At 30.0% G+C, this 72,089-nt stretch overlaps 7 protein-coding genes across 9 annotated transcripts; 5 read left to right on the plus strand and 2 right to left on the minus strand.

Annotated features, from left to right (window-relative positions):
- Positions 1 to 1,874: 1,874 nt before the first annotated feature.
- LOC107930947 (protein PPLZ12) lies at positions 1,875 to 5,263 on the minus strand. Of its 3 annotated transcripts, none has more exons than XM_016862719.2 (6): positions 5,037 to 5,263; positions 3,729 to 3,849; positions 3,506 to 3,597; positions 2,915 to 3,011; positions 2,242 to 2,637; positions 1,875 to 2,157 (listed from the first exon to the last, which is right to left on the minus strand). In XM_016862719.2, the coding sequence occupies exons 1-5, from the start codon at positions 5,229 to 5,231 to the stop codon at positions 2,267 to 2,269; spliced, it is 876 nt and encodes a 291-aa protein (XP_016718208.2). In that variant the 5' UTR covers positions 5,232 to 5,263; the 3' UTR covers positions 1,875 to 2,157; positions 2,242 to 2,266. The 3 variants fall into 3 exon arrangements, with proteins under 3 accessions (XP_016718208.2, XP_016718207.2, XP_040963660.1); XM_016862718.2 differs by having other exon boundaries at positions 1,875 to 2,166; XM_041107726.1 differs by having other exon boundaries at positions 1,875 to 2,637.
- Positions 5,264 to 7,364: 2,101 nt separating this feature from the next.
- On the minus strand, positions 7,365 to 10,070 carry LOC121224421 (LRR receptor kinase SERK2). Its single transcript, XM_041107727.1, has 4 exons — positions 9,384 to 10,070; positions 9,035 to 9,295; positions 8,096 to 8,944; positions 7,365 to 8,020 (listed from the first exon to the last, which is right to left on the minus strand). The coding sequence occupies exons 1-4, from the start codon at positions 9,817 to 9,819 to the stop codon at positions 7,539 to 7,541; spliced, it is 2,028 nt and encodes a 675-aa protein (XP_040963661.1). The 5' UTR covers positions 9,820 to 10,070; the 3' UTR covers positions 7,365 to 7,538.
- A 10,939-nt stretch (positions 10,071 to 21,009) lies between these two features.
- LOC121224422 (40S ribosomal protein S13) lies at positions 21,010 to 23,062 on the plus strand. The gene is made up of 5 exons (XM_041107729.1): positions 21,010 to 21,153; positions 21,255 to 21,327; positions 21,418 to 21,556; positions 22,031 to 22,217; positions 22,772 to 23,062. Exons 1-5 carry the CDS (start codon positions 21,131 to 21,133, stop codon positions 22,803 to 22,805), a joined length of 456 nt encoding a protein of 151 aa, XP_040963663.1. The 5' UTR covers positions 21,010 to 21,130; the 3' UTR covers positions 22,806 to 23,062.
- Positions 23,063 to 32,854: 9,792 nt separating this feature from the next.
- On the plus strand, positions 32,855 to 35,701 carry LOC121224423 (labd-13Z-ene-9,15,16-triol synthase, chloroplastic). The gene is made up of 2 exons (XM_041107730.1): positions 32,855 to 33,993; positions 34,928 to 35,701. The coding sequence occupies exons 1-2, from the start codon at positions 33,511 to 33,513 to the stop codon at positions 35,459 to 35,461; spliced, it is 1,017 nt and encodes a 338-aa protein (XP_040963664.1). The 5' UTR covers positions 32,855 to 33,510; the 3' UTR covers positions 35,462 to 35,701.
- A 10,594-nt stretch (positions 35,702 to 46,295) lies between these two features.
- LOC107930991 (flavonoid 3'-monooxygenase CYP75B137) lies at positions 46,296 to 49,259 on the plus strand. The gene is made up of 2 exons (XM_041107731.1): positions 46,296 to 47,388; positions 48,527 to 49,259. Exons 1-2 carry the CDS (start codon positions 46,420 to 46,422, stop codon positions 49,151 to 49,153), a joined length of 1,596 nt encoding a protein of 531 aa, XP_040963665.1. The 5' UTR covers positions 46,296 to 46,419; the 3' UTR covers positions 49,154 to 49,259.
- A 592-nt stretch (positions 49,260 to 49,851) lies between these two features.
- On the plus strand, positions 49,852 to 52,923 carry LOC121224424 (labd-13Z-ene-9,15,16-triol synthase, chloroplastic). Its single transcript, XM_041107732.1, has 2 exons — positions 49,852 to 50,999; positions 51,952 to 52,923. The coding sequence occupies exons 1-2, from the start codon at positions 49,854 to 49,856 to the stop codon at positions 52,576 to 52,578; spliced, it is 1,773 nt and encodes a 590-aa protein (XP_040963666.1). The 5' UTR covers positions 49,852 to 49,853; the 3' UTR covers positions 52,579 to 52,923.
- Positions 52,924 to 54,138: 1,215 nt separating this feature from the next.
- Positions 54,139 to 57,507, plus strand: LOC121224425 (geraniol 8-hydroxylase). Its single transcript, XM_041107733.1, has 2 exons — positions 54,139 to 55,257; positions 56,804 to 57,507. The coding sequence occupies exons 1-2, from the start codon at positions 54,310 to 54,312 to the stop codon at positions 57,428 to 57,430; spliced, it is 1,575 nt and encodes a 524-aa protein (XP_040963667.1). The 5' UTR covers positions 54,139 to 54,309; the 3' UTR covers positions 57,431 to 57,507.
- Positions 57,508 to 72,089: the final 14,582 nt, after the last annotated feature.

The raw sequence follows: 72,089 nt of genomic DNA on the forward strand, positions 1-72,089 counted from the left end.
ATTAAATCATAATTAAAGTTCCATGTATACATTTGAACAACAATCAAAGTTTAAATGTATAATTACACCAAATTAAAGTTTATGTATAATTTTGAGATTTATTTAAAAATATATATAAACTATTGTTTTTTACTTATATATAAATCTTAATATTTTCATTACATTTAAATGAAGTATAATTTTTTATTTCATACTTAAACATGCTTTTTAAAAAAAAAAATTAGACCTAAAAAGTTTTAATTACATCCCTACAACAAAGCTTACATGAATTTTCATTTCAGAAACAATTTTACATTTAATCTATTATTGTAACAAAATAAAATAAAAATAATGTATTAGTTTATAAAATATTGAAATATAATTTTTAACATATAATTAACAAATTTACCAATATTTTAAAGGTTACAAGTACAAATTCACATAATTATAATTAAGATGAAGCATTACAAAACACAATAAAAATTATAATAAAAATATATTAAAATCTAAACTAAAATAAATTTAAACAAAACATAGTGAAATTTAAACCATAAAAAATAAATAAAAAAAAAGAACTACAAAGAAATTAGTAAATGATAACTATTAGCAGTGGGGACATTTTGGTTACCAGCTTCTTGAAAAGCTAAAACAAAATGGAATATTATTATTGTAGAGCTTATTATTATTTATTTTAGGGCTTAACCACCTTGGTTTGTCGTCTTCTACCTTTATATCTTTTAGGTTGTTCATTGTTTCTAACTACTAACCAAAATTTGTTGCTTTTTACTTATCATATGGAATCATAAAATTTTCAATTTAATTAAGTTGGTGAAATGGATTTGAATTTCAAAAGTTGGGACAACATTTTTCATTTGACTCACAGATAAACACTTTCATACTTATGATGACCAAAACAAAACAAATAAAATGTTGGTCCAACATATTATTTGATAATTTTTAAAAAAAATAAATAAAATAAAATTGAGGGACATAAACTAAAATAATCTATCCTAATTATTTTAATGTTAGTATAGATACATTTTTAAAAAAGTCTTAGCTCATTATTTACTCTTTTTTTTTTTTGGATTTTTTCCTATGTAATTATGTTATGCTGTTTAGGATTTCATTCATTTTGCAGATTAAAAGGAATTTACTCAAAACTTTTTGTTCAATCTAATAGGTCTCGCTCATATTGGACCACTACTGGATAGAATCTTTTGTAATTTAGATAGGCCCAACTCAACCTGAATTATTATTTAAATAATAAATATTTTAATTAAATATAATTAAAAATATAAATATTATAAGAAATAATATTTTGATATCAGAAAATTATTTAGTATTATATAATTGGAGATTTTAGACTCTACAAGATAGGGTTCTAGAGATCACACATGTTTTATTTACGATATATAATAAAAAATAAAAATTTAGGAATTGAATAAACATGTGACCATATTTAAAGCCTACTCGAGAAATTAAAATATTTCATTGGCAGTATACCAATTAGGGTTGCAACCGAGTCAAGCCGAACTCGATTAGTAACAAGCGTAAGCTCGACTTAACATTCAAGGCTTAATACTTGGCTCGAGTTTGATCAACACCAATTTCTAAACTCAAACTTAGCTCGAGACTTAATGGAGCTACTCGAGCTCGATTAAACTTGTTCTATACGATAAGATTAAAAATATAATTTCATAATAAAAAGAATATTAAAATGAAAAGCTCGATTAAGTTCACAAATTGTTCAAATCAAATATTACAATGCTCAAATTCGTCTTGATCAATAATTTGAGATGCTTAAACTTGAAATCATGCACAAGTGTGATTTACATATAAATTTGTTTTAATATTTTACAAAGAAAGTGAGAAATTTTCTTTTCCCCTACCAAGTATGGACAAAAACGATTTTATTTCATTTCTAGTTACATACATCACATAAAATTAATTCAATCAGCCATAGAATATTACATAAAATTAATTGTGGAATTTATTTTCTTCGGAAAAAGAAACAGATATTATCTAGTAGTGGCCATGCTTTTTTCTTGGTATAATTAAAAGCTATGCGTTTAGCTCTAAAAGCCAAAATTAGCCATTGGCCCAAGACACTGAAATGCAAGAAACGTACCTGCAACTGCAGCCGACAGCCAATGGCAAGAAAAGTTGGGTCACTACGGCCTGCAGAGACTGAGCCGAAGGTCCATCAAAAGCAATTGCAATGTACACGCAATGAACATAACAAATCTAAACACAAATACCAACCTATTAGATTGTTTTGTCTTGATATTCATTCAACATTTATTTGAGCAGTTGATGCCTCCATCAGCCCATTCCGGATCTGCTCACCAATATCCCTAACGTGACCAGGTCCATGGGGAATAAACACGGTAGTGTTCTTTGAGGAGTTGCCGAGGTCCTTGATCGTGTCGAAATATTGTGTGATCATAATAAGATCCATCACCTCCTTGGCTGAGGTGCCTTCCACCTTGTGAGAGAAGTCCAAAATGTTTTCCCTCAACCCATCTGTGATTGCCTGACGCTGCCTGGCCACACCGACTCCACCCAGGTACTTGGATTCGGCTTCAGCTTCTGCTCTTTTAACTTGGAGCACTTTCTCAGCTTCACCTTTGTACACACTGGCAAGCTGAAGTCTTTGAGCTGGTAAAAGACAAAATCATTGCAAAGTTTTAAAGTCTTTGTTCAACTTCAGATGAATGGCTCATGGTCGTTGAATTTACTCGGTACCATGCATGTTCTAGTTTGCATCATTTACATTCATAGCTTAGGCAGACATGATTCTCAACAAAACTGGTGTTTAGGGGGTAATTCCTATGTTTTAACAAGATTTTAATTTTTACATGCTTGTAGCAAAAACAGAAAGAACCATAATTGATGATGGAGTACGAATATTATTCATTGTTAAATTATATATTACCTGCATTTATCTCATTCATTGCCGTGCGCACAGCAGGATCAGGTATAATGTCAACCATCAGTATGTGCTCAATGCTGTATCCATATTCTCCTATCACCTGATACATAAGTTCAGATTCCGTACATGCGTGAAAAGCCTCATAGAAGATAGATAGCAAGCACAAAGATGGAGAAAAGTTAAAATAATAATAATTATTCGGATGGAAACATAATTGTTCGTTCTAGTGCAATTAGATAGGAAGTAGTCATAACTTCTATCATGTAGCATCCGAAATCTCATAGTTTACAAAAGAAAAATGCATGTTCCCCTTCTCGGCTTCCTCCTTAGGCGTTCATACTCTGAGAAAATGCAAGCCAAAAGGACCGGTATAATGCAGGGTATGTATGTATTTCATTAACCATCTATTTTTTGACACACACAAATTGAAAGAACAAGTAGGCCACTGACATATTAGAGGATCTTTTCCACCAGCTTAGCTGTTTCTAAACCAAAATGTGTCTATCATACAAATGTCTTATGCACATAATTTGAGGACACTTGAATAATTAACTAAATGAGGGTGAATTTGAGAAAAAGAATGCACCATATTACCTTTCCAAGTTCCTCAAGAACAGCTTTAGCAACCTCACCCTTTTGTTCAAAGAGATCATCCAAATTCATTCTAGGAACTAGAGCTCGAACAACTACCCCAAGGAATGAAACGTTTTAGTCACAGAAATAAATAGAAGGGAGAGAACGGGGAAGGATAAATTATAAATGAATAGCATAATATATTTATAAGCTGATATGAGAAAAGAAGAGCAAAGAAAATTACCATCAAACACATAGGCCCGGATCTGTTCATCGGGATTTTGCAGCTCGTAAAATGCATCATCAGCATGTGCCTTCACCACTCTGTACTGAATCGAGCAAAGCAATTGCACAAACACATTGTCCTACAAATATGCAACATTTTCATCTTCATACTCATTGATCCTTCTGAAAAGAGTAACAGAACTCAGGGATGGATATGTGTCTACGTGTGTGTGTATTAAACATATTTAAATATTTTCTGAAACTAAAATTGTTAATTTCATGACATGTTTTCTTTGTTAACTTTATTCATAGAATTTATTGTGATTAAATCATATTGCAATTTTTTTATTTATTGTACTAATTAATCAGAATTCACAAATTAAAACTAAAAATGTTTGATTAGACGAATACAGAATATTTTGTCTCAAGAAAAATAATGGATCTTGTGTTACCTTCTTAGAGAACAAAATCAAGTTACAGATTGTCTAGCTAAACTAGCTTTGGTTAAAAAAGAAGAGTTACAGACTTCTGATCTTTCTCTTATGGTTATTCTAGATATCCTTAAAACTGATAAGTCAAAGAATGTTTTTTCTTTTCAGAATGTCCCTATGTAATTAATTTAGTTATGTTATTTAAAAAAAAAACCAAAAAGGTTTGCCATAAATGATAAATTATGTAAATTTAACAAAAGCTAAATCAACTTTCTAGCTTTTCCAATAGCACTTTAAGTCTCCAACCAAGTATCAAACGATTTCCTTTCCCTTTTTGTAGCTGACTATAACTTTTCTTCTTTTCATTTGATTTTTCAGTAAGATTGCATTTCCTTTTTAATTTTCAATGCATATCTTAGCTAGTTACTGCAGGAGCCAACTTATATAGAAAAATCATATACAAATCCAAAATTTAACCGACGTGAAATGACACCATTTCAATCTCCATCTCGTGTAGACATAGACAAAAGAGTCGACAAACTCGAATATAGAATTAGACAAAAGAAGATCAAATCAAATGTCAAGATCTGCCACTGATAAATCCAACGAAAATATTATTTCAATACATTTGGAGTTCGAACCAATAAAATAAAAATAAAAATTCCTAAAATTCAAAAATTTCTTTCCACACACACATAAATATCCATTCCTTTTTCTTCTCCTACAAGAAGTAAAACCGTCAAACGATATCGTGGCATAACCAAACCAAAAAATAAATCTGATCAAAACACAAATTTAAGATCAATTGGATTCAAATTCTTCTAGCTACGAATAATCTTATAGGATAAACGGAATCATGTATGCAATCGAAATTGCTGGTGAATTAAACAATTTACCTTGGTTTTGGTTTCGATGCGAACATCGAGGGAGGAGATTCTGGTTGAAAGGATGCCGGCGAGATACTGACCGGCGAAAGGATTAAATATGTGGAGGCCAGGCTCCGCCAATTTCTCGAACCGACCAAACCGCTCCACCACGCCGATATTCCCCTGTTTGACGCAGGTACAAAACACGCAAGACGTATTCCCCATTATTTTCTCTTCTCTCGATCGAAAAATAGATCAAAATAAAATTCAGTTTATTTAGCGGTAATTTAGAAAACGACCTTTTTTTTCTTTAATTGCACCAAACATCCCAAACTATACCCATCATTTTAAATTAGTACCTAAACTTCAAATCATTCTAATTACATCCTAAACTTTTGAAGTTATATCAATTAAGTCCTTTTATTACTAAAATCAATAATTTAACTATTAAAATACACATCAAATCTTATATATCTAGGTTTAAAATGAAAGTTTTAAATAATTAGAACATTGCGGCATAGCTAAGAATTTTAAAACATATTTTAATCATATTTATTTTTCTTAAATTTTTCATTTTAAATTTAGCTACATAAAATTTGACGTATCATTCAATGATTATGTTAACAATTTTACTAATAACAAAACCTGATTTATATAACATCAAATGTCTAATAGATCACAAAGATAAGTGAGAGATTTAGTGTGAACGGGACTATGGTAAGAATTGAATATACGTTAATTCTCGTCTGATATTCTCTCGAGTTTGTGTAACACAATTCGTACCAAATAAAAATAATTTTAATGTTCTTTAGAAAGTAGAAAGACCCAGACTTTAGCCATTGTTAATAATGTCATCTCTTTATTGGCAGGGTCATGTGGTTCAGATATCCAAATTTTACTTTTTCAAAGTATATTAGTTTTTTTTTAAAGAAATTTATCGAATTAGTTTTTTCAATTTCGAAAGTGAATAATTAAGGATAGTTAATTACAATGTTTAATTTTTCATCAATTTATCTTATTTTTATTGATACAATAATGAATTTAGCCTTTAATATTTACACACTCTGTTAAATTGGACTTAACTTTATAAATAATATATTTTGCCATCAATATTTACACATGTTAAAAACTTGGTCTTGATTTTAAATTTATTGATACCCAATGAGGGCTAAATTTGTTTTAAGTTTATAACCAATTTTGATAGAATGTATAAACATTGAGGACTAAATTTATTATTATACTAATAAAAAGTACGATAAAATGACAAAAAAGAGAGTAAGCAATGTGATTTATTCTTAATTGCTCACTTAAAATTCACGGACTAAATTATTCCATCTTAAAAAAAGAAAATTAATTTGCTCAATATCAAAATTGAAAGAAATCTTTTATCGAAGATTTTTCATATTATATACTCATCCAGGATTACAATTTATTTAAAGAATTCATATAATTCTCTTCTTTTAACACAAATTTAGAGATAAATAAGAAAAACATGATTTTTTTAAAGATATGAAAAATATTAAAAGAATTCATACTTGGATATATGTTGAATATCAAATAGAATATCGTTAAATTTCTTTGTTAAAAAAAAAACAAAAAAACCAACATTCTACTTCATGACATCCCCCATTTTAAGAACAGACAGGCAAACATTGTCTGGTTGATATATAATTTTGTCCCTCTAGCCCAATGGCCATATTGATAGTCATTCGGTCCGGTTTAAGTAGGTTCGAGTTTAAATTATTTAACTTTGACTTAATTTGATTAGTTTTACAGTTTAAAATAGATTATTTAGACACGTTAAGTTGAGACAAATTTGTACCTATTTTTTTTTTAGGTTCAAATATTGGCTTCATTTAGTCTATGAACACTTTTAATTTCAAGTGCCGATTATATCGACCATACCAAATAACGTAGATTCATGAGACTTAAAGGTGTAAATGAGACACTAGTGCTCGCGAAATTATTCGCGTTCAATTTAAAAAAATTCAAATTCAATATAGTAATTATTAAACCGAGTTCGAACAGCTAGAGCTATTAGTCAAGTTGAATTTGAGTTTACTAATACTCAACTCGAATAGCTCACAAGCTTTATCGAACTTTTCATATTTTTACCCCTTAATATATATAACCCAAAGCTCAATTCTCAAGTCGAGCTCAAACTTGAGTACAAAAATTGATAAGTAACTCGATTATATCTAGAGTCAAACTAAAACTTAAACATAGATATTTAATTGAACTTGAACTGAGTATCAAGCTACAAATTTCAAGTTTGACTCAGGCCTGCTCGGTTACACCCTAAAAAATATCAGTATAACATATAAAGCTTACTTTCAAGCACAAAATTAAAAGAGTGAATTAAAAAAGCCTAGAAATAAATTCTTGGATAACAAAATAAAAATAGCGTTTACGAGGTTGAATTCACATGAACAAAATTCACAAAAGCATAGTCCTTAGCAAAAGGACACAAATTTAAAGCATGCCCCATTCATGCCTCAGTGAGTAGTAAAGTGACAACATCATCATCACCATTTAAGGACGGCCATTGCAGTTACCCAATTCTTGGACCACTTCCTCCATTGATGGTCTTTCTATAGGACATTCATGAGCGCAAAGCCATGCTATTCTTGCTAGTTTAGCCGCTTCGTGTTCAAAGAACCGACCGTGAAGGTTCGGGTCTATGAAATCTTGGTACTTACGAGTTTCAGCTCCTAAACGTACCGAGCTGGTCACCTTTTGTTTACCCGAAAGGAGTTGGAGAACGAGTGTCCCGAACGCGTAAACGTCGCTCTTCTCAGTGAAACGACCCGTGTTGGCATATTCGGGTGCGAGATAACCCATGGCAGCACTGGCTTTGAGTGAACCAAAGACAATGTCAATGGTGAGGATGTTGTGTAAGCCGGAATCTGAAAGTAGGGGATTAAACCGGTGGTCGACGAGCACTTTCTCGGCTGATATGTTTTGGTGAACGAGAGCCGGTTTGTTTACTTTGTATTCATGCAAGTATGCTATCCCTGTTCCAACAAACAAGTCTAGTTAGCTAATAGGAACCGCTTAAAACAAGGCAAAAAACATAACTAGAGACCAACCTTTGGCTATGCCTTTAACAATGGAAACTCTAGTAGACCAATCTAGGACCGTGCCGTCACCATCCTTTACGTCGAGATACTGTAGCAAATTTCCGTTAGGGATGAAATCATAAACGAGGAAGCACCCACCGCGTGCTTTTGAGCAACAAAATCCTCTTAACCGGACTACATTCTCGTGTTTCAACGATGCTAAAACATTCAATCCTTTCAAGAACTCGGAATCATCTGATTTACAACTAGTTTTACTAATGCTTTTAATCACAACAGCTGATCCATCTCTAAGGAACCCTTTATATGTAGCAGCAAAGTTACTTTTTCCCAACAAATTCGACTCCGAAAAGTACTGTGTTGCAGTCTCTATTTCTTCTAAATTGAACCTAAAACTTTGCAACACATCTTGTGTGAAGCCATTGAAGTTCCTACTACCATCTAAAGGATCCCAACCATTAGTGTATTCGAGGCTAACGAGCGGCGAACCTTTCTTCCTGTACCCCTCCTTGGCTTCAGGCTCTTCGAATGAGGTACCGAGCTTCGGTTTTCGGTTACGGTATTGTTTGAATGTGAGTAACCCTATGGCTGATAATGCAACTGTGACAACAACTAGGCCGACGAGAATCGGACCCTTTCGAGATTTCGACGGCTTAGAACACTGAGATTGTTCACAAGGCAACCTTAGATTTGCTGTCTCCGGTATTTCTCTAGACATACCAGTTACCCCTTGTCCATATGCTTCAGGTCTGGTTGGATTAGTTTGATAAGAGGTATTACATGGTTCAAGTGATGCAAAACCAGACCCACATAAACCCAGATTGTTTTGAAACAGGAATCCATCATTCAATCTCTTGAGAGCTTATAGATCAAAACAACAAGAACACAAAATCAAACACAGTTCATGTTTTTGTCATAAAAAGAACAAGATAGAAGAACAAAGATTATTACCAAGAGGAACATTGCCTGAAAGTGAATTGTTCCTTATATCAAGAACTTCGAGCAATGGAGCATCAGCTAGTTTTGTTGGGATTGAACCGAAGAGATCATTAAAGCTCAAATCAAGCCTTATTAAAGTACCCAAATCTCCTAAACTTGCAGGGATTGCACCAGTGAGTTGATTTGATTGTAAAGCAAGAACATTAAGCTTCTTTAAAGAACCAAACTGTGTTGGTATGCTCCCAGTTAACTGGTTATAACACAGCTGCAACACTACATTCACCCAAAAAAAAAGCTCAAAAATCTGAACAAAAAAAAAACCCAATGCTAAATACAAAAAACAAAACGTATTAGCACTAACCTCGCAAGCTATCCATCTGAGCAATCTCCGGTGGGATCTCACCGGATAGATTATTCATATTAAGATACAAATCGGCGAGTTGAGTCAAGTTAGCTATTTCTCTCGGTACTTCACCGTATAAAGAGTTGTAATGCAAGTAAAGACCGGTCAAGTGCTTAAGCTCAGCAATGACCGGTGAGATTTTTCCGGACAATCCTTTGCCTTGTAAGGAAATGTTGGCTACTTGGCCCTGTTCGTTACACGCTAAGCCTTCAAAAGAACAAGGGTCACCCTTAGTGGTCCATGAAGTTAAGTATTGATTATCAGGGTCTAAAGCGGCTTTGATGTCCATTAAAGCTCTTAGCTCACTAGTGTTTGAACTGAAACAACATTGGATTGTGAAGAGAAGAAAGAAGAAGAAGAAGAAGAAGAAGAGAGGAGATGGCATGGAACCCATTGTTGTTTGGTTCTGGTCTATTGGATTCCCTTACAGGTATAATAAATGGTGGGAGAAAATGGGTGGTCACTGAGTCACTATGAACGAACTCGGTTTTCAAGTCACAGTGTGTTTAGGACAAAGGGAAGGGACAAAGACGCAGAGATGTCCATGTTTTTGTTTCAGTAAAGAAGAGGGGTAATGCTTAAAAAGTGAGTTTAGAAAATTCAACCAAGAAAATGAAAGGAAAAAGAAAAGGTTAAAATACGCTTATAAATTTAAAATTTATTCTCTCTACTTATATTCATAGGAATTTAATCTCTGTATTTTTTAGATTTTAAAATTCAGACCTTAATGTCATCTTAAAACTGTTCTATAAAATTTGTTTGTGTCATGTTTTGAAATTTTTTAAAAAACTTATTTAATAATCATATGACAAAAAAAAACGTTTTAAGGAATCTAAATTTAATAGTGAAATTTTAACGTTGTTAACAATTATATTTACATTTTTAATTTTGAAAAATAGAAAGACTAAATTCGTTGAAATATATACTGAATTCCAAATATGATAAAAATATAAGGACTTAAAGCACATTATTTTTCATACTCAAAATTTCTTTCTATGTTCAAATTAATTTTCTTTTTTTAATTAGTATCCGATTTTGGCTTTCATCATACATATAAGTCTTTTTTAACTTTAAAATGTGATGACGTGTACCAATCAAGTTGTTACACATGACATGTACATTTAGTTGAAGATGTCGTATGTGTGTCACATGTAATAATTACTTCATATCCTCCCATTTTAACAATGTTACAAAAAGAAAAAAGTTAAGAGAAAAAGTTAAATTCAACATCAATTTAAAAAAAAAACTTAAATACCAGTTTGAGCATTGAAATTAAACTTAAGGACCAGGAGTTATATTTTACCCAAGAAATAAAAAAAAAAGAGAGGGAGGGGATAAAGATTATGACGGACAGTTGGATTGATTGGTCTTTTTAAGCGAGCAGTGAAGAATAAATAAAGGGCTGAGTTGCAGGGTAGGGTTTCTTGCTTCTTGTGATAAAAGGAGACTTTGGTTGACCATTTTCACTACATTCCTTTCCCGTTTTCTCTTTGGGTTAATTTTATTTTTTTATTAAATTAATATATTATTTGGTACTTAAATTTAGTTTTAATATTTAATTTAATACATAAATTTTATTTCTTTCAATTTGATATTTAATTATATTATTAGGAAGTATTTTATATTTTTATATAGGATCAATAAAAAAACTCGCAAAAAAGATGAGATTTGAATTTATAATACTATAATTTTTAAGTTTTAAATTTTATTATTTCAAATAAAACTTTATTTAACTTCTACTTAAACATTTAATAAATATATATTTTAAAAAAAATCTAATCGGCAATTATAGATACCAATTGAATAAGTGCACTAATGACTAAACCACACTATTGTTTGTGCGAGTATTTTTTTAATCGAAATGGCACTACCATACAACATTCAAATAATAATAATATCATGGTGAAGCATTTTATTTTAATTCCTAGCATTACGTCCACACGTGAAACCTATAGATCTTAGATTAAATCAAGGAAGTAATAATTATTACCTAACAAATATGCCTAATTTTCAAAAGGCTATTTATATGGGTTTTTTTTTAAAATTCAAACTAGAAGAAATTCTGAATAAATCAATTTCAATTTTAGATTCAATATAATAACTTTTTAAATCGTTTTTCGTATTAATTTTATGGTTTATAGAGATTAATTTTTTTAGGTTAATAGTTGTCGATTGCAACAATACATCTTTTAAGTTATCCGGCTAAATTAAAATTAAAAAATTAACGTAATTAAATCGACTTTAAATCAATCGATTAATTGACTTTAATTATTGAACTTAAATAATATATATTTAAAAATATATTAAATAAAATCGATATAAAAATTTAATAAAATAACTAACAAAACTAATCTCATAAGCAACCAAAATCACTGAGAGATTCCTCTCAATGCCCGCTTCACTTATTGGTGTGCGCATGAAACTTTAAACTGAGAGAGTTGAACAAGTACGTATGCCACGTGGTCGTACATGGATGGTCTGTTACGCTACTAATGGGAGGAATAGCCGTTATGTCCCCGGAGCCCAGAGGATTGGAATTCGAAATTTGAATTTCTAGGATCTCATGAGATACTCGTACCGTAAGACCATTTCCACTTCCCCCTGATTTTGAACATGAGATCCAATCATATTAAAAGATAATCTGATCAAGAAGAAAAGTGGAACTGACCGGTGGGTGAAAACCGCAGTTGATAAAATAACAAATTCAAAATAATAAATTAATAAATGTAAGAGATTGCCTTAACCAAAAAAAAAGAGGTAATAATATTATAATAAGAAAGGTCAGAATCTGACATGCACCCCCACTCCTTTACTTCTACCTTTTCTACCCCTTGGATTAGTTTTTTTTTAATACAAAGAAATGACATATATTTTACAAGATTACATTTAAATCCTTCAACCCTAATAAATTGGCCTCTAAAAGTACTGTGAAAACTCTCGTACTAAGAATAATATCGTATTTTGTCATTTTTATTAAAAACTGAAAAAAAGTATCTTTGCACATATTAAATTAAATAGTAAAGTGGTCTTTTTTTTGTTAAAACTTTCGTAAATTTTTATTATTAAAAACTTATATTACTGACAGAATAACTAGATAGTTACACGTTGCATACTATTATACCTCATTCTGACATACAAAAAATAATTTTTAATAGTAGAAATTGATGAATTTTTTAAACAGAATGATCAATTTACTCTTTGATCTAGCGTACATAGATTAATTTATTCATTTTTTAATAAAAAATAAAATACAATCTAACTCCTAATATAAACAACTCCATTATATTAAAATTTAATTTTAATTTCACTCGCCAAAGATAATTTACTTTTGTATGCATTTGATGTTTTTGTAATTGGAGAGTAGGACCCAAATTATGGTGATGGGTGTAAAGGGACAGACATCGTAGCCTGCCCCGGCAAGCATTATTCTTGTACGAAGTACAAACCACATAGAAAATGTTAAAATATGTTTCAAGTCATTGTAATTTTATATATTTGAAATTTAGTCCTTTTATTTTTGTTTCAAACAGTTTAATCTTTTTACTTTTTACCCAAGTTCAAAAGTAAACAATGTTAAAATTGTTCGGTTAAATACAAGTTGATTGCAACGAGTTTTTGTTGTCTAATGGCTACTAAGTGAGGTAATTTCAAAATGTAATAGCGTAAAATTTAATAAAAGAATTTCAAAGGTGTTACCTAAAATTTGAAATCCAATAAGTAGAGAGGTTAAATCTAGAGAAATAAAAATAAAAAGACTAAATTCCAAATGTATGAAAAGTATTTGGACTTAAAGCATATTTTAACCTATAATAAAATATAAAAAGAGGGCAAAAATTAAAATTTGCCATTGTTTTAGTGGGAGTAGCAAAGAAACTTTAATTTATTTTTCTGTTGTGTGGGTAAGCTTTGATCTTTCGTTAAAGAGAATATTTTTATTTTTTTCCTTTTAAATAGTAAAAATTTGGTTTAATTTTTTTAATTGTTAGTTAAATGGATAATTTGCAATTGTATCCCTTCTAAAAATAATTTAATTTGAATTCTTATAAGACAAAATTTTAACTTTGGCCTCTCTAGTATTAGAATTTTACATTAACACTCGATATAAAATTTTTAACTTCGTCCTTGATGACCACTGTCAAATCAAAGGGAAGAAGAACATGAAAGGGAAAAAATACAAAAAGTGGAGGACCACATTAGTAATTAGCAAGTGGATGTTGGAAGCTAGCAATACGTCAGGTATCACAGGATTTACAAAATGCTAACATGGGATATGTATATAATTTTATTTATTTCCATTTTTTTACCAAAATTGCAACAACAAAAAATGATGGCATTTAATATATTATATGTATAGTATAAAGTAATGATGTTTGAATAAAATAGTTGATTAAGGTATCAATTTGAATAATGATATTAAACTGATTGGACCAGAAATCGATTGAATCAGGTTATTATTTTTTTTTAATTTTTAATAATTTTTTAATTAGACCGCTCGGAGTAGTAATAAGTTATGATTTAACTTTGAACAAATAAAATTTTGTTTTTTTTGTTCATTTAATTTTTTTAGATTGTTCGTGTTCAATTGATCAAAAAAAAACAATCGATTGACTCAATTAACAAAAATTTAAAAAACCGACTTAAGCAATCAATCCATAATTTATTTAACTAATTGACCAACTAAGGTCTTAATTAATGTATTGGAGCCAACTTAACATTCTTCAGTTCAACCAATTAAACTGATTAGATCTTTTCTCCTATCGTTTCTTTCAAAGCATTATAAATAAAACACAAATAGAAGTTGGTTTAAGGTTTTGGTTAAATTGATTAATCCGGTTGTGAAAATTCGTAACCGATAATAGGTTGAATTAATTTATTTTAATTATCTACAAAATCAAATTAATTATCATATTTAATTAACCTGATCAAACTCGGCTAAAAACGATCGATGAAATTGATTTGAATCGACTTTTGCTTCTAAATAACACAAATAAAATATAAAATAAAAGAAACTAAAATTAAACTAACAGATTATAAAAAAGAAATTCAACTAACAACAATCAAATTGTCTAAGTTTGTTAGTTAAGTAAAAAACCCAACAACATATAAAATCAGAATACAATGATACAAATGTTGATTTTGAAACCAAAAAAGAAAAGTAAAAAATCGAAGTGTTCATCATTATCCAATTAACCCCAAAAAAATATAGATAGAATAATTGAGCATCGGATGCCTTTGTGTTGTCTCTAAAATTTCCCTATATCAACCACAAAAAAGGTTGGATTCTTCCATTTAGGTTACCATGTAGCAGTTAGGATACCCAAAAATAAAAAAACCATAAAGTGTGGTTTTTTACAGTAGAATATTTAGGATTGCACAAAAATGCATGAAAAAAAGAAGAGGTAAAAAAAAAACACAGTGTAATATTATATGGAAGTGATGCTGCTTTTTAGGCAAAAACAGATATGCTGGGGGTGTTGTGGAATCTGGTTCTGTTCCGGTCTATTCTAGACCAAAACGGTGCTGTGGGCTATGGAGTTTGTGGTGTTCCCGAAACCTTTTTTTTCCATTTTTATTTTATGATCTTTTATTTGTTCCACGTTCTGCTGTGGGCTTCGGGAGGGGGGTCTCTAATGCATGCACAGCATGCTGCATCAAAGTGTTTTGAAAGCTTTTTTTGATTACTTGGTAGAGAGGGACAGATAAAGCAGAAAAATGGCACTGTTTAGTTTCAGATAAGAAGCTAAAAAATTGTTTTAGTGAATGGAGATAAATCATGGAGTTAAAAAGATAATTTGTTTATTCTTATTTTGAAAATTTTTAAGTAATGTGAGATTTAAATAAACTAATAACATTGTAAACTGTTTAGGGATATCACCGTAACTACAAGTATTTAGCAAGTTTTTCTAATATAAATATGAGATTAAATAATTTAGTCCTTATACTATTAGAAAAAAGTTAAATTTCAATAGAATTAACATTTATTTTTTTAATATAGTTAATAATTTAAAATATTTTATATTTATGCAAATGAAATATATTACTATTTAACTTTATCTTATTTTTTTAATAATAGAAAATTGATATATTTAATAAATGAGGGACTTATGTATATGCATGTAGCTGGGAACTTTAAAGATAATTGCATAATGTCAACATCAAATTGAGGAGAATCTCCTTTGGTAGAGGAGATGAGAAAAAAAAAAGTTTGTGTAAAGCTACCTTGGCAAAAGAATTTGGCAAAAGAAACTTGTTGTGTGCATGAAGTTCCATTTGATGTCAAATCAAATCTCACTTTTTTTTAGGGTGGTACTGGTACAAGTTAAATTGCAAAGAATGCACATTTACCATAAAAAAACAAAAACAAAAAAACAAAATACCCTAAATTTAAATGGTTAAGCTTATTTACCAAAAGTTTATATGGGGTGGACTATACTTGTAGTTTTGTAGCAAATAGATAGACAGGCAGAACAAGGAAACATGTAAAATTTATGGGTCTTATTGCATAAGTGAAACTTTTGTGGCAAAAGAGTATGGGTTCATGGCTTTAATTTAAAGTGTGATGTGCCTTTTTTTGGGTAGCTTTTGCGAGACCTTTAGCACACCAAAGTAGCTTTTGTTCTCTTTGTTGGATCTTTACATTCAAGCAATCAAGTCCTATAGCCATGTCGAGGGAGGGTTGATTTTTCCGGAAGAAGGATTTGAAGCGTGGTCCACTCAACAAGGGCGGCACTAAAGGGAGCTGATAGTGGTTGAGACCCCTAAAATGAGAATGTGATATTTTTTCATTTAGATTTTATAAAATTATAAATTAGTAAATGATGAAATTATACTTTCTTCCTTAAAATAATAAATGCTTAAAAATGCGGTCAGTTCAGTAGTGTGAGAGAACCTCATCAGATCAGATCGTACGTGATGCGTAGCCACATACTAGAAAAATATAAGCATTTGTGCTTGGTAGGATTTGAGCTCATATTGTGAACGCTTGTGAACAACTATGCTACCACTTGGGCCTTACAATAAGAACAAAGCTCACTTTCTTTAGTAGGTGACTATCCTAACGAGATGCTTTCACTCTGTTAAACTCGCCACCTCTTAAGATCGTTTCACAAGAAAGTTGAAAGATAAAACTCTAGCCGAAAACAATATTGGAATTCGTTGACAAACAACATTCTGAAGACTTCTTTCGAAAGAGTCAATATTAGAGGTGCTCATGGGCTGGGCCGGGCCCATAAAAAATTTTCAGGACCCGAGCCCTACCCGGCCTAAAATATGGGCCTAAGATTTTGCCCAGGCTCGGCCCGGGGAAAAATCATAAGCCCGGCCCGGCCCGGCCCATTTTTATTTTAAAAATTTTAAAAAATTAAAAAAAATATTTTAAAATTAAAAAAATTAAAAAAGTATTTTAAAAATATTTTAAAATTAAAAAATTAAAAAAATATTTTAAAATTAAAAAAAAATTAAAAAAGTATGTAAAAAATATTTTAAAATTAAAAAAATAAATATATTTATTATATCGGGCCGGGCCCGGGCCAAAAAGTGGTGCCCGAGGCCCGGCCCTTTTTCTAAACGGGCCTCATTTTTTGCCCAAGCCCATTTTTTAGACCTATAATTTTACTCAAACTCTCCCATATTTCGGACGGGCCATCGGGCCGGGCCGGGCCGCCCGGCCCATGAGCACCTCTAGTCAATATTCCCTCAATAATTCATAAAACTTAAAATCCTCTATTACAGAATACCTCAAACTACCTAAATAAATCTCTCTCAACCCAATAAATATGATTACAAGGATTTAAACATGAGTTTCTCATCCTTACTATAACAAAACCGCAACCACTTCAATTGAATGTTGAATAACGAATATGCATTTGATATAACTATATTCTGTTTTCTAAAAAAAAAGTTGATCATTATTACGAAAAATCATAACTAATGCCAACAAATAAGTAGGTATCAGACACATATTTGGAGTATTTATAATTGTAGGCAACAAAAAATAACAGTAATGCTTATCTGATAGCAGAATAGAGTGTAGGCTACAAAAGATCCTAGCATGGAAAAAGCCACATACTCCACACACCTATTATGTATTGGGGACACAAATTACCTAGCTTTAGGGCAAGTTAACCAAGGTAATTAAAATATTAATTTATATAATTTGCTAAAATCAACTATTCTTTTGTAATTTAGTAGGTAAGTTGGGTTAGGTTTAGTACATTAGGTGGGTTTTTTTTTCTTTCTAAATTTTTAAATATTTTTGTAATAATTTGATTCGATTCACTTCTTAATTATTTCATGTTAAGTTTAGATTTTATATTTTAATAAATTAAGTTTTATATTATGGTTTTTGGATATAATTAATTGGTAATATGGCAAAGCATTATTCATAAACATTCTAAAAAAAATTAATTTTACAAGTAAATAAAAATAATCAATAATTCTTATATAGTTTCTTTAAAGTGGTTTTTTATCAAATACTTTCAAGTTGTTTTCACTATTTTATGTTAATTACAATTAATTACAATTTAACTAAAAATAAGAGTTAGTTCAATTAACCGAAAAATAATAAAGTTTTTATGTGCCATGCTTGTAAGTCATTATATTATTTTATCACGTGTAATTATTTATTGTATATTTAAATTTTAATTAGAGGTACATTTCTTATTAGTATATATTTTTTAATAAATTGTATTAGATTTTGGGAAACACGATTCTGAAATTGAAAATTGGAAAAAGAAAAGCCAACTTGATGTTGATCGAAGATATTGCTGGTCGAAGATGATGCCGGAGGCCATGGTTCATGGTGGTGGTTGGTTTTTTTTTTTTGGGGGGGGGGAATGATGAGTTTTAAAGAAAATAATGATTTTTTCTAAAGTTATATATTTACATAAATTTGTTTTAATTTATTATTTTATTTACATCATTATAGTTAAGTAATTTTCTATGATATATTCTTAATTTTATTTTAAAGTAAAAGATAACTTAGTTTTTTATTGTGATGCTATTTCAATTATTCAACTTCTTAACAATTTTATTTGATATATATGAAATTGCCTGATCGGATGTGCCGTGTTGGGCCATGGAAGGAGATGAGTGAGGTTTGGGCCTGGCCCATGAGAAACGGTGGATCTTGTAGTAATGGGCCTAATAAACATGAATCTTTAGCCCAAAACGAAAATATTTATTACATATACTAATATATGAATGTATTTGAGAAGTCCCTCTATTATAAGGACCTAATCAGATTATATATTGTATTAAAATGAATCAATTTAGTCTCAATACTATTAAAAAGAGTCAAATAAGGCCTAATTGGAATGGAGTTAACATTTACTGTTTAACGGAGTTAATATTTTTAAAGTTTTTATGGTTTTATAAATGAAATATTTTGTTTGAAATTGACTTGCAATTGAAAAATAAATAAATTTCAAGATAATTTTTATACAATAAATGTTAATTATGGTGCAATTTAGACTTATTTGACTTTTTTAATGGTATAGAGACTAAATTAATCCATTTAATAATGGAGAGACTAATTTGATCTCGTCCCTATAATACGTGACCTCCCAAATACTTTAATTTATTAAATATATATTATCATTCATTTCAACAACAAAAAGAAATTGCAAGTAGTTTAGACTTAAATTCCGTACGAAACAAAGATCTAAAAAAAACCAGTCACCAATACAAAGACTCAAAGTTCAACATATTTAAATTTGGATATGGATAAACTAAGATCAAACATTACCGAGTAAAATTTCTATTCCCACTAAACACTTTAGTTATTATTCACTACTCTGCATCGTCGACCTAAAATCACCAAGGGGAGGAAGCCATCGTGGTTGCCTATCCACTGCAAAACTCGTCCCGTTGCGGCAACACAACTCTCATTGGAAGGGCCCGAAATTGGAGGAAGCATCGGCTCAAAGATGTGCTAGATAAAATAAGAGTTGCTTAGACTGCTCGAAGTGTTGCTTGATATATGATCATCGGTTGTTTGTTCTATCATGCAAGTGCATTGTATTGCCCGATCAACTAAGTCACTAAATATGTCTGCATTCCTTTTCTGGTCATCTAATTTTTAAAAAAATATAATTTAAGTATTAATATTTGTATTTATTTCTATTTTAGTCACCCGTTGTTAAATTGATAACGGAAGTGAAGATGTAGTTTTTTTATAATTGGTATAATAGCCATATTTAGTTCACAAGACTTACACATTCTAACAAATTCTATCAATCTGATCATAAATTCATATTCATTAAAAACATAAATAATTAAATTCTTTAATTTCTCCTAACTTTTTTTATTATATAATCCCAAAAAAACAAAAATGGCAAACACATTTCATTTATTACTTTATAATAAGTTAATCTTAGGGTTTTTTCCCACAAGATATAATAATATCAGCATTCTGCCAATATTATAACATTTTATTAACAAATAATTCGAGCAGCATAAAAAGTATGAAGAAACAACAAATCCCAATCGGAAAAGAATAAAAATAAAAATACTGATAGTGATTCTCCGACCCACACTCAGTGATATCAAAATATACATAACTTTGCTTTGATATTTAGTTGCATAAATGTTATATCCCATCTTAAGCCAAGCCTGCAGTGACAGGTGCATCTCAAACCTTGACTTCAGGGGTTGCTGCCGGTGAGCTTACTGGTGCTAGTGCTGGTGAAGAAGATGGTGAAGAAGAAGAGAACATGCCTCCTATTAAGGGCGAAATTAGGAAATTTTTTTAGGGGTTGAAATTAAATTATATATTTTTACGATTGTAAAAATGTAATTTCACATTTTAATAGCTTATATATTTATAATGTTTAAAGGACTAAATCAAATTTTTATCATTTCTAAGAGATCAAAGTAAAAGTTTATTATTACTAATGTAAAATTTTATAAATTATAATAGGTCTAAATAGAATATTTTTCATTTTAAGGAGTCCGGACTTATTACCAGCTCCTTGGCTCCATCCGTACCTCCAATACCGTTGATCTTATGCTTGACCTAATTGGACCATGATTCTTTGGAATTATCTTGTCCATCAAGACATGGCGTGTCAGCTTCTACAGCATTTGATTTCGTCGACGATGCAAGTGAGGTTGTGGTGTCGCCCATAACGGAATGGATTGAAACAACCATGATCATTGAGATCAAACAATGACCAAAGCAATTTTTGCCAATTTTGTTTTTTGGGTTTATGTAATAAAAAAAAAAGCAAGGAGAAAGTAATGAATTGATTTATTTATGTTTTATTTTGTTATGAATATGATTTTATGACTAAATTCACAGAATTTGTAAATATAAAAAGATTAAATTTATTAAATTATTTAGAATTAAGATCAAATTTAATAGAATATATAAGTGTTGTAGACTAAATATAGTATTATACCAATTAAAAAAGTCCTTGTCATCACTTCCTTTATCAATTTAATAGTGGTAACCAGAATAGTAATGAATACAAACGTTAGTCTTAAATTGAAAACTTTTAAAGTTGGGTGACCGAAACAGTGGTACGGGAATAGTTGGGTGACCATTTGTACAATTACTCCTTTTTTTCCAAAAATTCTCCGTAAATATAAAATGGAAAACCCCGCATAAAAGAGAAAGATAGGGTTTGCGCTTGCGCCTCGTTTCCAACTGCCCAGTTCAAAACTTTAGCGGCAAAGAGAGAAATCTCGCCACCACCGCCGCCGCCATGGGTCGCATGCACAGCTGCGGGTCTCTCTCTCTCTCTCTATATATATATATATATATGTACACACACACTCGTATTTCTACGTATACTTAGCTAAATACTAACATTTCCTTCATTGTTGCAGCAAGGGTATTTCTGCCTCAGCTCTACCTTATAAGAGAACTCCACCAAGCTGGCTCAAGATCTCTTCTCAAGATGTGAGTCCTTAAATCCCCGTTTCAATTTCCTTTCTGACAGAAATGCCCCATGAAAAATTTACTTATTATTCGATACGTAAATCTGTTTAGGTCGAGGAGAACATTTGCAAATTTGCAAAAAAGGGCTTGACCCCATCTCAGATCGGTGTCATTCTTCGTGACTCTCATGGCATTGCTCAGGTTAAGAGCGTTACTGGAAGCAAAATCTTGCGTATCCTCAAGGCTCACGGTAATATGTAAATATAAAATATATAGGGTTAATTGCAACAAATATTCGCCCGAATTCTAAATTGATCTCGAAACAATCTAATTGATCTCGTTTATTAGTTTAGCTGTCCGTGTAGGCTAGCATATTTAAAATAGATCATCAAATTCTTATGACATAGACCTCAGTATCAATATCCTATCAATTGGTTCGTTTATTAGTTTAGCTGTCCTTGTAGGCGATAAATGGTAGCTTGGATTTGATATCGAGCATGTTTAAGATGGTTGATTGAATTCTTATTACATAGATGGCATGGATTTTTCTTGTTAAAATAGGCTATTGGTCGGCGTGGAAGTTTTAATCTTACAAAATTAAAATTCTGATTACAACAATGTTTTAGCTGTAAAATGTTCACTGATTACCTTAAGTTCTAAAACTAAATCATAAAGGTTGTGGGGTTTATTTTGATGTGTTGTTATTTTTTATTGTTTTTGAAAGGTCTTGCCCCTGAAATTCCCGAGGATTTGTACCACCTTATTAAGAAGGCTGTTGCGATCCGCAAGCATTTGGAGAGAAACAGGAAGGATAAGGATTCCAAGTTTAGGTTGATTCTTGTTGAGAGTAGGATTCACAGGCTTGCTCGTTACTACAAGAAAACAAAGAAGCTTCCACCTGTCTGGAAATAGTAAGTCTATGCATCGGTTCGTAGCTTCATACTTGTGTTCTTATCTAAGACTGATCATTGTTGCAATTAATGTCTAGTTAGTGAACTTATATTGTTTGGTTTCTTCCTTGATGCGTGTTTTGTTTTGTCTTGCCATGCGATGCAGTACGTTATGACGGTATTAAGTTATTACCGTATTTGCATAATCCCATTACAAAATGGCTGTTCATGTAGTTGGTTTTATATTGTGATTTTCAATGAAATGAATACCCTGCTTGATTTGTTCTCTGTCATATATGATGGGTTTATTGTAGGCTGCTCGAATCCATTTCTAAGGTTGGAGTTCAGGGGAATCGTTAGAACATATTGCATGTTTTGTTTAGTAAATGATATGGTTTACATTGTCTTTTTTTAAATACGTAAGCCCCTGCATTAGATTGTGTTGTAATTTTGCTTCGGTGCACTGTTTTTTATTACAGATGACCAAGTCCGTCTATTGGTCCATGCCCTTCCCATTTGTATGTTTCTTTTTTCATTGATTTGTTGCAATATTGATTCAACTTATCGGTATGCAGTGAGTCTACGACTGCCAGCACCCTCGTTGCTTAGATTTTGCATGTGGATAGTGCAGTTCGTGGTAACTTGGTGGTTCAATCCAGATGCTCCGAGCGAGTTAGACTGTGTTTCTTTTTCTGTTCTGTTGAGATGTCCTGTTGCAAGACTTCATTAATGGATGTTTAAGAATTTTGTTGTCTGAAAAGAGAGTTTAGAGCTCATTTTTCTTTTGATTTTACTTGATTTTTGTTGGCACCAAAATGTATCACCTCTTTCTCGTTGGACTTTAATTTAATCATTTTGTCTTTGAATTTTTTGAATTTATTAAATTGTATTATTTTCGGAATCTAATATGATTAACATATAATTGCACGTGTAATACCATGTTTGCATACTACTCAAAAAGAAGAAGAAGATAGATAATAGATTTAACGAGTTGGCCTTAATATTGAAATTTTGAAATACGAAAAATGTAGTTATTACTAATAATTGAATTGAAGAGTATGCATTAAATCTATATCAAAATTTTATCCAACGGATTTAATTATTATTGTTTAGTTGAGAAATTTCAAAATTTGAGAAATCTAAAAACTAAAATCGATGAATTTTGAAATTGATTTATTTAAAATATATAAATTAAGGTCACAATTTATCTAAAATGGATTAATAATAACATTTGACAGTACAGTAGTAAGTAAATAAATAAAGTTGGTCTACTGTTTCTAAAAAATAAATAAATCTTCATCTGCTGATATCAAAATTTTAGTATAAACAATAATTATGGCATTTCTCCCAGAACCCGACAAGCGCAATCGGCCATCCTCATCAATGCCTATGCTTTGAGTCTGATAAAATTACGGCTACGACAAATTTTAGTTCTCCGATTGAATTGAACTTCTCTAACCTGAGTTTTTTTATGTATCCGGTTATAGTCGTACAGTTTTCTCGCATACATTTCTACATTCCCTTCTTGGGATTGTCTTGTTTATCCCATTTCTGTGAAATAAAACCCTTGCAGCTTCAAATCAACGGATGCTGAAGAGATGGAACAAGTTACCAATAGCAGTCATCATCATCGGTCGCAACAGTAAGCTACCTTATGATTTTTGTCTGTCAATCCTTATGCCTTTTTTTTAATTAACCTAAAAATTTTAATTAATTACGTAAATGACTCTTTTTTTTATAAAATACAGAAATGACCTAAATTTTACTGTACAAGTTGGTGGAGCCAAAGTGTTTGGCGCCACCAACATGCCACGTCAGCAATCGAGATAAAAAAGATCAATTTTTTGGTTGAGCTATGTAGAATAGTGCCACCTATATAAATATTAAGAAAATACTATAATTTCTGAAAACATGGGGGGGCTTTAAACAAATTTTCTTTCTTTTAGTAGAGCCAAATAATTTGACACCACCAATTTCCAACATCTCTGTCACCAGTTTCCAAATAACTTGTTTATAATATTTTAAATTTATATTTTTTTATGGAGCCATTCCAAATGACGCCACCAGTTCATTTAAATCCTTTTTTTTCTTTTTTCTTTTTATTATTATTTTTTAATATAATTTTTTGGAGGAGTCATAGTTCATTTAAACACATTTTAAAAAAAAATTGTTTATGTTATGAATATCTTATTAGTGGATGTCCATCATGATCGAGATAATGTTTTAATGTACTTTAAATTCTAATAGTTATTAGAATTAGATCTCTACTTCTTTTATACTTCTTATGCCTATAAATAGAAACTCTGATGAAGTATTGTAATAATCTTTTTTTATCATATTTTATTTGTTCTTTATTCTCTCCATCTCTCTTTATTTTATAACAATTTATTATTTATTTTGTTATTTGTTCTTTATTATCTCCATCTCTCTTTATTTGTTTTATAATATTTGTTTTTTTATATTTATTTTTTTTATCATTTCAAGACTTTTATTTTTAAAAAATAAATCTACTTTTTAGAAAAACAAATAATTTTTTTTAAAAAAAGGGTTTAAATGAATTGGTAATGCCATTTATAATGGGCTCCACCAAAAAATATAAATTTAAAATATTATAAACAAATAATAATAATAACATAAAAAGGGACAAAAAAATTGTTTTTACTTGTTTTTTTAAAAGCATATTTATTTTTTAAAATAAAAGCCTTGAGATGATAAAAAAATTTAAATATAAAAAAATATTATAAAAAATAACAAATTAAAAAAAAGTATTTAAATGAATTATGACCCCACCAAAAAATTATATAAAATAATAATAAACATATTTTTTTAAAAAAAAAGAAAAAATTATTTAAATGAATTAATGATCCCAATTAAAATGGCTCCACCCAAAAAATATAAAATTAAAACATTATAAACAAATAATAAAAACAAAGAAAATGACAAAAAAAAAAGGTGGTAGAGATGTTGGAAACTGGTGCTAAATTATTTGGCTACATAGAAAAAGAAAAATTTGTTTAAAATCTCTCATTTTTAAAAATTGTAGTATTTTCTTGATATTTATATAGATGATATCATTTTACATGGCTCCACCAAAAAATTAATTTTTTATCTTGGTTGTTGGCGTGTCATGTTGGTGGCGCCAAACAATTTAAGACAATTTCTGTATTTTATTAAAAAAATGGATCATTTAGATAATTAATTAAATTTTTTAGATTAATTTTATATAAAAAAAAAAGCCTCCATACGCAGGTAATTCATTTTAAGGCAAAGAGTTGGACTAAAAGCATGTGTTGCTTTTTAACTGATTTTGTGCCAAATACCCTCATCTTTGTTGTATATTAAAACTTAAATTACTCCTAATTGGATATGAATTTTATTATTATTATTTTTTAAATAAGAATTTGAGTTGATTCGATTAAATTCGTTTATTAATAATTAAGTTCTGGTTCATGGTTGATACAAAATTCAATTAATTAGTATTGATTTTGAACTAAACTCGAATTTGGGTTAAGATTTTCAATAATAATTTTAATGTTGAGTTTCTTAGCTCAACCGTGACCGTCGTGGCGATGCAGCCAGTTGTCATCGACAAGGACTGCAACTTTATTGTAAAAGTTCAACATCAGTGGATACTTTGGTTTGGATAGAGAAAAGGCAGAGGGATTGGGAGGGCGTTTAAACTGGATTGGATCAATCAGACCAGGAATTGGTCGAATACTAATCTAGAGAAAGATTTTGAAACGATTAGATCAGGAATTGATACGAACTAGTTAAATCGTTTTTAAAATTTTATTAAAAAGTTATGGACTTCATCACTCCCATAAGAAATGGCGTTTTTATGTTAAAAATTCATATTTTATTGTATATTAATAATTGATTTTTTGCCAAATACCTATAATTTCATAATTTATTGTATATTGAGAATTAGTATAAACCATAAATGGACTAAAAAATCGATTAAATTAGGTTTTTAAAAATTTTAAAAATTTTTAATTGAATTGATTTGATCGATAAACTAATGACCTAATCAATTTGATCATCAATTCGATTTAAAAACCATTGAGAGAATTTATTCACGTTGCAATAACTCTCCCAAATACTAAATTTGAATTTTATTACTACTCACATAAAGAAATGGAGGACTTAATTATGATTTTATACTAAGGAAACAATTTCTTGCATAATTAAAATTAAAATTTGAATTACAAAAAAATGGTGAAAAAGGGAAGGCGAAAATTGATCAATCACGCTTGTTTTGATTCGATATTTAATCTTAATTAATTAATTTATTAAATAAAAAATTAAAATAGAATGTGATTATAACTATTTCAGGTCTTCTATTTTTCTTTTTTCTTTATCTAATCCCTGTTGATAACGATACAGATTGCCCCTTGTTGATAAGATAGAGATTGTGCATGGTTTGTTGGTTGGCTAATTAGTATTTCAGTAAAGTGGGGAAATCTATTAAAATAATATAAAAATAAATTAAATCTCGAAAATAAATTAACAAATTTAGTCCTTAATTTTATTTCTAAACAATTTAATATATTTAGTCCTCACCGTCTGCATATTATCAATTTGATTATTATTTTAAATTTTCAAAAATTTATAATTATAAAATATTATAAATTTAAAAATAAGAAAATTATCAACTCAACCGTTTTTATCAATTAAAATAAAATTATAAAACTAAAAAATATGAAGAAATTAAAAAAAAAAACCAAGATGGTGGCTTAGAAAATGGGGTGCTAAATATTATTTACTAGGTGAAAACAACCCGGCTGATACTTTTATTGGCTTTTATCAATGCCCTGTTGGACTGGAAATTGAACTTTGATTCATCTGAAAAGAAATTCTCAAAATGACAGCATTTCAAAATTTAGGATAGTAGTAAAATTTAACACGCGGATCTTAGGCGGTTCGTGTAACACCCCTTACCCGTAGTTGACACCGAAATAGGGTACGAGGCATTACCAGAACACATACGCTTGTAAACGTATTTAACCGAGTTATAAATTTCATCTAAATTAAAATTTTCAAAATTATTAACATGCTTTTATAATTTTTCATAATATATCCTCAAAATATAATGATCATAATAATTAGGGCCTACGAGACCCGATACATACTCATGCAATTTAATGCTTCAATTCCATTTCATTCAATTCGCAATTTCTCATTCTCACAATTTAAATCATATCATTAGCAATTTTTATTTAATTCACGTACAATTCAATGTCATTAAGTTCAACACTAATACGTATTTACCATTTAATTCAACGTCTATCGATTATACCATTCATTAACACATTTATGAAAATTCTAAATTTTGCAATGAAAATATCATTTTAGCTTAAATAACAACATCATCCTGGTATAAATACACTACCACTTATCCATTTCCTTTAATTCTTTTGGGCCAATTTGTCATTTACCATCCTTAATCAAATTAGGGAACGATTACAGAAAATTGAGTGAAAATTGAGTACTTCACTTTCACTTTGCCATAGTATAACTATGGTCTTATGTATGATCACTTATCACTTGTCCCTGATCAGATAAGTGTAGCTAGGCTACCGCTTATCACTTTGTCACTTGATCAGATAAGTGTAGCTAAAGCTACCACTTATCACTTTGTCACTTGATCAGAAGTACTCAAATCCGGCGTTCCGCTCAATTTGATCATTTATTCGGTTTTCGCATTTTTATTTTATTCTCATTTCATCAATAAATATATATTTCATCATACATTATATAATTCATGAAATTAACATTTAATCATTAAATTTCAGCCATATGAACTTACCAAGCTAATTTGCAGAAATACCAAGATACAAGGGCATTTTGGTATTTTTCCATTTTCTCGATTTTCTACCCGATCTTGATCAAAATTAATTTTTCACTTAATAAAACAACTCATTTCATGCAATTTGGTCATTTTTGACATTTTTCCGAAATTGCCCCTAAAGTTTGACTTTTATTTAATTTAGTTCTTGAGCCCAAATCATGCAAATTAACCATTTGTAATGCAAATCCATGTTAGCATAATATTCATACATTTATTTTTCTCCTCCTCCTCTCCATTCCACATCCTTAATTTATATAGCATGCTTATAAGTAACATTATCTATAATTTCACTATTTTCTTGTAAATTTATTCAAAGCTGTCCATTTGAGTCATAGTCACTAAATTATTTATATCTTGAGCTATAGAAATAAAAATTAAGATCCGTTAATTTTCCCTGAAACTAGACTGACATACCTTCTTTCCTTAAAATTTTCAGAATTTTTGGTTTAGCCAAATAGTACAGTTTATTCTTTAAAGTTTCCCCTGTTTCGCTGTCTGACAGTTCCGACCACTCTTCACTAAAAATGAATTATCTAATTGTAAAGAATTAAGATGATGTTTCCATTTCATTCCTTTGAAAATAGACTCATCAAGGATTCTAAGAATATAAAGTTTATCCCATAATTATTTTTTTTTACAATTTTTAATGATTTTCCAAAGTCAGAACAGGGGAACTCGAAATCATTCTGACTTTGTCTCACAAAATTTATTATATCTCACGATTTTCAATTCCATTGCTTACACCATTTCTTCTATGAGAAACTAGACTCAATAAGATTTAATTTAATATTTTATTCATCTTCTAATTTAATTCCCACAATTTTTGGTGATTTTTCAAAGTTAGACCACTGCTGCTATCCAAAACTGTTTCTTATAACTTATTTTACAATTTAATTCTAACTAAGTTTACTTACTTTCCTAACTCAATTCATACTTCTTTTCTATTCAAATTCCATCCAAACTCAAATTTAACTATTAAATTTTAAGAAATTTTTCCTAATTTCGAATTTTCCTCAATTTAGTCCCTACAACATAAGATTTATAGCTTACTTTTCAATTTAATCATTTTATCAATTCTAGCTTGAAATTCACTCAATTAAGTCCCTAATTCATGTTTTTGTTCAACATAAACTATACTTGAGAACTCATAAGCTTTCAATATGTCAACTTAGTTTCATCAAAACTTTATTCTAAAGCTTCAAAAATATCAAAATTAAAAGAAAAGGACTTGATTGACTTACCAAAATAAGCCCCAAGCTTCAAATCTCTAATTTCCCCCTCGTTCTTTTCTTTCCCTTATTTTCGTTGTTTCTTCTCTGTAACTTTCTTCTTCTTTTTTTTTACTTTATATCTTAAATATCTATTTAATAAACAATATAAATATTACATTTGTACATTTACATATTATTACACATGTGTTTTATCATTACCATCCATTTGTCATATTTTAATTTATTTCATAATATAATAACAATAATATTAATAATAACAATAATAATAAAATAATAAAATGTCATTTAAAAATCCAATTAAAATATTAATTAACTAATATTTATTTATTTATTTATTCTAAAATATCTCCAACATCATCATTATTTTCTAGATTTCTCTTTCTTCTAATTATCCATTTTGCCCTTTAGATCTTTTAAAATTCCATCATTGAGTCATCACTTAATTTGGTAAAATTATAATTTAGTCCCTCATAATTCTTCATCTATTCAATTTGGTCCCAATCCATCCATTTTCCTTAGTTTCTAGATTATTCCACCCTTAAAATATTTACACTATTGGTCCTTCAAAAATTTCATGTTTACACTTTAACCCCTCAACTTTTGAGTATTTACTCTTGGGTAACAAAACTTTTCTCACTTTTGCGATTTGATCCCTTCTTGAATTAATATGTTATAATATACTTCCCAATATTGCCATAACTCAAAATTACCCCTTTTTAGCACTTTATTTCCTTATTTTACTATATCAGAGATATTATCTTACTTTCCTTACTGTAGAAATTTTCGGGGTATTACAGTTCAGTTCGGGTCGGGTCGGGTCGGTCCGATTCAGGTCAAAACGACGTCGTTTGGGGCTAAAGGATGCCGACCAAAACGGCGTCATTTTGCTTGGGCTATTTAAGCCAAATCTTTTTAAAAAAATTTCATTTCTTCCCTTTCTAAAAAAAAATTTCAAAAAAACGCTCCCCACTCTCTCTCAACCCCGATTTTCAGCCAGGGTCCCCGCCATTAGCCGCCGCGTCGTTCGCCGGTCACTGGCGCCACCGTATATGGCGGCCGGGAAACTAAAAAGTTTCCCCCTTTCTCCGGCGCGACTTCTCGACCCCGCCTACCCCTCCGACGACAGCGAACAGAGGTAAAAACTCCTTTTTTTGTTATTTCGAAATAGGAAAATAAAATGAAAAAAAAGCAAAAAAATAAAAACAATCACCTTTAAAGAAAACGATTTCTGTTTTTTTATTTCTCAAATGTTCGTGTTTTTTTTTTTGAAATCTCTGTGCCCCCCATTTTACAATCGGTTTTCTAATGCTTTTATAGCCATTTTTACAAGATTTTTAATATTTGTTGTAATTTATCTGCAAGTGTTGGTGCCAGTGGACTCGGTAGCAGGTGGCAGAGTTGGTGGCGCGGTGGTGGCAGAGAGACAGGCCTAGGTGTGGCGACAGCAGGCTAGGGTGGATGTTTTTTGTTTTTTTTCTGAAGTTGCTAGGGTTTGGTTTTGTATTGGGCTTCAGTTTTTTTTATTTGGGCCTTTATTTGTAAATTGGGCTATAATGGACTGTTATTGGGGTCGGGCAAATTGGGCTGATTACATAGGATAGTAGTAAAATTTAATCTGATTCGAAAAAATTTAAGAAAGTTGAAAAATTAATGTGTAACGTTTCAAGCTTATAAGTATGTTTTTAGACATTTTTGATAAAAAATCACGGAAACTCTAGTATAAAATGTTATATTGTATTTTATCCATTTTACTAAAAAATAAATAAAATAGGCCTTGTACATTAGATCAAAGAGGAAATTGGTCTTTTCTGTTAAAAATTTCATCCATTTCTATTGTTAAAAATTGGCATAGCTGACAGAATAATCAAAAAGTAACACATGACTTGCCACGTATATCTCATGTTGACGTACAAAGACTAGTTTTTAACAGTAGAAATTGAAGTAACTTTTAATAGAATGACCACTTCACTCGTTGATCTAACGTACGTAGATTAACACATTTTTTTAGTAGAGTGAGAAAAAATATAATCTAATTCCTAATATAAACACCTCCATGATATTTTTATCGAATTTTTTAAAAATTTTACTAAATAAAATATTACACAGTTTATTTTGTAATTGCATATTTGATATTGCATTCATTCTCATTTTCTCCCTCGAATGTTTTAGCTATTAAAACACAATAATTGTACTCAACAATTATTAGGAGGGTTCATGGTCCAGTTTTCTTGGATTTTTTGAACTTTTATTGGTACTAGGCGATACTTTTCTTGGCTTTTGTCAATGCCCTCTAGGACTGGAAATTGAACTTTGACTCATCTGAAAAGAACCTCTCAAAATGGCAGCATTTCAAAATTTACATAAAGTATGCTTTTATATAATTAAAATTAAAATTAATTTATTCATTAAAAAATAGGATTCGATTCAATTTTAGGTATCACCAATTTTAAACTTACATTCTATAAATCATCCATACGTCAGTTTTCAGCTTTTTCTTACTCAATCCTAATAATAATAAACACGATTATAATTTGCATAGTATCTAACCTTTACCTAAGTTTGAAAAAAAATCTAATGTAAATAAAGATATAAAACAACATAAGTTATTCCACACCATACATTCACTATCTATAATTTATTTATACAAATTAGGTAATGCGAAAAATGTTTGAGAGTTAATTTTTTTAGAATTAAAATTAAATTGACATAATATATAAATGTTGAATATTGAAGTTGTTATTATCTCAATTTTTAAAAAAAAACTACCACGTCAATTTGTTATTAGTCATTTAATGACGGGTGATAAAAAAAGATAAAAATCGAATAATCAAATAATTATTTTATAATTCAAATAAGTCCTCCATTCCCTCTGCCTTATTCTATTCCAACTAACTACCACACACGAAAATAAAAAAAAAACATTCTCTATTGTTTTCATCGAGATTCAAACACTAGATTAAATAGGTAAGAGTTTAAGCAAAATAACAAAATTTTCAAAACCAAGATTCAAACTTAGAACCTCACACACATACTCATAACACTTAACCACTGAACAAGATCAATTTACTTGTTAAAAATTTTCAAAGTCTAAACTCAAACCGAGTGATGATCACTTTTGATTTAAAAATTCAATTTCTTCTAACCCAATTTTTTGGGATCTTATAGCATATTTTCCGATTAGTTTTCCAAGCTCTATTTTTAGGGTATTTTTCTATTTCTTTAAAGAACAACACCAATTTTGTTTCTTCTTTTTATTTCGATATACGAATATTGAAATACTTGTATTTAATACAATAATTTTTTTAATTTTGTTTTGTGAATTACAATATCAGAGCCAAGCCCCAAGAACAAATGTAACTAATGTGATTCAAACTCAAGCCACACCAGGAATGGGCGATGAATATCCTTAACTATCAAGCTATCACATGAATTCAATTTTATTTATTTTCAATTCAAGAATAATTCATAAATTATTCTGTACAATTATAATCAAAATTTCCATTTCTGAAAAGTTGACAATAATTGTTTAGTCACATTTAGAATATTTATTGCCACGAATGAGGTATTGCCAAAACCTTCCATAGCCGCCCCCTCGTATTGCTGTAACCTCCTCTTGCTATATATATATGATTATAATTAAGTTCTTCGGCAAGTGGCGAAGTTCATAATTTTTTAATAATTCAAATAAGTCCTCCTTAGTCCTTTCCATCTGCATTTTTTTTATTCCAACCAGAGTACCCACCCATGTCGAACTTCTACGATAAGGTTGCTGGCGAAGGTTGGTTGCGCCGCCACGACGGACTGGCTGCATTCACCATCACCGAAGTGGTAGTCACTCTCACGGTGGCGACGCTAGTAATTATCTATTTCTCACGGTTGGTTAAGAAACTCATCATCAAAACCAAGCCTTCACCGCTGCCGCCGCCGCCACCAGGCCCGATAGGCCTGCCGATACTCGGCCACCTCCTTTTCATCAAACCCGATTTCCTCCAATACGTAACCGAGCAATCCAAAATCCACGGCCCTATCATCAAGCTTCAGCTGGGAAGAACAGTTTGCATCATCATAAGCTCACCATCAATCGCAAAACAAATCCTCAAACCACGACGCCATCTTCGCCAACCGCAACATTCCGGTGGCGGCCATAAAAGGAACCTTTGGCGGACTCGACATTGTGTGGAGATCCAATGGCCCAGAATTGCACAAGCTACGAAAGCTCGTCGTAAGTGAAATCATGAGCAACAAAGGCCTCAATGCTTGCTACGAGTTTCGCCGTCGAGAGATCCGATATATGGTGAAGAATATTCATGGAAAAATCGGGTCACCCATTAACCTCAGTGAACAAATATTCTTAACAACGTTCAACGTTACGGTTAACATGCTTTGGGGTGGTTCGTTGAATGGAGAAGAATCGAACCTTGGGATCGAATTTAAGGATCAATTCGAGGAATTTGTGAGATTGATGGTAGAACCCAATGTTTCTGATATGTTCCCGGTGCTTAGGCCATTTGATTTACAAGGAATTGAATCCAAAGCCAAGAAAAATATTTCGTGGTTTTATGAGTTTTTCGAATCGGTGATAGAGCAGCGAAAGAAGCTCGGAGAGGGACCCAAAATGGCTGATAGTAAGGATTTTTTGCAGCAATTGTTGGAGCTGAACCAAAAAGGAGATGTCAAAACTTCAATATCCATGAAGGAAACAAACGCTGTCTTACTGGTAAGCATACACACTAAATTTTGAAATCCGGAATTCTAAAAATATAACTACATTACTAAATTTTAAAAAATTACAAAAACTATATTACATATTTTAATCCGGTATACCGGTATAAAATTTAAGTAGTTTCACACTCTTTCGTAACATTTTACACAATTAATATTTTAATAAATCAACGGTCATATTTCATAGTTCATACTCTATTCATGTAAATCGTGCATATCAAGTTTGGCATAAATTAAAATTTTTTAATTATTCGTTTTATGTAAAAAAAATTTCAATTGTTCATTCATTAAAATATTAATGGTACAAAAATATACAAAAATTACTCCAATTTCACATCAACATAAGTTGGTCCATTCCCAGACATATATGTATATATATAGACATGGTTTAAAAAAAAGTACATAGCAATCCATGGAATTGATCAATTTAGTTATAAACTTTATGATTTTGGAGATAAAATTTAGGATTTTGTAAGTTAATTTTTTATTCAAAATATTAATTCATAATATTAAAAATATTTTCCGTCAAAATTTACCAACGTGAAATATTAATTTGAGTGTTGTCATATGTGGTGATAATAATTGATAAATAAAATAAATATACTAACTTAATAAAATTTAACTGAAATACTAAAAATGTTAATGACTGCACTATAATTTTTAAATTAAAAATATAAAGGTATTTTAACCTTTGAATAAAGGGTACATTTATTTGGATTGGAACTTATTTTAAAGTATATAAAATCATTTAATTTGGCTATTGATATAAAAATAAACATCCAACCTACCTAATGTATTTTAATTTTACACTCTGATCAAAGTTGAATTAATAGAATTAAATTAATTAAATTATTTCAATTCGATAAATTAATTCGATTTTAATTAAATTTTGCTCAACTTTAATCCTTTGTCTCTAATTGTGAGTATAGAATATCGTAACTGGCGCTACGGACACGGCATTTACAACAATAGAGTGGGGGATGACGGAATTACTACGACACCCAGATAAATTGCGAAGAGTCATTGAGGAATTGGATGCAATAATCGGTGACCAAAACATTGTTGAAGAGTTCCATCTTCCTCGCCTACTCTATTTAGAAGCTGTGGTGAAAGAGACGTTACGAATTCACCCACCGGCTCCTTTGTTAATGCCACACATGCCGAGCGAGACCATCGTCGTAGCCGGTTACACTATCCCAAAAAATTTCAATATTTTCTTCAATGTGTGGGCAATACAAAGGGACGCCGAGTTCTGGGAAGACCCTCTTCAATTCGAGCCAGAAATGTTCTTGAATGTCATTGAGAAAAGGAATTATAAGGGAAATAGTTTCGATTTTTTCCCGTTTGGATCAGGGAGGAGGATTTGTATTGGGATTTCAATGGCAGAGAAAATTATGATGCTGGTGTTGGCGACGTTGTTTGTATTGTTTCGAATGGGAATTGCCGAATGGGCAAAAACCTGATGCGAAAGAGCAACTACGATTGGTGTTGTCGAAGGTGGAGCCGCTTCTTGTTGTGCCCATTTCGCGTTCATCTAATTCAATGCAATATCAATAAATTTGTGGTTAAAATATGCTTTAAGCCATTATGCTTTTTATTAATATTATAATAACCGTATGGCTATATGGTTATTTATATGTATATATATCTTGAAACTATATCATGCACTCTTATGTTGGAATGAAAAATGTATTTTTAATCTATATATTTGCATGTTTATATATATGCATATATTTAAATATATGTGTCACGTAAATGTGTTTTGATATGATGTTATACGTATGGCCATCTGCCAATGGATATATTTGTTTGTGTTATTTCATTCTTCATTTACGCGACTATCAACTCATGTTTTCATGTTACTCAAACGTTTACTCGAGATTATTTCGCATTAAAATTTAAGTGATTTTACATATTTTTATAATCTTTTATATGATTAATATTTTAATAATTTAATCATCATATTTCATGTTCTATTTATGTAGATTATGTACATCAAATTTAATATAAATTAATAAATTCTAACTTTTGAAATCCGGAATTCTAAAAATATAACTACATTACTAAATTTCAAAAATTTACAAAAATAACATATTTTAACCTAGGGAGAGATTCGGGTATATCAGTGTAAAAGAGGTTTAAGTGGTTTTACATTCTTTCTTAATTTTTTAAACAAATAATATTTTAATAACAACGGTCATATTTCATAAATTATTCATGTATATCATGCACATCAAGTTTGGTATAAATTTTAAAAAAAATAATTATTCGCTTTTTGTAAAAAAAATTCAAATGTTCATTCGTTAAAATATTAATCGTACAAGAATATACTGAAATATGTAAATTACTCAAATTTCACATCGATGTAAATTCATCCTTTCCCTTATATATAGGCATGGTTTAAAAAAAATACATAACAATCCATGAAATAGTTTCGATATTTTCCCGTTTGGATCGGGGAGGAGGATTTGTGTTGGGGTTTCAATGGCAGAGAGAATTATGATGTTGGTGTTGGCGACATTGTTGCATTGTTTCGAATGGGAATTGCTGAATAGGAGAAAACCTGATGTGAAAGAGCAACTACGATTGGTGTTGTCAAAGGTGGAACCACTTCTTGTTGTGCACATTGCGCGTTCATCTAATTCAATGCAATATCAATAAATTTATGGTTAAAATATACTTTAAGTCATTATACTTTTCATAAATTTTAAATTTAATCCTTGTACTTTTATTTATAGAAATTTAATCCATCTACTTATTTTCATTAGTATTCACGCTCAGTTTTAGGTTAATTCGAATATCTTTTTGGATTCAATTTAACTCAAATTTTGAGTTTTATTTAAATTTTGGAACTTAATCAAAATTTAAACTTTGTTATGAATCTCAAAATTCGATTTTTTTTTGAAATGAAACCCGAAATGTGGAATTACATAAAACTTGAAATTGAAGCTCGAGACTAGTGAATCAATGTTATATTAAGGTATAAATAAGATATTTTGTGTTTATTTTTGGGATCTTATAGTATATTTTCCGATTAGTTTTCCAAGCTCTATTTTCCGGTTATTTTCTATTTCTTTGAAAAGTGCAACACCAATTTTGTTTCATCTTCTTTATTCCGGTGTACAAATATTGAAATACTATGTTAACTTTGGGGGCGACATCCACTATACGATTACAGTGATTAGGGCGAATTTGCTTAAAAAGTAATGGCTCTTCCACAACACACACAATTTATTTATCCAATTAGTGCTAAAAATTTTGTTTTACAGTGGTATATTTCTTGCAATAATTTCATAATTTATTTGTACAAATCAGTTAATGTGAAAAACGTTAAGAGTTGAATTTATTAGAATCAATACTAAATTGACATAATATAGAAATGTTGAATGTTAAAGTTAACGGGTGGTGATAAACTACTATTATTTTATAACTTTTCATAATTGAGTAATTAATAAATAAACTTGAATATAATTTATGTTTTTTTAAAAAAAATAGAAGTATGTGATAGAGAGAGATATCAACGATGTTTTATCCCACCAACTCCCTCTATGCCCTGGAGTACTTTAGCCAACCAGCATAAATCTCTTTCCAATAAGCCTTCACTAATTCAACAAGTTACAAGATAAAATATTTGGCATAATTTTTGGTATTTCTTCATAATAATTGATATACTCTTATAATGTTTGATATTCCTTCGTAATTTTCAATACACTTTTATAATTTTTGGTATTTTTTTGAAATGAAAATTTGAAATGAAGTATAATTTTAGAGTAAAAAGGTTTTCAATGCGATTTTTTAGACAAAAAAATTATTAACTTTTAAATTATTATTTTTTATGCTAATATCAATATATAGTAATAATGTTTTAAAAATTAATAAATGAAATAAATTTAATAAGGTCAACCAATTTTTGATAGTCACTTATACTTTTTGGTACTCTTTAATATTTTTTGATATTTCTTTGTATTTTTTTTATGTTCTCTCCTAAGTTTTTCATTTTTGGGTTGATTAAAGGTGATTTTTGTTTCTATTTGGTTGGTGAGAAAGCAGTGGAAGATGAAAGAAAATACTCTAACATCACTTTATTTATTTTTAAATAAAAGGATGCTTTTTCACACTAAAATAAGGATGTCAGAATTCAAATTACTTTATGAATTTTGAATTAATCTACTCTGAATGAAGCTGTTTTTTTTATTTGAAAAATGGATATGGGACGGGATGGGTGGATTTTTTTCTGTTGAATAGTGAGTACGGAACGGCTATGGTAATTTTTGCCATTTTCGACCTGCTCCACTATATATATTTATTGTTTTATCCTTGTATATATAAACTATTAAAAGGGTAAAAATATAATAATGGAATATAGAAAAAAAATTATATATTTTATGTTTAAATATTTTTTTAAAGAATTATGCTTAAATATTTACTTGACTTCAAAAATATTGAAAAAAATTAAAAACAAGTATCAACAATTAAATTGAAGCGGAGCGGAGTGGGGTGGAGATGGATGCATCCAACATCCATGGAGGTGGTAGTGGATTTCAAGATTATACATCTATAGTAGAGCGGGATGGGTGGTAAAGCAGAGTGTGTCAATTATGAAACAGTAATGGATTTAGCAATATCAGTCCTGCCTCACCCTTCTCTATATTCAAATTTAGTCATCATTTTCTCTATTTCTTTTAATTGAAGTATCCGGTTAATAACTTATTTATTAAAAAACAAAAAAAGAGAGTAAAATATTTAAAATAAAAAATAGGCAGAGTTGAAAGTTTCCACATGCTTTGGCTGAATATATATAAAGGTTATAAAATATAGAAATTTAGTTTTATAAAGATTTCATTTAGATTTTATTTACTAAAGAATAGTTTGGCGTGTAATTACATTCAAAATTTATAATTTCTAAACAATTGAATGACGTGTAAAATATGTATAAATATTTTATAACGTTTCAATTATTAGGAAAGTGGTGAAGTGCATTATCATTTAATAATTCAAATAAGTCCCTCTATCCTTTTTTTGTCCTTTTTTTTATTCGAATTAAAGTACACGATAAAATTATTTTTTATTAGAGTAAAGTTTCAATAATAAATACGATTAGCGCGACTCGAATCTAAGCTACACTTGAGACGATGAACACTCTTAACCATCAAGCCATTACATGGGATTCAATTTTATCTATTTTCAATTCAAAAATAATTCATAAATATCCATGGGAAAATCGAGTCACCCATTAACCTCAGTGAACAAATATTCTTAACGGCATTCAATATTACAAGTAACATGCTATGGGGTGGTTGGTTGAACGGAGAAGAATCGAAGATTGGGCTTGAATTTAAGGATCAATTCAAGGAATTTGTGAAATTGAGGGTAGAACCCAACATTTCTAATATGTTCCCTTTTTAGATCGATATAATAGAGATATCGAATTAATTTAAAATTTTACATGTATGATAAGTACGATTATATCGACAAATTCAACGGTTGATTTATTAAAATATTAAACGTACAAAAATATACAGAAATGTGTAATTTACTCTAGTTCCACATCGATGTAAGTTGATCCTTCCTATATATATATATATAGGCACGGTTTAAAAAAAGCACATAGCAATCCATGATTTTTCAAAAATAAAAATTAATAACAAAGCTGATTTAAAGATAAAATTTCAATAATCGAACCGATTCTGATTTAAATGAAAAAAATAAAATAAAAAAACATTGACGGATTTCATTATTTTTGTTAAAATATATTTAGGTTTAGGCTTTGAATAAACTATAGACACATTGTTATTTTTTTTATATCAATAAAATTTAGGATTTTGTCTCTAAACAAGTTGATTTTTTTTATTCAAAGTCTTAATTTAACTATTAATATCAAAAATATTTTTGGTCAAAATTTATCAATTCAAAATGTTAATTTAAATGTCATCATATGATGTGATAATTTTTTATAAAAATAAACATGATAAGTTAATAAAATTTAACTGAAATACTAAAAGTGTTAAATGACAAAACTACAAATTTTAAATTGAAAATATATTTTTCGAAATCATTTTTTGTAAGGGGGTTGACTTTCTGTTTAAAAACGAAAATGGAGTCGCCACCAATCCTTTTTATTTAGGTGTGATCGGATCACCTCATAATTTAATCATTTTAATAAAAGTTTAAATTTACTAAAACGATACTTTTTTGTCTTCAAAATCCAAAAAAATGGGTTCGAGAGTCGGTTACGCTCGAGGAAGGATTAGCACCCTCGATATGCCCAAAATTGGTACCTAGTTGATTACTTAATGTCTTAATGCCGAAAATTAAAATTTTGAAAAGATTTTAAAATACGATCCTTTTTTATCAATGTTCATTATAAAAATGCCTGAATAAATCAAAAAGAAATTTAAAGACCCTCTCGTCTCGAGGTAACGAAATGCCACGTCTAGTAAGTTAGGACACGACACTTGGAACCCTCAAGAATAAGCTTGCCTTTAATTTTTATTGAAATTCCATGTATTTTGAAATTTAAAATGATATTTTGCTATTTAGGTTTAACGAGAAAATTGAAACCCCGTAAGTTAGGATACGATTTCTCGAATCTCCAAAATGCGAAATATTGCCTTATTTTAAAATTTTCAAAATAGAACAGTTTATTATGGGTATATAAAAATTAAACGCGACTTTTGAAGTGATGAAATGAAATGGAATGATAATATAGAACATGGAATAACGATTTATGAATAAAATGTTACATCAATGAGTGACAATAATATGAAAACACGAATAAACGAATTATAGTACACATGATAGCAATAATCACACAAAGCATGTCACTTTAATATCAATATTAACAATCAAGGAAAGCGAACCAAAATAATATATGAAACAATTTAAAGTAAATAATAGTTTAAAATAAATAATTTACAAGAACAATTCGAAGTAAATGATAAAATGTTTCAAATAAACAATATATAAAAAAACACTTAAAATGAATAATAACAAAACAGTTTAAAATAAATAATATAAAAAAATAACATATAAAACAGTTTTTTAAATAATATATAAAAATTTTAAATGATAATATATATAATAGTTTAAAATAAGTAATATAATAAAAAATTTTAAAGAAATAATAGGTAAAAATAGTTTAGAATAAATAATATATATAAAAAACTTAAAATAAATAATAATAAAATAGGTCTTTTTAAAAAAAAGAAAATAAATGAATTAAATGGACTGGGGACGAGATTAAAATCGAACTAAAGTTCAGGGTTTAAATTGTAAATAAATAAAAAAAGGTTACTAGGGACCAAAATAGAACGTGCTTAAAGAATGAGCGACTGACTGGGAAAATATTCCCAGCCCCTATGCGCAGTGTTCCAGCATGGACCAAAGTGAAGCAAGCGGAAGGAAAAAAATTATACTGCAAAATTAAAAAGGAAAAAAAACAAGTGAGGACTAATTGCAAAGCATCGCAAAAGCAGAAGGACCGCATGTGCAAATACCCATTTAAAGCAAAAATGCGTAGATCTTGGCCACATTCGGGTCGATTTTTGGGTCTGATGCAAAACGGCATCGTTTTGGCCACTGGTGCTTAAGCTCAAAATGGCGTCGTATTATACCCTATATAAATAGCAAAAAATAGAAAGAAAAAAAAAACATTTTAGCCTTCATTTGTTCTCTCAGTCTCCCTTTCGCACCTCTTTTTCCGGTCATTGGGTCCGGTTGTTGGCCACTGTGACGGCCGCTGGTCACTGGCGACAGTGGCGCCGTCCGCGATGGCCGAAAATGCCAAAACCATACTTTTTCTCCTCTCTTCCCGAGTAGAACCCGAATTTGGGGTTAAAACGGCCTGAAAGACCCTCGAAATTCAAAAAAAAAAAAGACAAAACTAAGGGACCTTTTGGTTCCCAGTCGCCGCCGGTGGGGTTTGCGGCGAGCCCACTGACTCAGCCACCCTCAAGACTGGAGAAGTCTCTGACCGCAGCGTTAAAGGTAATAAATTTCACCCCTTTTTATTTTTTCAATATTATTTATTTATTTATTTTGAATAAAAATATATAAAAAAGCACCTTGATTTTCTTTAAATCTGTTTCAAACTTCTTTTTGTATTCAGAATTAGTGTGTGTGTAAAAAAATTACAAATATGAAGTTTGGGCTTTTATAGCCGGATTAAAAAACTCTTAGTTTTCTATTTTTTGTTTGTTTTGCTTGGTTTTTTTGTTGTCTTGCGTGTTGATCTTGTTGGAACGTCGGCACCCCTACGGCGCAGCGGAAAATTAAAATATTCGGCGATCCTAACCATGGATCCATGTGTGAGGAACGAATCGGGGTGAAATAAGGTTTCGAAATTACCGAATCTTTATTCTGAGTAGACAGCAACGGCTCAGCAACGAGTAATCTGATCTACTATCGAACCAAGCCGCAATCTATCGTGACTCCGGCCTATACATAATCCACCCAATTGACAATGAATGGAAGGAATCCCCAAAATTGTTTTGAAAAACTTTGTTTTGACGGATGCTAGACCTCAAGCAAAGAAAAACGAGATTTTTATATCTATTTTTAGGGTTTCTAGAAATTAAATAAATATAACTATGTTTTAAACCAAAAATTATAATTACATTAATTATAATAATGATTTCGATAAACTATATATTTATTTGAATTTATATACTAACAAAATTCATGTTCTCATTATGCGTACAACAACCTTGTACATAATGTGTTTGAAATTTGATTATCCATTTAAATTAATTCTATAATTAATTTTATTCAAGCGACAACCAAACACAATACCAACTATTTTTTATTCCGTTCATTTCAACTATAGGGTGTGACCATATAGGTTCTTGTAACGTTAGCAGTAATACTAGACCGATTCTAATGTTACAAACAATGAGTGGCACCTAGCAATGCATCATTACTACCTAAGTCACAAGAAATCATGATTCGACATAACCTTTTTATGATTAACCTTTCAAGCAATAATCCTTAAGTCCTTTATCTCTGGATTGGACAGAAGTCATGGAATAGTCACACTTGCATAGTCCATTCCATGTTCCTTGATATCTTAAGTAGACTATGATATACAAATAAGTATGACATCTCATATCAGCTTATTTGAGCATGGCCATGCATTTCTAGTCTCACTCAATCAAGTAGCCTAAGATATTACTCCCATTATGTAGGAGGGACTTATCCTATATCAATCAACCATATCCCTCTACATAGATCGTGGTATATCCAACATCAGCCTTTATAAAACAACCAGTTACGGTGTACGTTTGACTGTATTAAAATATACAACTCATGATGTTGGGATTATGATGATCTCAAGTTTAAGGATCATATACATATTAATCACTATGAGTAATATTGTGACAATTACATAATAATCCAAGAAACATACTCATAACGGGTCAGTCCAATATGTCGTTCTCTAACACACATATTCATGCATCGATTTTGACATTCCATATCAATGACAACTCTTTATCATCAATCAACTACATGTTAGTCTTAATGCATTATTGTTGTCCTATCCAACAATAATACTTGACTAATGATCTTTTAAGAATAATCATATTACTCTCAGGACATTATTATAAAACAGTTTATTTATACACACAGAAAAGAAATTGAAATAATAATGGTAACGCCTTATATTAATAAACATGATAAATGAAGTATGTTATTACAACCATCTCATGATTGATCTTTGGGCATACTCTAACAGATCTCTTTTTGCAGGTGTCAAACGCGCGTGGAGGAGGCTGGCGTGCGGCGACGCTGCGGCAGCAATGGCAGCATTGGCAGGCCTAGGTACCTTTCTTCCTCTTTTTTATTAATAGTCATTTTTTAAAGAAAAATAAAAAATGATATATAAAAAATAAAATAATAAATCGAAATGAAAGCAGCAACCTTTTCTTTTATTTCTGATGTTCGTAACAAAGGGTCAGGACCCCTCTCGTTTTTACAATCATCGGCTTTATAGCCGAAAGAAGAAAAAAAGAAAAAAAATCCCTTCCCCCGTTTTTGTGGTCTGTTTTTGTCTTTTTCCTTGGTTACGTGTTTGCAAGTGACGGCGCAAGTGGGGTGGTCGACTTGACAATGGGCAGGGGTTAGGTGCGGCGGTGGCAAAGCAAGTGGCATGGACAGTGGCGGGTGGACGCTAGCTAGGTGCGGCTGCAGACTAGGGCTTAGGGTTTCCTGTTTCTTTTTTTGTGTTGGGCCATTTGGGCCGTTTAGGTTTTGTTTAGGATTGGGCTTGGGTTAGGTTTAAATTTGTTGGGTCTGTTACTTGTGTTCGGGTTGATTGGGTTTTGGGTTTTGGGCCCCGGACAAAATTTGGGCTATACAAATTCAACATGTTACAAGATAAAATATTTAGCATAATTCTTGGTATTTCTTCATAATAATTGATATACTCTTATAATGTTTGATATTTCTTCATAATTTTTGGTACACTTTTATAATTTTTGGTATTCTCTTATAATTTTGGTATAGTTTCGAACTGAAAACTTGAAATGAGACCTTTTAGACCGAAAAAATTATTAACTTTTAAATTATTATTTTTCATGCTAATATTTATATATAATGATAATTTTTTAAAAATTAAAAAATTTAATAAAATCAACCAATTTTTGATAATTACTTATAATTTTTGGTACTGTTTAATGTTTTTTGATATTTCTTTGTATTTTTTTGTATTCTCTCGTAAGTTTTTGGTGATTCCTTGGATACTAATATAGTTGCATATTTGTCTTGTTGTTTATTTAAAGTGCGTTTTTCATTTTTGGGTTGATTAAAGGTCAAAACTTTGCATTCTGATTTTTGTTTCTATTTTGTTGGTGAGAAAGCAGTGGAAAATGAAAGAAAATACTTTAACATCACATTATTTATTTATTTTATTTTAAAGAAAAGGATGATTTTTCACACTAAAATAAGGTTGTAAAAATTCAGACTGCCTCATGAATTTTGAATTGATCTACACCGAATGAAGCGGATTTTTTTTGTTTGAAAAGTGGACGTGGGACGGGGCGGGTGGAGTTTTTTTTCTTTTGAATAGTGGATATGGAGTGACTATGGTAATTTCTTGTCATTTCCGACCTACTCCACTATATTCACTTATTGTTTTATCTTTGTATATATAAACTATTGAAAGGGTAAAAATTTAATAATAGAATATAGAAAAAATTCATATATCTTATGCTTAAATACATTTTTTAAAGAATTATACTTAAATATTCACTTGACTTCAAAAATATTGAAAAAAAATAAAGATAAGTACCAACAATTAAATTGAAGTGGAGCGGAGTGGGGTGGAGATGGATGCATCCAACATTCATGGAGTTGATAGTGAATTTCAAGATTATACATCCATAGCGAAGCGAGATGGGTGGTAGAGCATAGCGTACTAATTATGAGGCAATAATGAATTTAGAAATATCCGTCCTGATATTCAAATTTAGTGATTGAGAGAGTTAACCCATAAGTACATTTTCTCTATTTTTTTATTTAAAGAATGCGATGTTTGTTTTTTTTTAAGAAGCGTTACCTTCAATAGTTAATAACTTATTTATTAAAAAACAAAAAAGGGGTAAAATATTTAAAATAAAAAATGTGTTATGCTTTGGCTGAATATATATAAAGGTTATAAAATATAGAAATTTAGTTTTATAAAGATTTCATTTAGATTTTATTCAGATTTTATTTACTAAAGAATAGTTTGACGTGTAATTTCATTCAAAATTTATAATTTCTAAACGATTCAATGACGTGTAAAATATGTATAAAAAATTAATAAAGCGGTGCAGTACATGATCATTTAATAATTCAAATAAGTCCTCTATTCCCTCTGTTTTTTTTATTCTAAACGATAAAATTATATTTTAAATTTTTCAAAAAAGATTTAATTTCATCTTTATCCTTAAATCGTATTTCTGAATTCGTCACAGGATATGAACATTGTTAACCCTACCATGCACCAAATACTTGTATTTAATATAATAATTTTCTTTTTTCTTTTTTGAATTACAATATCATGACCAAGCTCAAATAATAAATGTAGCTAACGTGATTCGAATTCAAACCATACTTGAGATGAGCGGTGAATACTCTTAACTATCAAGTTATCACATGGAGTTTAATTTTATTTATTTTCAATTCAAGAATAATTCATAAATTATTCTGTTTCTGGAAAGTTGACAATAATTGTTTCACATTTAGAATATTTATTGCCACGAATGAGGTATTGCCATAAGCTTCCATAGCCGCCCCCTCATATTGCTGTAACCTCCTCTTGGTATATATATATATGATTATAATTAAGTCCTTCAGGGAGTGGCGAAGTTCATAATTTTTTAATAATTCAAATAAGTCCTCCATTCCATCTGCATGTTTTTTATTCCAACCAGAGTACCCACCAATGTCGAACTTCTACAACAAGGTTATTGGCGAAGGTTGGTTGGGCCGCCAAGACGGAGTGGTTGCGTTCACCATCACCAAAGTGGCAGCCCCTCTCACGGTGGCGACGTTAGTAATTATCTTTTTTTCATGGTTGGTTAAGAAACTCATCATCAAAACCAAGTCGCTGCCGCCGCCACCACCAGGCCCGATAGGCCTGCCGATACTCGGCCACCTCCTTTTCATCAAACCCGATTTCCTCCAATACGTAACCGAGCAATCCAAAATCCACGGCCCTATCATCAAGCTTCAGCTGGGAAGAAAAGTTTACATCATCATAAGCTCACCATCAATCGCAAAACAAATCCTCAAAGACCACGACGCCATCTTCGCCAACCGCGACATTCCGGTGGCGGCCATAAAAGGAACCTTTGGCGGACTCGACATCGTGTGGAGATCCAATGGCCCAGAATTACACAAGCTACGAAAGCTCGTCGTAAGTGAAATCATGAGCAACAAAGGCCTCAATGCTTGCTACGAGTTTCGCCGTCGAGAGATCCGACATATGGTGAAGAATATTCATGGAAAAATCGGGTCACCCATTAACCTCAGTGAACAAATATTCTTAACAACGTTCAACGTTACGGTTAACATGCTTTGGGGTGGTTCGTTGAATGGAGAAGAATCGAACCTTGGGCTTGAATTTAAGGATCGATTCGAGGAATTTTTGAGATTGATGGTAGAACCCAATGTTTCTGATATGTTCCCGGTGCTCAGGCCATTTGATTTGCAAGGAATTGAATCCAAAGCCAAGAAAAATATTTTATGGTTTTATGAGTTTTTCGAATCGGTGATAGAGCAGCGAAGGAAGCTCGGAGAGGGACCAAAAATGGCTGATAGTAAGGATTTTTTGCAGCAATTGTTGGAGCTGAACCAAACAGGAGATGTCAAAACTTCATTATCCATGAAGGAAATAAACGCTGTGCTGCTGGTAAGCATACACACTAAATTTTGAAATCCGGAATTCTAAAAATATAACGACATTACTAAATTTCAAAAATTTACAAAAACTAACATATTTTAACCTAGGGCGAGATTCGGGTATATCAGTGTAAAACAAATTTAAGTGGTTTTACATTTTTTCTTAACTTTTTAAACGAGTAATATTTTAATAAAACAACGGTCATATTTCATAAATTATTCATGTAGATCATGCACATCAAGTTTAGTATAAATTAAAATGTTTAACTATTCGTTTTTTGTAAAAAAAAAATTCAAATATTCATTCGTTAAAATATTAATCATACAAGAATATACAAAAATATGTAAATTACTCAAATTTCGATGTAAATTGATTCTTTCCCTTATATACAGGCATGGTTTAAAAAAAATACATAGCAATCGATGAAATTGGTCGGTTTAGTTGTAAACAATATGATTTTGGAGATTTCCGGTATGTTTTGTAGGGTGTGTAATTGGTTGATTTAATTAGTTCAGCTTAAAAAAAGTAATCGATTTTTCTAAAATAAAAATTAGTAACCGAGCTGATTTAAAGATGAAAACACAATAATATTTAATTTAAAAATAAGGAATATTGATGAATTTCATTGTTTTTGTTAAAATATATTTAGGTTTAGGTTTTGAATAACCTTAAAACACATTGTTAGTGCTTTTATTTCGATAAAATTTAAGATTTTGTTTCTAAGAAGTTAATTTTTTTTTATTCAAAATCTTAATTCAACTGTTAATATGAGAGATTTTTTTGTCAAAATTTATCAATTTGAAATATTAGTATTTTCATATAATTTGATAATAATGGATAAAAACTAAGTTAATAAAAATTAACTAAATTATTAAAGGTGTTAATGACTAAACTACAATTTTTAAATTGAAAATATAATGAATAAATCTCAAATCCTGAATAATGGGTACATTAATTAATTGATTGTAACTTATTTTAAAGTATATAAAACCCAGCGCTATTGATATACATTCAACCTATATAATGTATTTTAATTTAACACTCTAATCATAATTAAATTAATTAAATTATCTCAATTAGATCGATTAATTTGATTTTAATTAAAATCTGCTCAACTTTAATCCTTTGTCTCAAATTGTGGGTATAGAATATTGTAAACGGCGCTACGGACACAACATTTACAACAATGGAGTGGGCGATGACGGAATTACTACGACACCCAGATAAATTGCGAAGAGTCGTCGACGAATTGGATGCAATAATCGGTGGCCCAAACATCGTTGAAGAGTTCCATCTTCCTCGCCTACTCTATTTAGAAGCTGTGGTGAAAGAGACATTACGAATTCACCCACCAGCTCCTTTGCTAATGCCACACATGCCGAGTGAGACCATCATCGTAGCCGGTTACACTATCCCTAAAAATTCTAATATTTTCTTCAACGTGTGGGAAATACAAAGGGACGCCGAGTTCTGGGAAGACCCTCTTCAATTCGAGCCAGAAAGGTTCTTGAATGTCATTGAGAAAAGGAATTATAAGGGAAATAGTTTCGATTTTTTCCCGTTTGGATCGGGGAGGAGGATTTGTGTTGGGATTTCAATGGCAGAGAAAATTATGATGCTGGTGCTGGCGACGTTGTTGCATTGTTTCGAATGGGAATTGCCGAATGGGCGAAAACCTGATGTGAAAGAGCAACTGCGATTGGTGTTGTCGAAGGTGGAGCCGCTTATTGTTGTGCCCATTGCGCGTTCATCTAATTCAATGCAATATCAATAAATCTGTGGTTAAAATATGCTTTAAGTCATTATACTTTTCATAAATTTTAAATTTAATCCTTGTACTTTTATTTATAAAAATTTAATCTATCTACTTATTTTTATTAGTATTCACGCTCATATTTAGGTTAATTCGAATATTTTTTTTGGATTCAATTTAACTCAAATTTCGAGTTTTATTTAAAATTTGGAACTTAATCAAAATTTAAACTTTGCCATGAATCTCAAAATTTGATTTTTTTTTTTTTGAAATGAACCCGAAATGTGGAATTACATAAAACTTGAAGTTGAAGCTCGAGACTAGTGAATCAATGTTATATTAAGGTATAAATAAGATATTTTGTGTTTATATTATAATTTCATTATTAATATGCATAAGTGGTAATAATATAATATTAAAAGGAAAAGAGATAAGCATGGTGAGTGGGGCGACATTCACCCTACCATGCATCAAATAGATGCTGATTTGAATATATATACATATACATATACATATATAAAAAAAAGAGATAATAGTATGAATATTATTGATCTTATTATCCATTAAATACTTATATTTAATACAATAAATAAGTTTAGTTTTATAAATTGTTCTGTGTAATTACAATCAAAATTTCTATCTCTAGAAAGTTCAACAATTCTGGAAAGTTGATGATTAATTGTTTATCACATTTAGAATATTTATGGCGACAGATGAGGAAATGCTATTACCTCCAATTGCCGCAACCTCATATTGCTGTAATCTCGTTTTATTATATATGATTGTAATTAAGTCTTCCAATTCTCAGGGAAGTGGTGAATTACATAATTTTTTAATAATTCAAATAAGTACTTCATTCCCTCTGCTTTTTTTTCTATTCCAACCAGACTACCCACCCATGTCGAACTTCTACGATAAGGTTGCTGGCGAAGGTTGGTTGCGCCGCCACGACGGACTGGCTGCGTTCACCATCACCGAAGTGGTAGCCACTCTCACGGTGGCGACGTTAGTAATTATCTATTTCTCACGGTTGGTTAAGAAACTCATCATCAAAACCAAGCCTTCGCCGCTGCCGCCACCAGGCCCGATAGGCCTGCCGATACTCGGCCACCTCCTTTTCATCAAACCCGATTTCCTCCAATACGTAACCGAGCAATCCAAAATCCACGGCCCCATCATCAAGCTTCAGCTGGGAAGAAAAGTTTACGTCATCATAAGCTCACCATCAATCGCAAAACAAATCCTCAAAGACCACGACGCCATCTTCGCCAACCGCGACATTCCGGTGGCGGCCATAAAAGGAACCTTTGGCGGACTCGACATTGTGTGGAGATCCAATGGCCCAGAATTACACAAGCTACGAAAGCTCGTCGTAAGTGAAATCATGAGCAACAAAGGCCTCAATGCTTGCTACGAGTTTCGCCAACGAGAGATCCGACATATGGTGAAGAATATTCATGGAAAAATCGGGTCACCCATTAACCTCAGCGAACAAATATTCTTAACAACTTTCAACGTTACGGTTAACATGCTATGGGGTGGTTCTTTGAATGGAGAAGAATTGAACCTTGGGCTTGAATTTAAGGATCGATTCGAGGAATTTATGAGATTGATGGTAGAACCCAATGTTTCTGATATGTTCCCGGTGCTCAGGCCATTTGATTTACAAGGAATTGAATCCAAAGCCAAGAAAAATATTTCGTGGTTTTATGAGTTTTTCGAATCGGTGATAGAGCAGCGAAAGAAGCTCGGAGAGGGACCCAAAATGGCTGATAGTAAGGATTTTTTGCAGCAATTGTTGGAGCTGAACCAAACAGGAGATGTCAAAACTTCATTATCCATGAAGGAAATAAACGGTGTCTTGCTGGTAAGCATACACACTGAATTTTGAAATCCGGAATTCTAAAAATATAACTACATTACTAAATTTTAAAAAATTACAAAAACTATATTACATATTTTAATCCGGCATACCGATATAAAATTTAAGTGGTTTTATACTCTTTCGTAACATTTTACACAATTAATATTTTAATAAATCAACGGTCATATTTCATAGTTCATACTCTATTCATGTAAATCATGCTTATCAAGTTTGGCATAAATTAAAAATTTTTAACTATTCGTTTTATGTAAAAGAAATTTTAATTGTTCATTCATTAAAATATTAATGGTATAAAAATATACAAAAATGTGTAAATTACTCCAATTTCACATCAACATAAGTTGATCCATTCCCAGACATATATGTATATATATAGACATGGTTTAGAAAAAGGTACATAGCAATCCATGGAATTGATCGGTTTCGTTATAAACTATATGATTTTGGAGATAAAATTTAGGATTTTGTAAGTTAATTTTATATTTAAAATATTAATTCAACTGTTAATATCAAAAATATTTTTCATCAAAATTTACCAACATGAAATATTAATTTGAGTGTTGTCATATGTGGTGATAATAATTGATAAAATAAATAAATATACTAACTTAATAAAATTTAACTGAAATACTAAAGATGTTAATGACTGCACTATAATTTTTAAATTAAAAATATAAAGGTATTTTAACCTTTGAATAAAGGGTACATTTAATTGGATTGGAACTTATTTTAAAGTATATAAAATCACTTAATTTTGCTATTGATTTAAAAATAAACATCCAACTTACCTAATGTATTTTAATTTTACACTCTGATCAAAATTTAATTAATTTAATAGAATTAAATTAATTAAATTATTTCGATTCGATAAATTAATTCGATTTTAATTAAATTTTGTTCAACTTTAATCTTTTGTCTCTAATTGTGAGTATAGAATATTGTAACTGGCGCTACGGACACGACATTTACAACAATAGAGTGGGCGATGACGGAATTACTACGACACCCAGATAAATTGCGAAGAGTCGTTGAGGAATTGGATGCAATAATCGGTGACCAAAACATTGTTGAAGAGTTCCATCTTCCTCGCCTACTCTATTTAGAAGCTGTGGTGAAAGAGACGTTACGAATTCACCCACCGGCTCCTTTGCTAATGCCACACATGCCGAGCGAGACCATCGTCGTAGCCGGTTACACTATCCCAAAAAATTCCAATATTTTCTTCAATGTGTGGGCAATACAAAGGGACACCCAATTCTGGGAAGACCCTCTTCAATTCGAGCCGGAAAGGTTCTTGAATGTCACTGAGAAAAGGAATTATAAGGGAAATAATTTCGATTTTTTCCCGTTTGGATCGGGGAGGAGGATTTGTGTTGGGATTTCAATGGCAGAGAAAATTATGATGCTGGTGTTGGTGACATTGTTGCATTGTTTCGAATGGGAATTGCCGAATGGGCGAAAACCTGATGTGAAAGAGCAACTACGATTGGTGTTGTCAAAGGTGGAGCCGCTTGTTGCTGTGCCCATTGCGCGTTCATCTAATTCAATGCAATATCAATAAATTTGTGGTTAAAATATGCTTTAAGTCATTATACTTTTCATAAATTTTAAATTTAATCCTTGTACTTTTATTTATAGAAATTTAAACCATTTACTTATTTTTATTAGTATTATAATAACCGTATGACTATACGGTTATTTTTATATATATATATATATATCTTGAAACTATATCATGCACTCTTATGGTAGGATGAAAATATGTATTTTTAATCTATATATTTGCATGTTCATATATTTTACGGGTCATAGAATATGCATATATTTAAATATATGTCATGTACATGTGTTTTGATATGATGTTATACGTGTGGCCATCTGCCAATGGGTATATTTGTTTGTGTTATTTCATTGTTCATTTACGCGACTATCAACTCACGTTTTCATGTTACTCAAACGTTTACTCGAGATTATTTCGCATTAAAATTTAAGTGATTTTACATATTTTTATAATTTTTTATATGATTAATATTTTAATAATTTAACTATCATATTTTATGCTCTATTTATGTAGTTTATGTACATCAAATTTAATATAAATTAATAATTTATAACTTTTTATTTTATGTAAAAAAAACTTTTAACTCAAATATCAAACAAAAACGGACAAATTATTCCTTACATGTTAAATTAAATATCAAACAAAGACGGATGTGAAAGAGGTGTGCATTCAATTTCGGGTTAGTTGAGTTAATGAGTCCTATTTTATCAACCTAATTTGATTTGAATTTTTTTTTCAAATCGAGTTAAGTGAAATCAAATCGAGTGAAATTGTTCGAATTAAATTTTAAAAAACTAAACTTGTCGAATTGGTAATTTACTTGTTTAAGCCTTCAAAATTATTATTTTGGATTCTTTTAATTTTTTTTAAATTTTCTATTTTCATAATTTTTTAAATAAAAAATTATGAATGTTTTGAATTTTTTAAAATTATTTTGATTTCTTTTTTGTTGAATGAGAATAATTTGTGCATTTTCGAAATTGATAGGGGCGAAAGGAGTATTTACATCAATATGTTATTCAAGTCATTTGAATTGTGAAATTTAACTCGACTTGAACTTGAAAAACCAAATCACTTATTCAAGTTGACTCAAAAAATCGAATAACTCAAATAACTCAATTCGATTAAATCGAAATTCAAAAAATTTTTAATTCTTTCAAGTAAAATCGAATAACTCAAAAAATTGGATTAATAGTAGTCCTTAGATAAAAGTTTCAATAATTATGTAACATCTCTCGAGAAGTGAACAGTGTTAATTCGGGTTGGCACGTGCTTGAAATTTTCGGAGTAGATAAAAAAATATACTTATTAATATTAGTAGGGAAGGTGATTGGAAATTATAAGAAATTAAACGGACTTTTGAATTTGGGAAAATTAATTTAAGAAATGGGTTAAATTGTATAAGTGTGAGAAGTTTTGGGTGATAGTGTAAAAATAAAAATAGGGAAAGGATTAGATTAAATGGATGAGAAAAAGAGCAAGGACTTGGAGTAGAATTTAACCATGAAAGAACAGAAAGGAGTGGATGATATTGAAGAGGAATGACATCGGACATGTGGCATGGCGATGAGATTTTTCTTTAATAAAATATATATAAAAAAAGGTGAAAGATATTTTGATAGAAGGTTGTAGAAACGGAAATTCAGATTTGTGACTGGGAGAGTTGTTGTCACGAGACTACATTTCCACTGCCTCTTATCTTTTTTCCTATTCAAACCAGAGTACCCATCGATGTCGAACTTCTACGATAAGGTTGTAGTCCTTGCCGGCGATGGACTCGCTGCATTCACTATCACCGAAGTTGCAGCCACTCTCACGGTGGCGACGCTACTAATTATCTATTTCTCACGGTTGGTTAAGAAACACGTCATCAAAACTAAGCTGTCGCCGCCAGGCCCGGTAGGCTTGCCGATGCTCGGCCACCTCCTCTTCATCAAACCCGATTTCCTCCAATACGTAACCAAGCAATCCCAAATCCACGGTCGTATCATCAAGCTTCAGCTGGGAAGAAAAGTTTACATCATCATAAGCTCACCATCAATCGCAAAACAAATCCTCAAAGACCACGACGCCATTTTCGCCAACCGCGACATTCCGGTGGCGGCCATAAAAGGAACCTTTGGCGGACTTGACATTGTGTGGAGATCCAACGGCCCAGAATTGCAGAAGCTACGTAAGCTCGTCGTACGTGAAATCATGAGCAACAAAGGCCTCGATGCGTGCTACGAATTTCGCCGACGAGAGATCCGACAAATGGTGAAGAATATCCATGGAAAAATCGGGTCACCCATTAACCTCAGCGAACAAATATTCTTAACAACGCTGAGCGTTACGATCAGCATGCTATGGGGTGGTTCATTGAATGGAGAAGAAGCAAAGCTTGGGCTTGAAATTAAGGATCGATTAGAGGAATTTATGAAATTGATGGGAGAACCCAATATTTCTGACATTTTCCCGATGCTTAGGCCGTTCAATTTACAAGGAATTGAATCCAAAACCAAGAAGCATTTGTCATGGTTTTATGGGTTTCTCGAATCAGTGATAAAGCAGCGAATGAAGCTCGGAGAGGGACCAAAAATGGCGGACAGTAAGGATTTTCTGCAGCAATTGTTGGAGCTGAACCAAAGAGGCGATGCCAAAACTTCGTTATCCATGATGGAAATAAAGGCTTTGCTGCTGGTAAGTAGACTCAATTTTGAAATCCGGTAGAAATAAAAATATAGGTACAAAATTTTAAATTTATGAAATGTATATCGATATATAGGTAAATTATATTATTAGTCATCCATCCATGAAAATTTACAAAAAGGTCATCCAATTAATAAATTTTTTTTATTTGTTACCAACTGTTAAATCACTTTTGAAAAGTTAACTTAATTTTTTTTAAAATTGGTATAATAACAACTTTAATTTTCAACATTTATATATTGTGTCAAATTAGTCTTGGTTTTAAAAAAAAATCTAACTCTCAATATTTATATATTGAGTAATTTGGTCTCTTTTTTTTTTGCAATTTTGTTTTTTTGTGTAACATTGAGGGTTGAATTTAAAACAACAAGAAAATATAAAAATTATTATATTGAATTTTTTGGTGTTTCAATATTTGGTATTCTTTTATCTAGTTTAGCTGATAACTTTGTTTTTTTTTTAAACTTTTTAGGTGAAAAGACCATAAAGAAAAATAAAATTATAAAAAAAAGATTAAATTTTATGATGTGTAAATGTTGAGGGTTAATTTTAGAATTAAGACTAAACTAACATAATGTATAAATATGGAGGTCAAAGTTGCTATTATGTCCATTTTAAAAGCTACCATATCATCTTTTTGCTAGCTATTTAATTATTAATAATTAAAAAACAAAATTGAATACTTAAATGACCATTTTGTAACATTTTATGATTGGGTGACAAAAAAACTTATCAATAATCAAGTGACTACTAATTTGATTTACCCTTTATATATATATAAGCCAGTTTAATTATAAATTTTATGAATTTGGATATTTATGGTATCTTTTTGTAGGGTATATAATCAGTTGATTTAATTAATCTAGCTTTAAAAAATTTGGTCAATTTTTCAAAAATAAATTAATGATAAAACTACAATAATCGAATCGATTCTGACTTAATTGGTTTAGGATTGGGGTTTGAATAAAATTAAAACATATTATTAGTTATTTTATTTCGATTTATTTTAAAGGAAGATTTTATTTTATTAGTTGACAAGTTAATTTTATTGTTTAAAAATCTCAATTCAATAGTTTATATCAATAGTATTTTTCATCAAAATTTATTTATTTGTAATATTAATTAGAGTGTTGTCACGTGATGTAATAATAATTGATGAAAAATATATATACTAAGTTAATGAAATTTAATAAGAAATACTAAAGGTGTTAATGACTAAATTAAGATTTCTAAATTGAAAAGTAAAATAATTTAATTTTTAAATTTTAAAATATAATAATTAAATCTCAAATTTTATAAAAGTAAAGAATTAGCAACATATTTTAACCTTTGAATATTGGGTACACTCGCTTATATTGGAACTTATAAATTTATAATATAAAATAAATAACTAGCCCAAATGTAATATGGATATTTTAATTGAATCCTTTAATCAAAATCGAATTAATTGACTTGAGTTAATTATCTTGACTTGATAGGTTAACTCGGTTTTAATTAAAATTTCCTCAGCCTTAATCTTTTGTCATTGTGGATATAGGATATGGTAATCGGCGGTACGGACACAACATTTGCGACAATGGAGTGGGCAATGACGGAATTATTACGGCACCCGAATAAATTGAGAAAAGTCATCGAGGAATTGGATGCAATAATTGGGGACCAAAACGTTGTCGAAGAGTCCAATCTTCCTCGCCTACTTTATTTAGATGCAGTGGTGAAAGAAACATTACGAATTCACCCACCAGTTCCCTTGCTAGTGCCGCACATGCCGAGCGAGACAACCGTCATAGCCGATTACACCATCCCTAAGAATTCCTGTATTTTCTTCAACGTGCGGGCAATACAAAGGGATGCCGAGTTTTGGGAAGACCCACTTCGATTTGAACCAGAAAGGTTCTTGAAAGACACTGAGAAAAGGAATTATACGGGAAATAGTTTCCATTTTTTCCCATTTGGATCAGGGAGGAGGATTTGTGTTGGGATTCCATTGGCAGAGAAAATTATTATGCAAATTTTAGCGACATTGTTGCGTTGTTTTGATTGGGAATTGCCAGATGGGCGACAACCTGATGTAAAAGAGAAGTTACGATTCATGTTAACAAAGGCAGAGCCGCTTGTTGTGGTGCCTATTGCACGTTTATCTAATTCAATACAAAACCAATAGATGTGCAATTCAAATATATTTCAAGTCCTTGTACTCTTTATAAATTTAGAATCTAATCATTATACTTTTATTTTCAAGAGTTTAGTCCTTCTACTTTTCATATTGACATAATGTCAAATTTAACCCTCAATGTTTACATCTTTTGTCAATTTGGCTTTTATTCTTTTTTTTTACCTAAATTTAGGCATTAAGCTTTCAAAAAGAGTCAATTTGCTTCCTTTTAATGGAAATGCTAACTAAAACATTAATTTTTTTAACAATGTTGGTTTTTATTTTTCATCATCTTCTAGAGTTGTAGAAGTTATTTTTTTGCATTTTTCCTCTTGTTCTTGTTGCTTCCATAATTAGTTGAGTTAGTTACTACTGTAACTTAGGTTTATTTGCACTTTTAGCTTATCTCTTTTACTTGTAATGACATTTTACTCTTTGTTTAATGCTATTTCAGTTTCTTTTACTTTCAGTTGTTAAAAACCTTACCCTTAATGTTTATTGTGCTTTACTTTACTGCTAGTTTATCATCCTCATATTTTCTTCAAATATAGCTTGAAAATCCAAACTTTAATATTTTTCTTTAGCTTTATTTTAATGGTTGTTATGGTTTCTTATTTCATTTTCATTAGCTTTACTTTTAATATAGGTAACTAAACTTTTATGGGGTTGGTTGATGGAGATGTGGTGAGTTGATTTTTGGATGATGGATTAAATTGTAATAAATTGAACTAATTTGAATGAACCTAAAAGTTTAGGATTGATGATCCCAAGGTAAGATTTAGGCAAGTGAGATCGAGAGGAGATATTTTTCAGCACCAATTTCGTGGTCCCGAGTTAGCCGGTGAGATCCAGAGATAAATCGGATTAATTTGTCTAACTTGGTAAATTAAAATCGAAAGGTAAAATGGAACTATTTAAGGAGTTTAAGCAATTTGGATCCCTAATTCGAGGATGAGTAAACCACGTCGAGATCAATCAACCACCATTTGTTTTTTATTTGTTAATTTCATAATTTTGCATTTGTTACAATTTAGTCCTTGGTAGCTAGATCGTAGGTTAGTGTAATTCTCCTTGACCTCATGATTTGTCATAATATAATTTTCAGCAATTAGTTGGTTAGACTCTTTATTTTGCATGCTCATTAGTAGAAATTGTTCAATCTTCGACTCTTTTGGGTTCAATCCTCAGAGTACTCCTGTACATCATTGTACAAATATATTACAACTTACATGTCACACTTGCAGATACCTCACTTAGTATTTTAATCGACCCTTGTCTTTAATTGTTGAGTTCTTCCTCCTGTCATTCGCAAAAAGGCAATAAGAGGAGGATCGGCCAATCATATTGGGAGAGCGAATATTATCCTAAAGTGATTAAAGATATCCTATGAGGGTAACACACTTATGACAATGTCATTAGACAAGCATTGAGTAGATGTTTTCGTAATAATATGTTGTTAAGGAGAGCTCAATCATGATACTATAGTGGAATGACTTCGTAACTAAATAAATTTATAATTAATAGACAAAAAGTCATAACTTAATTATAAATCATTTGAGCCCTAATTGCATATGTTCAATCGATCACTTCGCTAACACATTGAAACTAGAAATGAATTGCATGTTTGAATCAAAATGAACGGAATGAATAAAAATAAAGAAATGGGAAACATTCAGGAATAATTATGGTTTTCTCCGAAATGGAGAAATGAAATCATTTGGAAATGAATGTAGGTTTCTCAAAATAGAAATGAAAATGAGAAATGATACATTTGCAAATGTACATGGATTACTCAAATGATCGAAAGAATAAGCTTATGTTTTTAAGCTATTTTAAAGCTCGAAAATGAAAATAAATTATTTGGTCATAATGAATATGTTGAGTGGTGAAATATTAAACATATTTTCTCAAAACTTTTATTAGGGGTAAAATCGTCATAATTTTATCGGGGGTAAAATTGGGATGAGAAAATTATTTAATATAAAATATTAAAGTTTATTTTGGGAAATAGAAAAACAGAATCTGGTTGGATCAAATTACAAAGTATTGGGTCAAAAAATTCGAGAAGTACTCGTAATTGGACCCAACGTGAGAGAGGCCCAAAATCCCCTCATGGATATGAAGGGGCGACAAAACCAATAACATGTGGCATTGGATGTACAACATGACATTTCTTCAACTTCCATCTATCATTACGTACCTTCAAACTAGAGGTGCTCATGGGCCGGGCCGGGCCGGTCTGAGTTCGGGCCGGGCCCATAAAAAATTTTGGCCCGAGTCCTAGGCCCGGGCCTGGCCCGGGAAAAATTATAAGCTAGGGCCCGGCCCGGCCCGACCCATTTTTTTAATAAATACCAAAAATTTATTTTTAAAATTAAAAAATAATTAAAAAAAGTATTTTAAAAATATTTTAAAATTAAAAAAAATTTAAAAATATATATTTATTATATCGGGCCTGGGCCAAAAAAGTGGTGGGCCTCGTTTTTTTGCCCAAGCCCATATTTAGGGCCTATATTTTTACCCAAACCCTCCCATATTTCGGGCAGGCCGTCGAGCCGGGCCGGGCCGCCTAGCCCATGAGCACGTGTACTTCAAACTCCACTTATCATTCATTTTTGCGACTGACATATAACAAGCATTCAACTAAACATACAGTTAATAACACAACACAGATCATACAAAACATATCACCATCAGACCATTCCAATGATAACCTCTTCAGTAATTACTTTACCAGTAACAGTTCATTAAAACAACAAACTTATACATACAACTAAACATACATTTGTAGATCATCACTTTGCATACTTCAACCGTACAACAAAACATCCCACAATAATTCAACTCCTCATCATCAGCAGCGCATGAAGTCAAACATACCACAACAACACAGTACTGATATACATAAAACAAACACTGAGGATTTGAGTTCAGAAACTCACCGCAAAATACCTAAAAGCTTATACCGACTACATCTACTTGATTTTTCCCTATCGCTTGAGCCTCCTCTTTCTTGAGTAGAAGTTTACTAAATTTCCAATTTCATAAGCTAATACGTTAGTTTCTCCCCTCAAGCAGACCGCTCCTTAAATTTTCTCTCTTACAAAACAAACTAAAAAAGAAGATAAAAAAAATGAATACATAAATGAGAGAGTGCTCCTAAGGGAATGATATCTATCTCCTATATAACCTTCCCGCAATCGATCACCAAAACCAATTCATCAGCATCAAAATTAATATTCATCATCATAATGTTTCCCATTAAAGAAAAACCCAGTTCTAATGTAACGAGACTAATAGTTGAAATCTAACCAATTACCAAATCAGTTAGCAAGATTCATGTAATTACACTACGACCCTCATAAACAGAAAGTTTTATAATTAGATACCTAGAATTGTTGTTGTACTTATCCTTTAACATTTTCGGGTGGGACACTGTTAAATTTGTTGGTGTGACAGTTAAAATAAAAGAAATACTCACTTGGTAGCAATGATGTAACTGGAAAAAAAAAGATGCTTGTAATTGACCTAAATTTAAAAATATAATTTTAATTGTGTTAATAGTTGGACTTTAATTTTGAAATCTAAAAAAGTAGAGGGATTAAATTCATAGAAATAAACGTATAGGGATTAAATTTCAAATTCGTGAAAAGTACAAGGACTTTTGGCATATTTTAACCTACTAGTTTTATTCAAATCAGGGTTGATTTTGTTGTTCATCTTATTGCCTCGTGTTTGTGCATGTTAATTGTAAAATCTTGCTTCAGTCTATTTAAAAAAGAAAAACTAATATAATTACAGGTGTTCTTGTATGTTTCTGTCTTTTTTTTTCATTTGGTTAAAATGTGCCTAAAAGTCCCTATGCTTTTCAAAAATTCAGAATTTAGTCATTGTACTTTTATTTCAAAGGAATTTAGTCCCTTTACTTTCAGATTTCAAAAACCAAGTCCAACTGTTAACTTTATTTGTTAAATTTAAGTTAATTACAAAGTTATTTTTTTAATTACACGGCTACTAAGTGAGTATTTTTTATTTGAAAAATATCACAATAACGAATTTAACAAATAAAGTTAACAATGTTAACAGTTGAACATGAATTTTGAATTCAGAAAAGCAGAGAGATTAAATTCCATGAAATATAAGTATAATGGCTAAATTCCTAATTTTCGAAAAGTACAAAGAGTTGTGACATATTTTAACATTTTCAATTTTAGTAAATTGTTTTTCTACTGATAATAAAATTCTTAACACAAATCGGCTTCTCTTTATTTACTCCTCTTTAAAGCCACTTTGTTAGCATATGATTAGCTGTTAGTTTTTCGGGAAAGCATTTTGGGCTTTTACCCAAAAGCCCAATATGAAAATTAGGGTAAACCTAAGTTGACATATTATATATATAACAGAAACTTTAACCTGATTTTAATTTCTTGAAAGCAAAGCAAACTCCTTTCCCACCAAAAGGGTATAGAAATTTATTCTTCTTTCAAGATAAAAAAAAAATTATTCTTTTATGAATACATATTTCGATTTTTTTTCATTTTATTTTATTACAATGACATATGCACCCATGAAGCCTACTAAGCCTGGTTATGAAGAACCATGTAAGATAAGGATTACCCTTTGTTCAAAAAATGCGAAAAACTTGGAGAAAGGTATTTAAAACAATACATAATTATATATTGCTTTGTATAATTATTACTGAAAATTTGGTGGTGATTTGATCCAAGCTGCTAAAGCTAAAGCTATTAGGGTTAAGGGACCGGTGAGAATGCCTACAAAAGTCCTATGTATCACAACGAGGAAGGCTCCTTGTGGTGAAGGTAGTTTACACAAAAAAAAACCATATCAATTTATCCAATTTAGGGGTTTAGCTTTATCCTTGTTTCCACTTACTTTTTATTCGTTTTTTTAATGTTGTTGGAATTTCATTTAGACTGTGTTTTGAATGAATTGCTCAAAATCATTATTTGGTCAATTGAATTTTATTTTTTTTCTACCTTTTGACCCAATTTATTAGCTTGGGCTATAAAATTTGACCCAAACTGGTAAAACTCAATATAAAATAAAGCCCAAAATAACAATGAAATAAAAGTTAAATCTATATTAAAATTATTATTTAATTGTGCTTGTAAAATTTTGAAGGTTTTTTCATTTTATCTTTTTTCTTTTTAATTTTTGGGTGATTGAATTGGAAATAAATGATTCGATTAATTTGATTCTAACTCTAAAAACATTCCTTTTTCAGTCAAATTTGTATGAAAATTTTTTGTATGTGCAGGAACCAACACATGGGACAGATTTGAGCTAAGGATCCACAAGAGATTGATAGATTTGTTTAGCACACCAGATGTGGTGAAGCAAGTCACTTCAATTACCATGGAGCCTGGTGTTCAAGTTGAAGTTACTATTGTTGATGTTTGAGACACCCCTTTGCTTTTGCTATTTTATCCTTTTAGGGTTTAAGATTTTCGTTTTATTGTTTCGTAATCAATATTCAACTTTAAGGTTGAAGGTTTTTAATTTATTTAGAGTTTAGGGTTTCCCAATTTCCAAATAATTTATTTGGTATTTTTAGGTGTTGAATTTTCCATGTATTATTTATAGAGTTTTTTAGTATTGTATGGAAGTAAAGGCATTGCTTGAACTTCATATTGATTATAAGTATTGTTTGATAATTATGGTGAAATAAATTCAATAGATTTTTTTAATGAAATAAATTCAATAGTTGATGGGGGAAAAGTAGAACAAAATTAGGATATAAATTAAGTGATTTAGGGTAAAACTATTTTTATAGTTTTATTTAAATTTATTATAAAATACATTTAAATTGTTACAAATCTAAATACTTTTCTAAATCTTAAATAATAATAAAAATTTACGATTTGTTGATGAGTAAGATACTACCACTTCCTAATACCATGTCACATGGACATTATTTTTTGCACAATATATAATGGGATGCAATTGAAAAGAAAATGAATGTTATCATTTGTGATTAGGTGTGTTGATAGATTTGGCTCATAATCTTAATATATTTTATGTTTATCTTGATTCAACTTAAAATATGAGTTTAAATTTTTTCTCAAGCATGTTTATGTTTATAAATAGCTAATCTAATCTTATTGTAGCTCACCTATATTATCTTAAAAAATTAAAATTAAAATTATATTTGTGTTTTAATCTTGAATCGAATATTTGTGTTTTGCACAGTCACCGGATGCAATTCTTCGGATTTTACATGAAGGTTTAGATGGTTTTGTAATGCCTAGAATGATTATTTTATCTGCATCTACCAAAAAATAATTTTTATTTATAGTCATGCTAACATTTTTTAACGTTTACAATATAATAATAAATAATTTATTTATTTTAATTACATAATGTAAAACATTACAAACTTAAAAAAGGGTTGGATTGAACTCGAGCCTTGAATGTTCAAATCTAAACACAACCCAGATTTTTAAACTGGCCTATTTTTTAACTTAAGCTCGTTTTTTTGAGACAAATATTTTTATCTAAATCCTTCCAAATTTTGAGCAATCTTTGAACTTGAATAAGTAACCCGGCCCATAAACAGATCTAATCGTGACCAGAGATGTTTATTGATCAAACTTGTGTTTAATTTTTCAATCTTCGATTGATTCGAGTCGGGTCGAAGAGTTTAAATACATATTACTCTAAACAATCTAAATATAAATATCTAAAAAGAATTACGAAAAAGGAGGAGATAATGTTTTCGTGAATTAAATAACCTGGGGTGTAAACTATGTTTAATTATCTTACCCAAAAAAATCCTAAATGAAAAATATATATATATTTGTGATTTGAGAGGTTTAGTCAAATTAACCCATTAATTAAAAATAAATAGTTTCCCCCACATTATTTCCAATCACTTTAACATCATCATTTTCACGGAAAAAGAAAAAAAAAAGAAGGAAAAAAAGAGTTTTGATTTTTGTTTGCAATCATTTTGTCAAGTTAATTATATGACCTTTTTGTATAGTCTACATGAAAAAATCATATCTTAATGTGTGGATTCTTTCGGTTCTTTATTTCCATTCATCATCATTTCACCTCAAACAAAGCATTATTTTAGGGCAAGCTTTTGTTGAATCATAGTACAACAATTTTAGGCTTTTTTTTCTTTTTTGAAATATTAGAATCATTATGAATTTGGCTTCGAATTCAAGGAAAAAGAATCAATCAACGTGATATTAATCCACCCAAAGCCACTTAACTATACATTGGATTGGGGAAAAAAATTAAAGTGGATTCAACTTCCAATTTATAACTTAAAAAGCTCACATATTTTATTTAATTTAAATATCGACAAATCAAATTAATTGGAAGTTATAGAATTGGATTTAGGCTATCTATAATGATATTAAATTAAATTTGTGTTTATTCGTATTTTTTTTCCGAATCAAACTGGTATCGGTATTATGAATATATAAAAAAAAGGGTAAATTGATTGCCTTCACAGCCATGCCCTATGCATGAGATTCAATTCAATACCTATAATATATTGTTTCCACCTTACTGCCTGCCTTCTTTAATTATTTTATCGGCCCTGCCTAGTGAAAGCTGTACATAATGAATGTCCAAATGCACCTTCACTTAATAATTTGAGAATTAAAAACTTCAACTGCCAATTTAATGTTTATATATATTTCAAGTTATAGTAAATTTCCATATCGTTATCTCCAGTGCTTCAATTAGTTAAATTTTTAATCTTCGGCATAATTTTATTTGGGACTGTTGTGAGTTATTTTGATTGAGTTAATTATATATATATATATATAAACTTAGGGTTTCCATTGATTATTTCTGGTTGAGAGTCTTCTTCATTGAGCAATTTCTTAAAAAAAAAACAAAAAAAAACCCTTGTTTTATATACAAAAATATATGGTTGTAGATGACAGCTTTAAAAGAGAAAGCTCCATAGATTTTTCCTACCTACTACATAGACATTTTTCCTCCTACAGTCAGCACTACTTCGCTACACGAAACGTTGGAATTGGCTACAATACATTTTATCTTTATTTTCGTAGCATATTGCTGACAATTTGGAATTTAACTTAATATCGGTGTATACAAATTATGCATATCCAACCTTTCATTTTACAATTTTAGCTAAACAATCATTTGATTTTTATATAAATTTTAATAAATATATTTGTTATATAATTCTTTTTCACCCATATCGTGAATGTACCGTAAATCTAACATATATAAAATTAATCTCTCTCCCTCTTCATTATCTTCATAGGTGAGTTTATATCACCTTACGGGAGTTCATGTAACATCTATACTATTTATAAAGCCTTTTATTGAGTTGATGTCATTCATCGACCGAATTCCAATTCAGTTGGGAAAATTACTTCAGTATCCATTTGCATTTAAATTAAATTATAAATATTTGACGATACTTTAGTTTTTTTATTTGAAAAAAAATAAAAATATATGCATATGATAGGATTTAAACCATACTAATTGGGTTATCAAAATTAATTAAAGTTGTACTTTAATTTTTTTTTTTATATTTTAAGTTTATTATACACACTTTACTAACTTCATCAATTGTATATATATAATAATTAATTTCAAACCATACTTTTTTATTATACTTACTTCATTCCATATAAGTGTAGCATCACTATTCCTAATCTTTGTTTTTTGATATAATATTTAGAATTACTCATAGCCTCTCTCAAACCCTTAAATAATATGATAGTGCATTTCAACGCATTTAAACTCACGTCTTTATACACTAACAACAACACTAGCACTCAATCTGCATAAAATAAAATAAATTTATTTTTACTATGGTACGAACTTGTGATATAGGGGTTTGGTTGAATGTTTATTTTTTACCATAATCCATGAAATTTTAGAAACTTCATCTACAATCTAAATGCTATATTAATAATGTATAAAGTACATGAATTATATGGATAAAAATAAATGGTAGCTGGCAGATAGAAATGGCTAAATAAGTACTCGAGAAAAAGGGTTTATATAAATCATTATCTCAATTAAGATGCTGTCATAATATGAACTGTCCATGAAAATGAAGCTAAAGCAAAAACAATAACATGTATTATAACATGAAATGGAACTCCCAAAATAAAATGGTGAAAATGTTTGCAAAGTCCCTCTATTATAGGGATTAAATCAAATTAATCCTTCTATTATCAAAAGTATCAATTAAACACTTGTACTCATTGCTTAAAAAATTATATAAAAATTATTTTTTTTCTTTTACAATTAAACTCTAAACAAAATATTTCATTAGTAGAGTAATAAAAAAATATGATTTGTGAAGTCCTTAATTATAGGGATGGGATCAGATTAGTCTTTCTAATCTTGTAATTCATTTACTATTAAAAAGAATCAAATAATAATTTCGAATTAGAAAATTGAATTGAATGAACATTTACTAATAAACTATTTTTTTTTCAGTTACAATTGAACTTTAAACAAAATGTTCTTATGCCAAATCATAAAAAAAAAGAACTTTTAAAATACAGTTTTTTTTAAATAGTAAATGATATATGTATATTTTTATAATTGGGGGAGAGAATATGGTTGCTTGGGATCAAACCTAAACTTACATGCCTACAACATAATACTCTTGTCATTAGATTAAGAGATTGTTAAGATAAATGATATTTAAAAAAAAATAGAATATTCTATTGAAATTTGACATTATTTTATTCTTTTTAATAGTACAAAGATTAAAATAGTCTATTTAATAGCATATGGACTAATTTAATCTAATTAATATAGTAGAGGGACCTGCCAGTTATATTCACCAAAATTAAACTCCTCAAGTTGAAAATATGAACTGTCCATGAAAATGAAGCTAAAGCCCGTGATTCGCACGCGATAAACCCGAACGTCTGGTAGTCGAGAGAGAGGGTGATGAGCAAAGCATGTCAGCTGTTAACGCTCCCAAGCACCCCAAGTTCCCGCGCCGCTGTCCGCCGAAAAAACCATAAATACGCGCGTGAGATATTTCGGTGGAAGGCACGCGTGAAAAGGGGAGGTGACGTGACGTTGGGAAATGGTGAACAAAAGAAATTAAACGTCCAAGGACAGTAGTTTTTGATTGCTTTCGGTGGGGTCCAATGCAAAAAAATTAAAAAGAGTCGCTCTCTAGCTGAGCTGTGAGATTGCTACTGGCTGGCTCGGCTGTCATGATTTAGAGCCGCGAAAATCACTCCGTGATTAGCCGCACCCATCTCATCCCCTCTCCTATCCGCCCAATGTTCAATGTCACTTGTGCTTTGACGCTATCCATTTCTATTCGGGTTTTAAATTTTTCGACTTATAATTTTAATATTAAATTGAGGGTCAATCTAGTATTTTACCCTTTTTTATTTAGGTACTTGGTCAACACAGATAAAATATATTGACGTGGCATTGACGGCAAATAATATCGTGACATGTGATAATTTTATATTTTGATACGTGACAAAAAATAAAATAAAAATAATTTTTTTTTTATATTTTTTAATATTTTATCACGTACAATCATGTTATTAGTCGTCAGTGTTACATTAGATACCGGTCAGATTAGAAAAATAGTACCAAATAAATTATTTGAATTTGAATTATTTCAAAATCCACCATTCTATATTTAGATAATTATCAATTTAATATATTTAAATTATTACTATTTATTTGTTTGGAGCATTTGAGTTTGAGTAGCTTTAAACTTGAATTAATTTATATTTGGTTGATTAAAAGTTGAATTATTAATTTTTAATGGTTAAATTAAATTGATCAGATTAACTTTTTAATTTAATCAAAATCAATTTATCATGTAAAAGAAACACCAAGGCTAGTGTCAAAGGACAAGTCGAAGTTTTGAACTTCCAAAAATAGTAACATTAACGTAAATATCTTGAAAAATGGGAACTTAATATTACAATAAGGATAAAATATATATTATAATATTGAAAATATTATAACTCAATTTCAGATTTTTTATTCAAAAAAAAAAGAGAGTGATAAAGCCTAAAACTTTGTCAATATCAAAAGGTATCATCCTATGCAATTTATCTCCTAATTTTGTTAATCTAATTTAAGAATAGCAATGGTGCAATCAGAGTGGATGTCATTAAATTCATTATCATTCCACAGTTGGTATTAGATTTACTCATGGGTCAGGTTATCTAGCTCGACTCAAAGGTCTGTTTGAATAGTGAGATAATTTAGACAAAAATATAGGCTTGAAAAAATGAGCTTGGACAAGAAGTAAGACCCATTTTTTAAATGGGCCCAGCCCGACTTGGCCCGAACTTGCAAAAGAAAAAAATTGTTATTGTTTTTTAGTGTTTTATCATTGTTTCGCAATTATATTGTTGTTATTGTTTGGATATTGTATAACTCTTGTTTTATTATTAATTTTGCTATTATTTTAGAGGTATTTGCTTGCTAAGTTGCACTTATTTTAGTGTTATTTTTTATTTTTTCGGAAATATTTATTTTAATTTTTTAGTGCATTTAATGTATTATGTTTTTAAAAATTATTTTCATATAAAAATAATATAAAAAAGTTTAATACGGGACGAACTGAGCTTGGATTTTAGCATTTTTATTCGGGCTAAGGTTGAGCAAAATTTTAGACCATTATTAGCTCTCGTTGACACATTTTATTTTACCACCTGCGTAACTTTATTATAATTGTATAATTTTAAAATTTACTTCCATGTTTATAAATGTTAGATACATTCATCGATCCATATCTCGCATTGCCTCAATTTGATCCATGCTAGTTATTTATAACATTTCCACTGTTCTTTTTTTCAAGAAAAAGATGGAAATAATTAAAGAGAACCAAACAACTAATAAGAGTAGTAGAGCATACTAAAACCCTAGCCATACGTCTTGTCCTAAGTCATACAATCTCAATGAAGATTTGTATTTTATACTTTTACATTTATAACAATCATATATAAACGTAAAATTGTAATTTCGACGTGATAAGTCAAATAAAATTAACATTTTTGTTGTAAAAAACAAAACACTTTATCCCATATTTATTTTCCCAAAAAAAACTCAATTAAAAAATATTCGAATTTAATCATTACTAACCTAATCCTTTGCATGTGTCCAAATCCAATAATAAATAGGAAAAGAAAACTTAAACATTCTTCCTTTGCATGTGTCCAAATCCAATAATAAATAGGAAAAGAAAACTTAAACATTCTTCCAAACCCATACCTTATACCTATCATCTACACCCATAGGGCTCAAATTCTACGACCATAACCACTTCATGTTGAAAATTATTTGGTCCTAATTTCATATATATATATAAAAGTATATGTATAGTCACATGCTTGAGCAACTAGACATAGAGGGGTCCATGTTATAAACAAAGCTACACACCCATGAAACATCCTAGCTACAAGTGATAGGATAGGACTAATTTATATGTATCTAATTTCTATGACTATGACCCTTGTGTTGCTTTCTTTTTTCTTTTTTCTTAATATATATTTAGGTTATAGGTTAAAATATATAGCATAGGTCCCTATATTCTTTTAAAAGTTAGAATTTAGTCTTTTACTTTTATTTGCAAGAATTTAGTCTACATTTTGAATTTTAAAATTCAATGTCAACCGAGAAAAATATTATTTTGTTTGTTGATTTTGTTAGTGTGACGTTTTGAAATAATAATAAAAATCACTTGACAACCATGCAACTAACAAATGACGTTGTAATGAACTTGAATTTAATAAAATAAATTTAGCAGTGTTAACAATTAAACCTAAATTTTAAAAATTGAAAAGTAGAGAAACTAAATTCTTAAAAATAAAAATACATCGATTAAATTTTAAAATTTTGAAGAATACGAAGACTTATAGCATATTTTAACCTAAATTATACTATGAAGTGAGTAGAAAATATACTATATATATTTATAAAAAAATATGAGCTTTAGTTGTGTTGGTAAACTTAAATTATTAAATCTATTTTGAATTAAAATTATGCGAAAGATAAAAAATATATTTATAATTATATTTACCGTTTTATAAAAAGAAAAAAATCATTTAATTATTTTCAATTGAATTAATACATAATTAACTCACATTAATTGAATAAAAACTTAAATATATATATTGTTGGCTAATTTGATCATTTTAATCAGATTAATTTAACCAGTTGCATCGAGAATTAATCGGAATATCGATATAGAGAAAAATATTAAATTGGTTGAATTAAAACTTTTTTATAAAATTTTAATACTTTATTTAATCAAATAAAAGAAATAAGTATCAAACCAATATGTTTGGATCACTAATCCAAATTTAAAAACCTTGCTGAGCACTCGTCCAAGCGTTTGAAGGATTCAATAATGCACTTGGCCGTGTAAAGGACGGTTCCCTCGTATGAAGACGTTAAAAAAGGGGTCCCAATCGTCTCAAATTGCACAGCACAAAAGGCCAATTGAGGGGATGTAACCCGTAGCATAACTACACCTAAAGTAGGTTGAATGAAGCGGACCAGTGGAGGTTGTCAAATCCACTAATATTTTATAGTTGACACTGTTTATTTCATTAATTGTAGTTAATAGAATTTAACTCAGATCGAAATTTGAGTTTATCTTTTTATTATTTCGAGATAGGTCGAAACTTGGGTTTGAGTTTAAAATTTAGGATGTATATATTCCTACTTCGCTTCAATTTTATCTTTATCATTTTTAAAAATATTTTCCATCTCTTTTATAAGAAAATAAATATTTAATTTGAATATTTAAATATAAAACATAAGGGTTTTCATTAATAATTATAGATAAGAGTAAAATGGTAATTTTATATATTGTATAATACAAGGTAAGCAATATCATATTGCTCCGTACTTATTATCCAAAAGAATTTATCCCACCACACATCCACGTTTTCTTTTTTTAAAGCTCCATTCATAGCAAATGGAATTAAAATTCATCTTACAGTTCACTAATCCTTTCGAAATTTGTGATTACCTCTCTCTCTTTCAAACAACGTCGATTCCATTATTCAAACTTAAATTCATTCTTTTAGTGCCTATATCCGCTATTTTTCTATTTCTAAAAATTAATTACACATCAACTTGATTAAATCAATATATGTATTGATATCAAATAAGGTTAATGGGCAAATTTGTGATTAGAAATTAAAGCAAATGATGAGGAAATGAATCAAATAACCAATGTGATAAATGGGTTTAAAAGCATAGAATAACCCAATCATATGCATAGAGTTAAATGACTTGGTTTGCTCATAAATTGCACCGCCAACTACTAGCACAAGTAGTCATTCATGTAGGTTTTTAGGGTTAAAAATCATTATTAGCTCTAGAAAAGCTTATTACATCTTTAAATAGTACTAAATGCTAAACACCATTTCTTGTTCTTTGCATTTATATGGTTCCCAACTTTACTTTTTTCATTTAAATTTATTTCTTAAACTTGGATTTTATTAGTGTATAATGACGTAGCATTCTAAGATTATATTTTGTTATTGCTTGAAATTTAATATATATAATTTAAAAATATATAAAAAAAATCATCACTCATGATATAATTTCAAAGTAACACGCCTTTATATTTTAATGGAATCTAATTTATAAACTAAATTGAAAAAAATCTGTCAAATTCAAAGATTAAGATTAATAT

Source organism: Gossypium hirsutum, chromosome D12 (genome assembly GCF_007990345.1).
Source record: "Gossypium hirsutum isolate 1008001.06 chromosome D12, Gossypium_hirsutum_v2.1, whole genome shotgun sequence".
Taxonomy (NCBI): Eukaryota; Viridiplantae; Streptophyta; class Magnoliopsida; order Malvales; family Malvaceae; genus Gossypium; species Gossypium hirsutum.

Excerpts from the sequence above, each read along its gene's own strand:
- LOC107930947 (XM_016862719.2), bottom strand. The coding sequence starts at position 5,231 with ATGGGGAATACGTCTTGCGTGTTTTGTACCTGCGTCAAACAGGGGAAT. Across the intron at positions 3,850-5,036 it reads GCATCGAAACCAAAACCAAG|GACAATGTGTTTGTGCAATT; the intron begins GTAAATTGTTTA and ends GCATATTTGTAG. Across the intron at positions 3,012-3,505 it reads TTCTTGAGGAACTTGGAAAG|GTGATAGGAGAATATGGATA; the intron begins GTAATATGGTGC and ends CTTATGTATCAG.
- LOC121224421 (XM_041107727.1), bottom strand. The coding sequence starts at position 9,819 with ATGGGTTCCATGCCATCTCCTCTCTTCTTCTTCTTCTTCTTCTTCTTT. Across the intron at positions 9,296-9,383 it reads TCAGATGGATAGCTTGCGAG|TGTTGCAGCTGTGTTATAAC; the intron begins GTTAGTGCTAAT and ends GGGTGAATGTAG. Across the intron at positions 8,021-8,095 it reads TGTTAAAGGCATAGCCAAAG|GGATAGCATACTTGCATGAA; the intron begins GTTGGTCTCTAG and ends TTGTTGGAACAG.
- LOC121224422 (XM_041107729.1), top strand. The coding sequence starts at position 21,131 with ATGGGTCGCATGCACAGCTGCGG. Across the intron at positions 21,328-21,417 it reads TCAAGATCTCTTCTCAAGAT|GTCGAGGAGAACATTTGCAA; the intron begins GTGAGTCCTTAA and ends AAATCTGTTTAG. Across the intron at positions 21,557-22,030 it reads GCGTATCCTCAAGGCTCACG|GTCTTGCCCCTGAAATTCCC; the intron begins GTAATATGTAAA and ends TGTTTTTGAAAG.
- LOC121224423 (XM_041107730.1), top strand. The coding sequence starts at position 33,511 with ATGAGCAACAAAGGCCTCAATGCTTGCTACGAGTTTCGCCGTCGAGAG. Across the intron at positions 33,994-34,927 it reads AAACAAACGCTGTCTTACTG|AATATCGTAACTGGCGCTAC; the intron begins GTAAGCATACAC and ends TTGTGAGTATAG.
- LOC107930991 (XM_041107731.1), top strand. The coding sequence starts at position 46,420 with ATGTCGAACTTCTACAACAAGGTTATTGGCGAAGGTTGGTTGGGCCGC. Across the intron at positions 47,389-48,526 it reads AAATAAACGCTGTGCTGCTG|AATATTGTAAACGGCGCTAC; the intron begins GTAAGCATACAC and ends TTGTGGGTATAG.
- LOC121224424 (XM_041107732.1), top strand. The coding sequence starts at position 49,854 with ATGCTATTACCTCCAATTGCCGCAACCTCATATTGCTGTAATCTCGTT. Across the intron at positions 51,000-51,951 it reads AAATAAACGGTGTCTTGCTG|AATATTGTAACTGGCGCTAC; the intron begins GTAAGCATACAC and ends TTGTGAGTATAG.
- LOC121224425 (XM_041107733.1), top strand. The coding sequence starts at position 54,310 with ATGTCGAACTTCTACGATAAGGTTGTAGTCCTTGCCGGCGATGGACTC. Across the intron at positions 55,258-56,803 it reads AAATAAAGGCTTTGCTGCTG|GATATGGTAATCGGCGGTAC; the intron begins GTAAGTAGACTC and ends TTGTGGATATAG.